Source organism: Papio anubis, chromosome 11 (genome assembly GCF_008728515.1).
Source record: "Papio anubis isolate 15944 chromosome 11, Panubis1.0, whole genome shotgun sequence".
NCBI lineage: Eukaryota > Metazoa > Chordata > Mammalia > Primates > Cercopithecidae > Papio > Papio anubis.
The window spans coordinates 105,722,513-105,783,460 of record NC_044986.1 but is presented as its reverse complement, the minus strand read 5'-3'; the positions used below and the strand labels follow the sequence as shown (position 1 = coordinate 105,783,460).

Below are 60,948 nucleotides of genomic sequence, written 5' to 3'. Positions count from 1 at the left end.
CCCATCAGGACATGTGCCCTGCCTTTCTCCCCTCGCAGTCACCCCTTCCAGCAAAATATATATTCCCTTTTCCCCAAAGTCATGGCACAACACAACTGGACAGATTTTCATGTGAAATCAGCCAGATTTGCCCAGGTTTACTTATCTCTTTATGCAAGAACTCCCTTTTTCATTTTTAAACACCCAAGGCAACCCAGACAAGCAACACAGCCTGAGGAGGAGATTCACTTTCCATCAGATGATGATAAAACAGGAAAATGACATATCTTGTCAATTTCCTTCTGGTCATTCCAGACATCTTATTAATTAAATCACTTGCAATTTGGGGTGGAGAGGTTTGAATTTAAGGTGTGGTTCCTGAAATCACCTAAAAATTTATTTCCTTTTTTTAAATATTAGCACTTAACCCATTATTTTGTCCTCAGAATTAATGACTTAGCAAATGCTCATTCAGGAGTGTCTAGGGTTATTACAAAGCTTAGAAAACCTGCAGCCAAGAAAGGAGTTGAAAAGGTCAAATAGCTTCCCATTGAAGTGCATGGTGAAGTCTCCACCATGGAGACACTCAAATGTCTGTTAAGGGGAGAACTAGACTTCAGAGGGGATCTGAATGTCAAGATTGACAAGAATGAAAGACAAAATCTCCAAGATTTTAGGCAGTCCGCAGTCTGCAGCCAGAGGATTTCAAAGGGTGAATGCAAAGTGCCTTTGGATAACTTGAGAGTACATTGAAGTGTTTCAGAGCTCTCTGAGGAGGCAGATCAACACCTGATTTCGTCATCAGGGAAATATGAAGTTGTCAGTCATAAAGGAAACTGATTGGCTCCCATGACCCTGGCTCTGTGTTTAAAGATAACAGCCCTGCGAGGTCCAAGTCCATTCACGCTGCAAGGGAGCTTGGTTTGTGCCTTGGAGATGTAAGGAGCTGGTGGAAGAACAGAAATCAACCAGTTTGTTACATGTTAGGCCTCCCATTTATGGGGAACCAGATTTCATATGTGCACTTCACTACCATAGAGTGTAGCATAAATACAGGAAGGAGGAGGAGAATGCAGACATTGAGAAAAGCTAGAGGTGCAGACAGGAAGCTACTGCTTCAGCTGGTGCGTATTTTCCTGCTCCAGGCAGTGGGCATGTTAATAACTATCATCTACACATCTGCTTCTCCAAGTCTAAAGGTTGGGCAATTGTAAATTTTAGAAATTTTAAAAATGTGTCAAAGAGAGAAAATCCAATGAGAGTCCCTTAAGAGTCTGCAACCTCAGGACAGGCAGAGACCCCAGCCTCCACCCAGTAACGCACCTGTTATTTTCTGTGAATTGCTATCACTTTCAAGACACACAGATGTACTTGGCCTCCCAAAGTAAATACACTTTAGAAATGCCAGCATCTCTTGATAAATGTTAATTGACCCCTTTTTAATGTGTATTATTCTAATGGCTGCAACAAACTTTACTTAAAGGCCTTTGATTGTCTACCAAATATTCCCCTGACATTTTTTTATGGTAAACTTCACAAACATTTGGGGCTTGCAGAATCATGTTCAGCTTTCTTTCCAGAATTTCTTTGTACAATTGCAATTTAGCTTTCTTTCCAAATGGATTCACTGTGGCGTGAGACTTGATAGAATGTGAAGCAAATTCTCCTCCTGGAATTTGGCTGTAAGCCTAGAGGATGGGCTGCATAAATTATTCTAAATGCCATAGAATCTTGCATGTTATTTCTTTCTAGATTGTTTTAAATCTGCGTCAAGATGCCTGGAAGTGAGACACTAAACAAGCAACAGCTCATTGCACAAAAGAGAAATAGTGACTTGCAAAAAAAAAAAATAAATGAAACATCCTTTTTGTAAAATGCTGTCACTTGGAATTTAATTAAATGTCATCTTCTTGAGGAAATGTATGTTATTTGAACTAGGCCAGATCCCAGCAGGTTAAACAGCAATAGGGTAAATAGAAAGGAACACCCCTGTTAGAGAGAAAAGTTAAAATGAGGTTGTTGAGATCACAGGAGACTCCTCAGTCTATGAAGCAGTAAACTCCAGCAGAAGGGGTGTGTCCCTGGAAGGGGGAAGGCATCCATGTGGATTACAATTTTAATGTTAAAATTTTATTGTAAGTTCAGGATGTGCAGGTTTGTTACATAGGCAAACGTGTGCCAAGGTGGTTTGCTGCACCTATCAACCCATCACCTTGGTATTAAGCCCAGCATGCATTAGCTATTTTTTTTTTTTTTTTGAGACGGAGTCTTGCTCTGTCGCCCAGGCTGCAGTGCAGTGGCCGGATCTCAGCTCACTGCAAGCTCCGCCTCCCGGGTTCCCGCCATTCTCCTGGCTCAGCCTCCCGAGTAGCTGGGTCTACAGGCGGCCGCCACCGCGCCTGGCTAGTTTTTTTGTATTTTTTTAGTAGAGACGGGGTTTCACCGTGTTAGCCAGGATGGTCTCGATCTCCTGAGCTCGTGATCCGCCCGTCTCGGCCTCCCAAAGTGCTGGGATTACAGGCTTGAGCCACCGCGCCCGGCCTGTTGTTTTTCCTGATGCTCTTCCTGCCCTTACCCTCCTTCAGCAGGCCCCAGTGTGTGTCATTCCCCTCTCTGTGTCTGTGTGTTCTCATTGTTCAGCTCCCACTTATAAGTGAGAACATGTGGTGTTTGGTTTTCTGTTCCTGCATTAGTTTGCTGAGGATAATGGCTTCCAGCTCCATGTATGTCCCTGCAGAGGACATGATCTCATTTCTTTTTATGGCTGCATAGTATTCTGTGGTGTATATGTAACATGTGGATTTTGTATTGTTTTGCTTCATGACCTGATGTGAAGCTTTATTAAGGCACTAGGATAAGAGTTCATTTACTTCAGATAGACTGCTGTAGTCAGATTGATTTCCTTGTCATAAAATCACAACAAATACCTAACCCGGCAGTTGTCATCCGGAGACAGGAAAGCACTCAGCTCCCTCTAAAACTGCAAGAACGGTCCACTGCAAACTTCTCTCCGCCTCTCTCATAAGGATCAAACCAAGACCCCTGGATTATAAGAATCCAGTCAAAGTGCATCTGCACTCATGGATACATATATCAGTTTCTTGAGAAAAATTCTCTCTCTGCCAATAATACATCAGACCATGTGATACCTGCCCATGTAACAGTTATGGAAACAAGGCCAGGCATCATGGCTCACACCTTAATCCCAGAACTTTGGCAGGCTGAGACAGGCGGATCACGTGAGGCCAAGAGTTTGAGATCAGCCTGGTCAACATGATGAAACCCCATCTCTACTAAAAATACAAAAATTAGCCAGGCTTGGTGGCACACGCCTATAATCCCAGCTACTCAGAAGGCTGAAGTAGGAGAATTGCTTGAACCCAGGAGGTGGAGGTTGCAGTGAGCCGAGATAACACCACTGCACTCCAGCCTGGGCAGCAGGATAAGACTCCGTCTTTAAAAAAAAAAAAAAAAAAATACAGAAACAAACTTTGTGATATCGCGCATGTGACTTCTCAAAGCCCAGGCTACTTCATCTATAAAGTAAGGACAAAAATAGTACCTGATTCCTAGAATTCTTACGACAAGTAAATGATCTAAAATATTTAGCTTAGTGTTCTGCCATTAAACCCAAGAACAGTTTGCTACGCAACGATTATTGTTGCCAATGAAAGATGCGTTGATTTTGGTAGCAAGAATGCTGTCTTAGTCCTTGAGATAAACTGAAGGCGAAAAAGCCGAGAGGAACAATTAACTGGATGAACAGATTGCAAAATAAGCAATTCAAACTAGAAACTGCATAGCAGGAAGACCATTTCCCCTACAGTCTTGTTACTCATTCTCCCTCAAGTCTCATTGCTTTCTAGCATTTATGTCAGTATTATTCATTCCCCTTTCTAAACTATAAAAAAGCAAAAAGAAGGGAATTTCAAACATGAAGTGATTAAAAAAATTAAAAATTAAATACCAAAACCCAAGTCTATATAAAGAACAGATAGTGGGTTACGGAATTTAAGGAGGTAACTGCCTTATATGTTCTTTATTCATTTGTTAATTTATGGACGGTTTTACAGAAAAATCAAATAAGGCTGCTAAGTGTTATTTTGAAAACTATTTTTATGTTTCTGTATCTAATTTCCCTGTTAGCAAAATGAGGAAAATTTTTCTGACATCTCAAAGTCGTTTAAAAGAGAATTCATAAGTATAAGATGTTTTAAGCACATGCAAACAAACTTTATACGGACAGCCTAGGTCACAGATTCTGCCTAGGTCACAGGTTCTAGCTTCTGAACTTGTTTACCCACAGACTATTTCTGACACCAAATGTGTGGTGGGTTTTTCCCACACCAACCAATTTTCCAATTTTCCAAACAACTGGATTTCCTACCATCCACTCAACTCCACTAACTACCCAGGGCGAGCAGAGACCCCAGGGGTGAAGAATTCAGTCTCACAGGACTGCCCCCCCATTTCAGATGCCAAAAGCAAGTCTCAGGCCACCCATATTTCTAGCTGACCAGGTAAAATTTGCAGAACCCCACGACACACTTTTCAGTCCCAGTAATTTGCTAGAATAGCTCACAGATCTCAGGAAAACCATTCACTCACTGTCACCAGTTTATTGCAAAGGATATAACTCAGGAAGAGCCAAATGGAAGAGAGGCATAGGGTAAGATATGGGGGAGGGCACGGGGCTCCCATGCCCTCTCTGGGTGCTCCACCCTCCCAGCACCTCCATGTGTTCCCCATCTGGATGCAGGGGTTCTTATGGAGGTCTCATCACAGAGGCATGATTGATTAGTCATTGATCATTGGTGATTGACTCATTAGCTAGCCCCTCTCCCCTCCTGGAGGTTGTGAGGTGGAGCTCAAAGTACAACCCTCTAATCAGCCGCCATCCTGAAACTACCTAAGGGCCCAACAAGAGTCACTTCTTTAGAACAAAAGATGTTCCCATCACTTGGGAAATTCCAAGGGATTTAGGAGTTCTGTGTCAGGAACCTGGACAAAGACCAACTGTGTGACACTGTGTCACACAACCCTGTGAGTCAGGGATCTTTACCATCCCCCTCTCCTTCTGTGACACGTGCTCTTGCTTACAACAATAGGAATGCACCTGGACCAGGTGTGATGGTTCACACCTGCAACCCCAGCACTTGGGGATACTGAGGCGGGAGGATTGTTTGAGGCCAGCCTGTGCAACACAGTGAGACCCTATCTCTACAAAAAATTAGGAAATTAGCTGACTGTGGTGGTGCTCGTCTGTAGCCCCAGCTACTCAGGAGGCTGATGCAGGAGGATTGCTTGAGCCCAGAAGTGCCAGACTAACAGACTAAAGTGAACTAATATTGCACCACTGCACTACAGCTTGGGTGACAAGCAAGACACTGTCTCAAAAAAAAAAAAAAAAGAAAAGAAAAAGAAAGTATCTGCCCAGAGACTCCCATCATTCCTGAAGCAACTCCAAGCAGATGTCTCTGTAATGTGATAGTAAACTCACCTGGGAAGAGCAAACAAAACAAATTCATTTATTCAATGCATGTTTGTTGATCACCTTCCAAGATCCAAGTACCATTTTACATGCTGGAAGTAGTGATGTATTTATTTCACAAATAGTGTTGTTTTGTGCCAGGCACTGGTCTAAGCACTTTACAGATATTAGTTATTGAATTCTCTTCTTATCCTTGTGAGGCAGGTGCTCTTACTGTCACCATGTTGCAGAAGAGAAAAGCAGTTACTTAGTGGTTGAGCCACTGATCCACGGCCACACAGCAAGGAAGAAGCAGAGACCAAATACAAACCCGGAGACTTTGCTCTTGGCCACTACTCCGGGCTGTCTTTGGAACAAAACAGTAAACAAACAAACAAACAAACAAACGAAAAAACCAGCATAAATCCCTGCCCTCATGAGTTTATATTCTAGTGAGGAGCTACAGACAATCTGTTATCTAAGTAATATCTATGTATACATATAGTAAGTTAGAAAATGAATGCTATGTGGAAAAACAAAAGAGAGGAATGATCAGGAATGAGAAGCAGATTTCTCTTTGTAAGTGGGTAATCAGGAAAGGGAACATTTGAGCACTGACCTAAGAGTATTCAGACAAAGGGGGCAGCAAGTAGAAAGACCATGCAGAGGAAACCTTCCAGCACTTTCAGGAAGCAGCTAGGATGTCACTGTGGCCGGTGAGGAATGAGTTAAGGAGAGTCCTATAGAGGTCAGAGAGAAAATGTGACCGTGTGTTCCTGAGAAAGATGGAAAACCAGTGGGGAGTTCAGAGCAGTCCAGGGAGAAGATCTGACTTCCTATTGAAAAGGTTTACTCTGACTTCTGAGCAGGATAAAGGAAGAAACAGGAGACCAATTAGGAGGAGGCAGATGTCATCCAATGTCCTATAACAGGGACCTACCATACCAGTCCATGGCTTAGGAACTGGGCCACACAGCAGGAAGTGAGTGGCAGGTGAGCAAACAAAGCTTTATCAGTATTTACAGCCACTCCCCATCACTCACATTACCATCTGAGCTCTACCTCCTGTCAGATCTGCAGTGGCATTAGATTCTCATAGGTGGGCAAACCCTATTATGAAATGTGCATGTCAGGGATCTAGGTTGTGTAGATATGTGTAGATATAAAGATATGAGAATCTAATGCCTGATGATCTGTCACTGTCTCCCATCGCTCCCAGATGGGACCATCTAGTTGCAGGAAAACACACTCAGGGCTCCCACTAATTCTACATCATGATGGGTTGTATAATTATTTCATTATATATTACAATGCAATAATAATAGAAAGAAAGTACACAGTAAATGCAATGAGCTTGAATAATCTTGAAACTATCCCTCCACCCCTGTCCGTGGAAAAATTATCTTCCATGAGACTGGTCTCTGGTGCCAAAAACGTAGGGGACTGCTGTCTCACAAGATGTGAAGGTTCTTGATGGTAAGAGACACAACACAATGACAATATGCAAGAAGGCAGAACTCTCTGACACTTACAGCTCACAAGGAGAGGAGGCTGCCAGGCAGGGCCACACGGGGCTGCACCCCAGAGAAAGCAACAGCAAGTTGACAGTGGAGGGGATAGGTTACATGTGCCAAGTGGGGTAAGAATAGCTAGGGTTCTGGGCTCCCTGTGGATGGGTCAATTTGAATATGGTGGAGGACTCTGGAACATAGAGGCTGCTCCTACTTGTCAGGCAAGTGGCCCAGGGGCAATTAGGGTGAATGTTTAGTAGTTTGAATGTGAGCCCAGGCAGGGAAGTGGTTGCAGCATAGACTTAATTGGCTATTCAAGAAGGGAATAGACCAGCCTCCAGCAAGGACCTCAAAACTTGGTTAAGATGTAAAACAAAAACATAAATAAACTACATATATTACAATGAAGTAATGAAGATGGTGAGTATTGGTCCGATAGTGGTTCTATCTGAAGCAAGAGCCAACACTGTTTGCTGATGGGTTAGATATGGGGTGTGTGAGAAAGAGGAGTCCATAGGATCTCCAAGTTGAGGGCTTGAGTCTGGATGGCAATTGCCGCTAACAAAGATGAACAAGACCACAAAATGAACAAGTTTGTAAGGAAAAGTTAGAAGTTTAGTTTAGAATATTTGGTGTTTGAAATGTCTTTTTTTTAAAATATAAGATATTTAAGTAAACTTGTTGAGCAGAAGATAAATTTATGACTCTGAAGTTCAAAAGAGATGTCTGGACTGGAGATACAAATTTGGGGGTGTTTGACATAGATACGGTATCTAAAGCCATGGGACCCAGTGAGATCATCCGAGAAGTGAATGTAGATAAAGAAAAATATGTGGCCTACTGACTGCATTTTGGGGCAGTCCAACATGAAGAACTTGAGCCAAGGAGGAAGAAACAGTAGAAGAAAAAGAAAAGTGGTGGAGTAGAGGGTTTAGGATCCGAGTGAGCAAAGTGTTTCAAGGATATAGAAATGTTCAGACTCAGTGACAACCAAATAGGTATATTGACAATGACAATAAGATACTCTTGACCATCAAATTAGGAAGTCATTTACAAAACAGACACTTCATGTTGTCAAGGGTGCCATGCAGCACTTGTACCAATTTACACCACAATTAGGAAAAAAAACTGGATAGAACTTTCTGGAAAGCAAGTTAACATTATATAAAAGGAAAATCTATACAAAGTCTGCACGCTGACATTCAGCGGTTCCTCTTCTAGGAGTCTACCCTGAAGAAATAAACAGAAACATGGACAAAGTTTTATACACACAGATGTTCTGTGATTTGTTACATAGCAAATCATTCCAAAACTATTTATACTAACGAACAACTAAGAAAAAAATCAATTTTGAACAAGGAAAATTATTCAATAAATTATGAGCCTCATACTAAGAGGATTGTGTAGCCCAGAAAAATCATGGTTCAAAAGTATATTTAATGACCTGTGAAAGTCCTCATGATACTACATTCATTGAGGAAAACAAGGTATTGCTTTTCTTTCTCACAGTTATAACAAAAGTAATAATTACCACTTATTAGACACCTACTGTGTGCAAGGCACTGTGCTAATCATTTACATGTGTTATTTTTAATTCTATAATATAAGTATGATGAGAAGGCAGAGACTCAGAAGGTTGTTTTGATCATACTGTGTTTGATATTAACACATTTGGAATCTGAAGGAAACATACAAAATACACAGAAGGAAATCTGATGGCCTCTCCTAAAAACTCCTATGTTCCTAAAGAACTGTTCATGACCTACTACAGAAATATAATACAAACTGTGAGTTCATGATTCTTTTTTCTAAAGGGGGATTCTAAGAATGACAACAAAACGTAGAAGGAAGCACTGATTTCTTCCTGTAGAATTCATTTTCTCATAATTTCGTAATTCTAATCCCTCACCTATAAAAATAAGAATCACTATAGAAACCCCTAGCACTGCCAGGTATAGTTGATGCCTGAACAACCTGGGGGTCACGGGCACTGACGTCCTCAGAGTTGATGATCTGCTTATAACTTTTGATTTCTCAGAACTTAACTACTAATAACCTACTGTTGATCAGAAGCCTTGCCAGTAACATTAACAGCTGATTAACACATACACTAGTATCTACATATATTTTATCCACTCATGACAAACCTAAATTTTTCTATATTTCTAGACTATGTGTCTTGTCTGCCAGCTTATTTCAAATGTAACAGATCTCTAAAGAAAAGTTCCAATGTATTTATTGAAAAAATCCATGTACAAGTGGACCCACACAGTTCAAGCCCTTGTTGTTCAAGGGCCAACTGTATTTTTTTATTTCTTCAGCAGTGGAGTTAATTTGTTGTGAGGCAAAAGGAAGGAGTTAAAATACTTCTGGAAAATGTATTTTGAAGATGAACAGTGCTTACCTTTCCAACACAGTATCTTCCTCCTTCATTCTGTAACACATATTTTTCAAAGAGGTTCTTAAGGAATGGAAATTAATGTGCTTAGCATTCTAATGTATTCATTAATGTATTTCATGATGGCATACTATGTGCAGACATTTTGCTAGTTCTTTGAGATGTGGTTGGAGGACACTTGAGGAAATTGCATTATAACCTAAGTCACACATAGTTTCTGTTGCAGACAAGCTCACTGTCCGGAGGAGAAGACAAACACATCACACATACATGCAATACAGGTAACAAAATGGAGTTCACTGTTTCCTGATGGTTATCAGCAAAGTAAAAGAGACAGCATTCTAGGCAGAAAGCAGCAGGATCAAAAAACAAAATTGTGGCAGCCCTAGAGCGGGCTGGATATAGCAAGTAGTTCAGCATGGCAGGAATGGAGCTGTGCATAGGGTTAAAATTACAGTTAATGTAAATATTATTAAACTCAGCCGGGTGCGCTGGCTCACTCCTGTAATCCCAGCACTTTGGGAGGCTGAGGCAGGCAGATCACAAGGTCAGGAGTTCAAGACCAGCCTGGCCAACATGGTAAAACCCCATCTCTACTAAAGATACAAAAAATTAGCTGGGCGTGGTGGTGCGCACTTGTAATCCCAGGTACTCAGGAGGCTGAGGCAGCAGAATTGCTTGAACCGGGAGGCCGAGGTTGCAGTGAGCCAAGATTGCACCACTGGACTCCAGCCTGGGTGACAGAGTGAGACTCTGTCTCAAAAAATAAATTAAAAAATGAAAAAATAAGATTATTAAACTCTTTTTGTGCCTGGAAACTAGGAAGGCACTGAAAGATTTCATTTGGAAAAAATCATCAAAGTTCCATTTTAGTTGTGAGTCTATGACAGTAGTGTTCAGCAGGCAGCACAGAATGCAGAAAACTTAGGTCAGTGTTCAGAAGCACAGACTGCTTGGGTTCAAGTACTAAAGCTGTATGACTTCAGCAAGATGCTTACTTCTTTGTGCCTCCGTTTCCTCATTTAGAAGAATGATACAAAACCAGGCAGATTCAAATTTAGAGAGCTGATGTTAATAATGCATGCCTCATAATGTCAGTATGAGGATTAAATCTGAAATAGACGTAGTGCTTAGAACAGAGACAGCCATATACAATGCATTCAATAAAAGTTAGCTATCATTACATGTCTTTAGAAATCTGTAGCAGCTAGCTATTGTTACATAACAAATCATTCCAAAACTTGATGACTTAAAGCAGTCATTTATTTGTTCATGATTCTTCAGGTCAGCAATTTAGTCTGGGCTCAGCTGGGCAGTTTTTCTGATCTAGCCAGGCTAGGTTTGTTTGTGTGCCTGAGGTCAGCTGTGTACTCAGCTGTTCTACACAATCTTCCAACTTCCAGCAGGCTGGCCAAGTCTTGTTTTCATGGCAATGACGGAGTTTTAATAAGAAGAATTTAAGACCAAGGAGGTTTTAGACTTAGCTTGGAAATTACACACCATTATTTCTGCCACATCCTGTGGGCCAAAGCAAGTTACAAAACCAGGCAGATTCAAAGAGGAGAAAAACAGACTTTAGCATCTGATGGAAGGAGCAGCCAAGCCATACTACAAAAACCAAGGAGACAGGGAAAAGTAAAGGATTGTGGCCATTTTAGCAATCTACCACAAGGTCTGAAGCTCAGGATTAAGACTGAGATTGGTGATACTGATTCAGCAGTCATCATCTGTAAATAAATGATAGTAAAATCTTGAAGCGGATAAGCTCATTAAGAGAGCTCTTCTCATCATGAGAAAGAAAAAAAGAGGATTCAAGGCAAAACTCTTATAACATCAATTGTTAAGACTGGGCAGAGGAACAGAGAGCACAATGGGCCCTGAGCGAGGTTGAACACAAACATGGAGAAGGTAACAGCCAATGCGATGAGAATAATGAGGATTTAAGAAGTAATCTTTGGATTTAGCAGCAACCTTAGTGGGTTTGCCCATGGTGGAAGTCAGCATTTCGCAAACTCAAGAATGCATGGGAAATGAGCAGACCTGACTGGAAACAGTTTGGTGATATCAAGGAGGTGAAAGATACCATTGTACCTGGAGGAAGATGTGGAGTCCAAGAAGGGATTTTTGTTTATGTGTTTATTTTCCTTTTTTTTTTTTTTTTTTTTTAGGATGGGGGTCATTTAAGCTTTTAAATTCTAATTAATATGGAGTGAGGAGAGAGTAAAAGTTTAGAATTTCAGGAAAGCAGAAATAAGTGAGCCAGTGAAGGCAGAAGGAAATGTGATAGAGTTAAGGAAAATATGAACAAATATAGAAATAAGTTTGTTGGTTTTGTGGCAGTGGCAAGGGGCTTGTACAATGGATCCTACTTCCTCTGAGAAGAAGAGGATGAGAGCACATTCTACACCTTAGAGGAAATGTGGCTCAGTGGGAGGTTTCCACAGCAAGGTTGATGAAGCCGTGATGGAAACAGGAGAGAATTTAGGGAATCATCAAGGTCTGTCAGGTATCATGGCAGAGTCAGGTGACACTGGGTCCCAGGATGTGGAGAGGCCCCAGTATGCATGACTGAGGGATTTTCCCCCCAGAAGTCATAAACCAAGGTGTTGATATGGATAAGACAGAGAATTGGACGGCTTCAGAGTTGGGATATTTTTTTCCCCTGGTAAATGGAACAGAGAACCACCTGGGCCAAGCATAATTGAAGTGACAGGTAAACTGAGCTAAAGTGGAAAAAAAAAGTAAAGACAGCAGGGGATTGAGGAGAAGAAAGCAGCATAACATCAAGGAACTGAATAGTCTGTAAGATCAAGAACAAATGCAGTGACAGTGACTAAATGATGGAACTAGAAGAGTGTGTCACAGTCAGGGAGAAGAATGTATGAAGTTAACTTTTCAAGGTGAAGGCATCTCAGATTATAACAAGACCCAGGGTGTGGTTGTGACAAAGCTGAAACAGGTGGATGTTTACTAAAGGTGGGAAGGTCAAGACGAAGAGACTCATGCACTGAAAGGGTCACCATGTCCTAAAGTCACCAGACAATAATGGTGTTGAGGAGAAAAGAGGCACATGAATGAATCTTGTGCCAGAGTCTTCAGTGTGTTGGCGATGGCAGTGGGTTTGGGGTGGGAGCTTAACAGCTAACCAGTAGATGAGAGCGTGAAAGTCATCAGAATGAAAATGGAGTCACCAATGTTAAGAAAATTCTGTCAAATAGGGCTAGGGAAGGCCAGAAAGAGAGGGTTCTCAGGCTGGTATCCGTGATAACAAAAATAATCACAAAAGACTGCAAAAACCACAATCTTGTGCCAAGGCCATCACAGTCTTATACAAAACTCACTTCTGCAAGGACATCTGCCCAGCAATTGCCTGTCCAACCTTGGGACTGGTGTCATCCTTGTTATTGATCTTAGTAGCCAAGGATCATTATTTCAAAACACATGGCTTATGCACATAGATTGCTGTGGTATGTGTATTCCCATTGCAATGCTCTATTTCCAGATAGACATAATTTTCTTTTAGAGAGCCTCTCTTTGTTTATTATTTAGGTTGACAGCCTTGGCCAGGCCTGGATGGGGGTGATAGAACTGGTTATATGGCTATCAAGAAGAGGGTTGAGCTAGGTGTGGAGGTGGTGCATGCCTGTAGTCAGCTGCTTGGAGGCTCAGGTGGGAGGATCCTTGAGCCTAGGAATTTCAGAGGCCAGCCTGTGCAAGATAGAGACCCTGTCTTTAAAAGAAACAGTGTTTATGAGAGAATGAATTCCCTCTTTCGTGGAAATTATAAATGAACAAAAACTTAAACCTGGCAGGGGGACATGCCTATCCATTTTAGTAAACAATAAAGACTAAATGTTCATTTTAGGTGCAGGTGTGAGAAAATGGGCACACTTATTTCCTGCTGGTGGGCATAAGATCTTGTTATAATTTTTTATTCATCACATAATTATTTATTTACAAAGCACCATTAGAAACCTAGATATTTACTTATAATTGGAGTGCAGAGAATTCTAAAAACTTTGATGTAAAACTCCTAAATCTGGCTAAAGGTTCAAACTCTAGAATTGGTCCAGTTTTATACAGTTTGCTATATTAGTCATTATCCACACTGCTATTAAGAAATGTCTGAGACTGGAGTGAATTTATAAAGGAAGAGGTTTGAATTGACTCACAGTTCTGCAGGCTTAACAGGAAGCATGGCTAGAAGGCCTCGAAAACTTATGATCATGGCAGAAGTTGAAGGGGAAACAAATCACATCTTTCATGGTGGCAGGTGAGAGAGAGGAGAGAGTGAACAAGGAAGCGCCACACTTTAAAGCCATCAGCTGTCTTGAGAACTTATTTACTATCATGAGAACAGCATGGGGGATACCACCTCCCATGGTCCAATCACCTCCAACCAGGTCCCTCCTTCAACACATGGGGATTACAATTCAAGATGAGATTTGGGTGGGGACACAGAGCCAAACCATTCCACCCCTGGCCTCTCCCAAATCTCATCCTTTTCACATTTCAAAATCAATCATGCCTTCCCAACAGTCCCCCAAAGTCTTAACTCATTAATCCAAAAGTCCCAGTCCAAAGTCTCATCTGAGACAAGGCAAGTTCCTTCTTCCTATAAGCTCTAAAATCAAAAACAAGTTACTTATTTTCAAGATACAATTTGGGTACAGGCATTGGGTAAATGCTCCCATTCCAGATGAGAGAAATTGGCCAAAACAAAGGGGCTACAGCCCCGATACAAGTACAAAATCCAGTGGGGCAGTCATAAAATCTTAAAGCTCCAAAATAATTTCCTTTGACTTCATGTCTCACATCCAGGCCATGCTGATGCAAGGGGTGGGCTCCCAAGGCCTTGGGTAGCTCGGCCCCTGTGGCTTTGCAGGGTTCAGCCCCCATGGCTGCTCTCATGGTCTGGCATTGAGTGTCTGTGGCTTTTCCAGGCACATAGTGCAAGCTGTAAGTGAATCTATTCTGAGGTCTGGAGGACAGTGGCCCTCTTCTCACAATTCCACTAGGCAGTGCCCCAGTGGGGACAATGTGTGTGGGGATCTAAACTCACATTTCCTTCCTGCACTTCCCTAGCAGAAGTTATCTGTCAGTGCTCTGCCCCTATAGCAGACTTCTGCCTTGACATCCAGGCATTTCCATACATCCTCTGAAATCTAGGTAGAGGTTCCCAAAGCTCAACTCTTGTCTTCTGCGCACCTTCAGGCCCAATACCACATGGAAGCCACCAAGGCTTGAGTTTTGCATCCTCTGAAGCAATGGCCTGAGCTGTACCTTGGCCCCTTTTAGCCACAGCTAGAGCTGGAGGGGCTGGGACACAGTGCTACTCAGCCTAGACTTCATTGTTCACATCTCTATCTGCATTTTGGTCAAGACCATTCAACAAGGTTCTAGGAAGTCCCAAACTTTATCACATCTTCCTGTCTTCTTCTGAGCCCTCCAAACTGTTCCAACCTCTGCCTGTTACTCAGTTTCAAAGTTGCTTCTACATTTTAAGGTTATCTTTATAGCAGAGTCCCACTACCTTGGTATTAATTCTCTATATTAATTCATTTTTACACTTCTATAAAGAAATGTCTATGACTGGGTAATTTATAAAGGAAAAAAGTTTTAATTGACTCACAGTTCCATAGGCTTAACAGGAAGCATGGCTCAGAGGCCTCAGGAAACTTACACTCATGGCAGAAAGTGAAGGGGAAGCAAAGCACATCTTACATGACATATGACATAAGGGGAGAGAGAGGAGAGAACGAACAAGAAAGTGCCACACTTTAAAGCCATCAGCTCTCAAGAGAATTCACTCACTGTCATGAGGACAGCATGGGGGAAACTGCCCCTATGATCTAATTGCCTCCCACTAGGTCCCTCTCTCAACACCTAGGGATTACAATTCGAGATGAGATTTGCGTGGGGACACACAGCCAAACTATATTAGTTGCCATCAGTGCCATTAATTGGAGATGATTTCCAGAATGTTTGTTGTCAGGATACACTGACCAGGACTCTCTCCACAGCTGAACTAAATCTAAACATTTTCTAGCCATAATCTCACAGTGCCATTTCACTCCCCCTGAAAACACCACTGCTAACTTGTTGAAAGTTCTGCCTGATAAAATGGCAGCATTCTTAAGGAGATGGAGATAGACCCCTTATTAGTCCCATGATCTTCCCTATAACCTGTGTCAGAAGTGCTGAAGGAGGTTCTCCTGTGTCAGCAGCAGCATTACCATACACACAAGGGTAATGTGGGATTCCTTGTCATCCCTTTCCCTTTACTTTTAAATGCTGGTCACCTCCCTAACACATGTGTACATCCAATCAATAAAACCTTAATCCTGTCACTTTACTGCATGTATATTATGTGCTTATTACTAAACTATGTGCTGGGGATAAAGTGGCAACCAAATCTGTACCAGCCCCTACCCCAATGGAGTCCACAGTCTAATGTAAGGAGCAGCTTTTAAACAGATGATTAAACAAATCACCCTATACCTAAACATATGCAAAAAACTGGTAAGAGCTATGGAGGACAAGTACAAGTTTCTAAGGCAGCATTTAACAGAAGACTCCATCCTAGTCGGGAAGTCAGAAAGGTTTCAACAACAACAAAATGACATTTGAGGTAAGATTCGAAAGATGAGTGTGGGGAAGAACTTTCCAGACAGAAAACCCAAATGTGGGAAGACTCTGAGGCAGGTTGAAATATTGCGTATTCCAGGATCAAGAATAAGGTCATCCTTGCTGAAGTCCAGAGAGAAATAAGGCTAGAGGTGGGGAATCTGAATGGATTAATGATAGATTCCAGGCTGCGTGGAGCCTTCCAATCCTAAAATCCTTTACATCTGCTATTCACACCCACCCCCAGCTTTAACTTCCTATTTGGATTGGATAAATCCTAGTCACCTTCAGATCTCAACTTTAGCTGGAAAGACTTCCCTGATGCACACATTAAACATACTCCTTCAGCTGTTCCTCCTGATTTTTATTTCCTCCCTCAAAACAATCACCTCATGTAATTTCAATTATTCATTCACATCTGCCTTCCACCAGATTCTGAGCTCCATCAGAGCCGGGTGTGAATCTGTCTTTTTCACTGCTTTCTACAGAACTTAGCACAGTGCCAGGAACAAAACCGAATATGTTGAAAGAATAAGTGTCTTGCCGCGTGCAAACTGTCCCTGATATTGCATTTCTTGTTTCAAGCTAAACTGAAAGAACAGTCAAACTGGGATGTTTGTCACAAGAAATACATTGACAACTCTGTAAGAAAAAAAGAAAAGGTGTTTCTGCCTTAATCACACATTATCAAACTAGGTATCATGTTACTTATTCAAACAACAGCTTCTCTGGATAAAATTCTGAAGCCCGAAGCCCGTGTCAAAACAGAAGCAACAGAGCCAAGCATCTGCTCTCTCTTCTGGCTCACCAGCTTCATTGCCCATGGAGGACTGACCTCCTCCATCAACACCTCAGGTCTTATGGTTAAAAAGCTCTGGAAAGTTGTTGACCTTGTTGCCTATTGATCAAGAGGTATCTCTGGCTGTGACATGGGATATACCATGGTCCTAGTTTGGGTTCCCTGAAGGACAAATTTGACATGGGTTTAAGAGCAAGAAGTTTATTTGGGAGATAATCCTAGGAAACACCATGAGAAAGTAGGGAAATAAGGCAGGGAAATAAAGCAAGCCAAGAAAATATGTGATAAAGCGCAGTTACTGCTGTGAGCTCAACCCCACTGAGGATTCACTGAGAAACTGTGTGGGACTCGTCTTGGAGCTGCCCCAGTGTTGGGCAAAGAAGCTGAGGTAGTTGCCACCCAGAAGGTAGTGGTAGTTACCACCTTGTTGAGGTAGTTACCACCAAAGAAGCTGAGGTAGTTACCACCCAGACTCATTTGTGGGTGGTCATTCCTTAGCATTTCTACCCTGCCTCTGTGATGAAAAAAACAAATTCTTTTTCCTCTGCTCTCTAACCACAACAATCAACATAGAAGACTGCTGTGGCCCAATGCATGGAGATTTCTTCCTACCAACAGCAAGCGATCAATTCTGTAGCAGACACCAGCTGGGCATCCTCCAATTTAGTTCTGACTCTGCCTACCTGGAGATGGCAGTGGATCCCATAGTTGAGGGCTCAGTCCCACAAGGCTGCCCCTACCTATACACACAAGCTCCAGGTTGTTTTACCTGTGCTTCTGACCAACCCAGTATAAATCAGAGACCCCATGACCTCCTCAGGTTCAATTCATTTGCTAGAGCAACTAACAGCACTCAGGGAACGCACACTGGTGTTCACTTTATTATAAAGAATATTACAAGAATACAGATGAAGGGTGCATAGGATGAGGTATGGGAGAAGCAGTGCAGGGCTTCCATACCCTCTCGTGGCGGGCCACCCTTCAGGAACCTCCAGGTGCTCAGCTATCTGGAAACTCCCTGAACCCAGTCCTTTTGGGTTGTTATGGAAACTTCATTGCATAGGCATGATTGATCAAATCATTGGCCATTGGTAATCAACTTACCCTTCAGCTCCTCTCCCCTCCATGCAGGTTGCTGGGGAGGTTGAATGTCTCAACCCTCTGATCCTGCCTTGGTCTTTCCTGTGACCAGACCCATTTTGAAGCCACCTAGGGGGCTGCTAGCCATCAATCAACTCATTGGCATACTAAAAAACACTTATCGCTACAGAGAACCCAAGTATTTTAGAATATGCTTACCAGGAGACTGGGATGAAGACCAAATATACATTTCACAATATCACACTTTCCTTCTACACTCCAAGTACCTCCATGTGCTAAAAGTGCCCTCAGCCAACAAGTCTTGAGCTGAGGCACCAAGATAGTGATGCCCATAAAATACTTTAGAATTCTTCCTTTTAAGATAGAATTCTAAAACTCAGTTGGCATGTTCTCTTCAAGGTGATTTTCCCAATACTCTGGTTATAATTACTTAGTGTCTGACTATGTTTGTATTTCTCACTGTGTACAGATCACCAGCTTGCCTGAGTCCAGTGAGATAGAACACCCATACTAAGTTACGTGAAGCAGACTTATTACTTACAGACAGGCAGCAAGGGGCAACAGAAGACGAGGTTTCATGACAAGCTGGTCTGCAAGGCTCAGGAAATCTACCTGCAGTGAATGGAGTCTCATCTGTGCATGTCCTGCTCACACTGCAGTAGAGAACCCCAGAAATCAGTGTGCCCTGGGTTTTATGCTTCAGTGGTTACATGATATGCTGGACTAAGGCACTGAAGGTCATCCTATTTCTAGAAGAGATTGGGTGAGGGCCTGGGCTTTTCTAGCTCCTCCCTATCTGAGGGTATTGCATTCCTAGCATACTGTAAAGGTATTCTTGAAAATTACAGGTAAGAAAGAGGGGAGAATTGGGCTGATCCAAAGCTATCCGAAAAACAGTCCTGCGGGAGGTCATGGGGATTTTTCTTTTCTTTTCTTTTCTTTTTCTTTTGAGACAGAGTCTCACTTTGTCACCCAGGCTGGAATGCAGTGGCACCATCACGGCTCACTCCCCGCTCCACCTCCAATGTTCAAGCAATCCTCCCACCACAGTCTCCCAAGTAGCTGGGACTACAGGCACATGCCACCACTGTCTCATTTCTGTATCTTTAGTAGAGATGGGATTTTGCCAGGTTGTCCAGGCTTGTTTCAAACTTCTGGATTTAAGGGATCCACTAGCCTCAGCCTCCCAAAATGCTGGGATTACAGGCTTGAGCCACCGCCCTTGGCAGGGGTTTTCTGATAATCTGTCAATGAAGTCGTTCCAAACTCCACCAACCCCGCAAAATATGTGTTTTTTCCCCCATTTTTATACATTTGCCCCATTTACTTATAGCTTCATTTCCACATATAATACCTTGAGCTATTATGTGTCATAATTCTTAAGTAATCAAAATGTTTTTAGTACTTTGGGATTATTAACCAGATCTGTTGAAAATTTCTAGTAATTAATGTTATACTCTCCATTATTCTTGGTACAGACTCTTCTGTCCATTTTCGTGCAGAGAGCCTTCTTTATTGTGGGTTAAGGAAGGAAACTAGCCCCTGAGCTCCAATAATTCTATCAATGCTTCTCAAGTGTCAGGTAAGTCACATTGCTGTCACATTTTCTGTGTCAGAAATTAACCAATGTTCAATGGCCTTGAAAAAGAATGAGATTATTGACTTCACCGTTGATTTAAGCAACAGGGGAAGTAAATGAAGAATGAAGTAATTATGTCTTTAATCTCTTCTGTAGGCCTGGAAGACTTACTCCAGGGTGAAATATCAGGCAGGAATTCTTTATTTCCAAGTTTCGAGATTTCCCAATCTAGAGACTTTAAAAATATCAGTAACAGAATTTTTCTAAACACTTTACCACATAGGCTTCCCCATAATTTGTAACATATAGTTGAAAAACATCTCACTTTGTAAAAAGCAGGTACAGAGGATGCACCAAGGTGCCTTCCAGGCCAGGCGTGGTGGCTCACACCTGTAATCCCAGCACTTTGAGAGGCCAAGCCAGGAGGAGCAATTGACCTCAGGAATTCGAGACCAGCCTGGTCAATATAGTGAAACCCCATCTCTACAAAAAATACCAAAATTAGCAGAGCGTGGTGGTTGCATGCCTGTGATCCCAGCTATTCAGGAAGCTGACGCAGGAAAATCGCTTGAACCTGGGAGGTGGAGGCTGCAGTGAACCGAGATCGTGCCACTGCACTCCAGCCTGGGCAACAGAGCAAAACCGTCTTTAAACAAAACATAACAGCAACAACAACAAAAAGAAGCAGGCTCAGCTCAGCATTCCTCAATCTGAGCGCTGTGGGACCCAAGATGTCCTTCCCCCTCTTTCCTGGTCTTTTAAGTAGATGGTAAACACTGCCTACAGCAATCTTGACCTGGAGACTCACAGTCCACAGTGATCTGTTAAATGTCATCTCTATCCTCTCCACTCTCCAATGGCTTCTTAAAGCACCTCGAATGAAATACAAAACCCTTATTGTAACCCCTGTGCATGGGCCCCTTCTCCCCAGGCACACAGACCTCCCTGCTATTCTTCCTACAGGCCCACCCATGCCCAGGCCTCAGGTCTTTACCAGCACTTGCTGCCCCTCTGTCAGGACCACTCTTCCTCTCCTCCAGGCTCCCCTCCTCTACCAATCCCTTCCTGCAATTCAATCACAAGTCATTTCCTCACAGTCGCCGTCCCTGAAAAGCCTATATTTAGAAGCATCTCCCTTTCCTTTCCAATCTCCAATCCTTACTTTTCTTCACTGCACTTACGGCTTCCTGGCATGCTTTAGATTATTTACGTGTTTATTGGTGGTTTCCCCAAAAGAGTAGAAGAGCCATAAGGAGAGGTTCTATGCTCAGTGCCTACAAAAGTGCCTGACAGTAGTAGGTATTCAGTAAATATTTGTTGAATTAATTAAAATGAATGAAAGAATGAAGGAAGAAACTGGCTTTCATTGGGCAAGGTGCTGTCCACTATTCATGATATAGGAGTTAAAAAAAATATTTAGGCAGATAATGAACGTAAAGAAGTCCTCAATAAAGTCCTTTTAATGAAAAGCATCCCGAAAATCATTTCTTTTCTAACAAAAGGCAGCCTGAAAAATCAAGCTGCAAGCATAGATATGCAAACTAGAGGCTTGCGTAGGTAAATACCGCAGCTGTGCCAATAGGAAAAGGCTACCTGGGGGCCAGGCATGTTCAACCTGGTGGCTCCATCTTTCCTTTTCTTTGTCAACCATGTGCACAGTGAGGAACAGACAACATGGCACTGGCCAGGTAGGGAACCCATCTGCATAATAAAAGATTAGGGTGGGATGGCCAGCTTCTACACACGCTATGCAAACATCACACCTTGTCCCGCCAATCTCTCAGGCCCTCTGTAAATCAGATACGGCCTCCTCAAGCTCCTCTATAAAACCCCATGCATTTCATTACAAAATCAGAAGTCCCACTTGGCAGCCCCTCTCTCTGAGAGCTATTCACTTTTCTCTTTATTTTGCCTATTAAACCTCCACTCTTAAAGCCACTTCTTGTGTGTCCACATCCTTCATTTCCTGGTGTGAGACGACAAACTTCAGGTGTTTATCCCAAATGACAACTGTTTCACTTAAATATTTTTACTACCTTTGACAGGAAGGATATTGAGTATGTTCTCCAGAGAGAGGTCATAGTCAAGGCTGCTTATGTGATGGCTAACAGCAGAGGAAGGGGTCATCCTGTAAACTGTGACTCAGCTACCTCATAACCCTGGGTACCCAATGACGTTCCTCCCAAGGTCTTTTCCCTCGACATACTTGGGTTTAGTTAGGTGTTGCCAGGCGGCCTGTAGCCCCCAGACTGGCATGCTTGGGGATGGCCAGCTTTTTCCTGGGTGTAGCATGTGGCCATTGACTCTGATCTTCCTGATTCTGGCAAGCTCTGAATCTTCCATTTTCCTACCCACTACCCAGCCAAAGGAATCTCTTTATAGATTGGAGAAAAGCTCTCCTAGTGTTTCTGGCCATGATTCTTTGGCTAGCTACAATCAGGAATTCTGTCCTTTTTATCTCACTGTGAAAATCATCAAAATGCTCCTAAGTGCTTAGGCTTCTGGAAGATAAAAGTTGGAAAGGGAAGTATTTTACTTCCAAACTTCAGTTTTCTTCTCTGTCAAGTGCATGAAATGAGCTGAGCATAGAGCAAACTCTTTGATGAACTGGGGTGAAGGAAAGGAGGGAAGCAAAGAGTCAGTACAGTGAGAAGAAAAGAAAGATAGATTCATAACTTGGTGAAATGTTCACCCGTCTCCCAATAAACTATAGCCAGAACAAAAATTACTTGGTGCATGGCTCTGAGTTTCTAAAGAAAAGGAAGAATGAACTCACTTTTGACTAAGTGTTTGAACACTAAGCTTAGCGTCAAATATTGAAGCTTTGTGGTTCCAGATAACCATTTTCTTAGAAAAACATTTTCCTATAGTTATATAGCTTTCTAGAAAATTGCCTCTTATTTTTGACATATTAGCTTTGTAAAGTATTACTTGAAAAAAAGAAAATTTTTGAAAAAAGTAAACACTCTAGAATACTAAACCTTTTTGGTTTTATTGTTTTAAATCTTCAGGGTGTACTGTTTCTGTTATTGGTTTGTTCATTTGTTTCTTACTATACTCTTAGGGATACCTTAAAAGCTGATATGGTAGCACCAGCTGTTGTTGATAAAAATTCTAGTTTAATCCAACCACTTTAAAATATACCTAACTTAAAAAAATAAACAAAGAACAAAAACCTCTTGGAATTTTTAGTTATAAAGAGATAAATAAAGGATACATAGCAAAGTATATGCAGTATCTACCCTATGTCTTTATGAATGTTTAGGAAATTTATTTGTTCATTATCATTGGTAACCACATTTAAATGAAGAATAAGACTCAAAATACAAATTAGTTAAAAAAAATTATTTGCTTCAAGAAGGATGATGGCTTTGTAGCCACTTAGGTTTGGGGATTCACTAAGATGAGAGGCATTGATAATTTTCCCATTTCTCTGCCTCTGTGTTCAGCCTAGGTTATCTTAAACCTACCAAACATTGTACTTCAGATGCCTTCGTATTTTATAGCTGCCAAGACAGCTACAAAAGAACACTTTGTTAAATTTAAACTGTAGTTGCCTTTTTCTTTAATTTTCTGAAGAATTTGGTAACTATAATGTGCTTATTTCTGGGTTTTGATTTTATTCTGTCATGCTTTGGATTAAAATTCCTAAGTAACAGATAACAAAGATCTCTTCAAAAAGATAAAGGTGGCTTCTAGAACAATCAGCCTTGTTTTGTCAAGTGGGGTGGGGGGGGTGCTGAGTAGAAAGGAGACCTGTGGTGATTTGGTGGGCTCTGAGCTGGGGAGATGGATTTCATAGAAAGAATCTGAAGACCTGTGTATCAGTGCAAACATCTTCGGCTCAAGGGTTGGCTTGACTCTTTCAGAAAATGATTTGTGATCTCATTTGAAATTGTTGTTTATGATCCCAACACCTAGTCCAATTCATTCTGGCTGATAACATAAATGATTGTGTCCTGTAGATAGGAAAATCCAGCAGTTGGAATTAGCTGCAGAGCTATAACATATCATTGGCTTTATTAATCAAATCCACAGACAGTCGTTTTCAGGTTAAAGCTTCGCTTGTATACTTGCTACCTACCACAGTTGGAAGAAGAACCTAGAAAAACACTACACCTGAATGTTGCAGTTGTTCAACAAATGTACATTTTATTCCCCCATCGAAGTTTATAAATTAGTGAATTATGGAGAAAATGAGTCTAGTTAAAAGAAAACCAGTTAAACAAACAAACAAAAAAACTATGGACAAATTAAAGTTTTCAGAGTTTAATTGAGCAAAGAGCAATTTGAGAATCAGCCAGCCACCTGAACCAGAATAGGTTTAGAGTGACTCTCGGGTTGTCACATGGTCAGATAATATTTATGAGCAGAAACAGGGAAGTGACATACAGAAAACAGAAGTGAGGTACAGAAACAGCTGGACTGGTTACAGCTCAGCATTTGCTTTAATGGAACACATTTTGACCAGTTGGTGATTGGCCGAAACTTTGTGATTACTACAGGAGAAGGTTACTGTCTGTTTACAGACCCTATGCAATTATATAATCATAACCTAACTGGTTGTAATTCACTATGTATGGAGAAATCTTTAGACTGAACTTAAAATACGAAAGGAAGCAGCTTTAAGCTAAACTTAAGTTTAATTAACAATTCCTCTCAATTTGAGAGGTTAACTAAAACTTGAGTCATTGATGCTACCCTGTCACCATCATAAATGGACTTGTTTTGTCTGAAATCCCCCTGGGAAATAGCAGAATAGTGGGTTTTGTAAGGTGAGGAAAAGGAAACAATATTTTTTTTAAAAAAAATGGTTACTTCAGATTACGTTTTTGTAAGGGTTAGAGCAGAGGGGACTTTCTTATTATGCTGGAATCTTCTGTTTTCAGGGAAAAGCTACTGGTCTGTGTTGAGATCAATCTACTTCTTTATGGTCTCAGTTTGACTATGCAGCATTTAGCATTGATTACTCCAATTTGGTTTGGTCTGGTCTGTTGGGGCTGAGTGCTAGAGTTCAGTCCAGAATAACGGATTCCCGTAATTTTGTCTAACAATTCACACCTCTTGGTCAGGTTCTCACCTGGATTAGAATGTGACCAAAACTTAAGGCTTTAACATTACTTCCAGTTACCATCGTTTTGCATTTTCAGTCTTAGCACATCCTACCTAAGTTACAGTGTTCTCACGGTTCATTCATTTCTGAGTTTCTGTTGTTCCAGTGAGAGAGAGGCCATTTGACAAGCTATGAATGACTGCACAGAAACATTTAATACCTTTGAGAAAACACACTGCACTAGAGAGACTATTATGATTATCAGGGGGATAATGCCATGAGTTTGGAGCATGTTCCTTAGCCAGGGTACCTATGAACCAAGCCAACTAAAACCAAATACATGAAAAGATAAGTCGCATGAAGAGTCTACTCATTTTAATTAAGCAGGGTATTTGTTAATCCCTTGCAACTCATTGTCTGTAATATCCACTGCATTCATTCATGTGCAACAAAATGTTTTAGCAGCTGCGGGTTCTTCCTTGTTCAACCGGTAGGTAATCAAGAGCAATTCTATTATCTAGCACAACTTTAACTAAATAACTTAAAGAAGTTGTACAACAATAGCTTTTGCAGTAGAATATTTTATAGAGCCTTTTATGAGGGATTTCTAATCATTGCTTCATAGATATTTACAACAAATCATAGAAAAAGAACCCTAATGAATGATGATCATCCAGAACTGTGAAAGCTCCCTGGTGATATTCTCTTTAACCTATGATGTAGGTTAAGAGTAGACCAATGCTCTGTTTCTGTCTGTGGAGCAACAAAAATACCATTAACATTCCTAGACCACCATGGGACCTTCTTCTTCCATCTATCAAAGCATAAAGTTGCTCATATGTAAGATTGGCTGCAAAGTCCTCCACAAATAAAATTATACCCCATAGGTGTACACAATATTGGCTGCAAAGTCCTCCACAAATAAAATTATACCCCATAGGTATACACCATACCTTTTTCCAGTTCCATTGTTCACAGAGGCATAGGCAGGGAAAAAATTTAAGATAGGTAAAAGGTTTATGATGGCAGAGAAATCTTGATCCATGATCCTGGGAAAGCTGTTCATGTCTAGGGTGCCATCTGCTTCTGGAAAGAAACTTCTCTGGTTAGCTTGACCTTTAGGTCTTAAATGGCTATATAGTTCTAAGAGTCTGGAGGGCCCCTTTTGAGTAGCAAGATTATGGACCCTTGCAATGTGTGTGGCAAGGACAGTCTTTCTTTGATGTCATTTCCAGAAGACTCAGTTTACGGGTTCTAGAACATGAAAGATTTGATTATCCTCAGTCACTGGATGATGGAAAGCTTGTTTTACTTGGTGAAAATACATTCCCACATAATGCATTAAAGCATTGCAGCATTTAGTCATATCAGAGTTTAGGAGAGGAAGATACATGAGGTCTTATTATTAGTGTTATAAGCCTTCAAGTGACCATTTCATAAAGAACCAACTGATGTTTTCCATTGGAAGTGGATCTGATTGTATTCAGTTAGCTTTATCACATGCTATTGTATCTATAAAATCTTATTTAGATGTTTTACAACTTGTCAAGTGAAATGAGTGCTTCTATTGCTGGAGGTCGCTCCATGAGGGAAAAACACATTTTCTAAAAACCGTTTGTCTTTTAGGGGAATGTTATAGCATTCACCTTTTTGCATAGATGGGAAAGCTTCTACACAACTAGAAAATATGCATTGAAAATGACAATTGAATGAAATCCCTTTATAAATGTTAAAATGGGCCATCAGGTGGCAGAGATATATCTGAAATTTTGATTGTCTTCCCAGGATTATGGATTTGACAAACCAAACATTAGTCATAAACCATATGATATATAAAATATATTACATATGATATATAAATATATATGATATATAAAATATATTATATATGATATATAAATATATGATATATAAAATATATTATATATGATATATAAATATGTGATATATAAAATATGATATATGATATATATTATATATGACATATAAAATATATATGATATATAAAATATATTACATATGATATATAAAATATATTATATATGATATATAAATATATGATATATAAAATAGATATGATATATACAATAGATATGATAAATACGATATGATATATAAATATATATTATATGTTATATATAAAATAGTTAAAACTGGATTTCTATCCTCTCAAATATCCATTTTGTTCCTCCAATTCAGGTGTATAGCACTGTTTATTAAATGGGTTAACTTAGGTAATTTGACTTGGACCATGGAGCTTATTCAAATTGCATATCTTAATTTCAGTACTGGCTGATTTAGCATAAAAATCTAGTAAAGTATGTCCTTGAGGTTCAATTAATTATTAATTATTGTCTTGATTGGGTTAGCAGTTTTATAAGCCAGTAAATCTCTTTATTAGTGTTATGGAAATACCCATTTGGAAATACTTACTCAAATAATATGATTCTAAAGTTATCAGAAGCCTGTATTCAAGAGTGCTTATCAGGTTTCTTTCCATCCTTTCCATGAAAATCCTTGAATACATAACACTCTAGGATTTCACTTGCTTATGAAAATCTAGTAAATACATCAGAAGTTAGAAAATGCATCAGATTTAAGCAATTAACTGTGAATGAGACTTAAAATCATCATTTTTAAAGACCCAGTTGAAAAAAATATTTGGTTATTTTTGTGGCCTACAACAATTTAATGTAAGAACCATAATTATCGCTGATCATATATACCAAGATATATCAGAATTTTAGAAATCTCATACAATTTTGGAATACATATTAATAACATATCCAAAAAATATAACTCAAAGTTAAAAATAATTTCTTATTTGACAATGCTTCCCATATAATTTAACATATGAAATAAGCCTATTTAGTGTCACCCTTTTGGACACTTCAGGGGTCCTTTGTAATACCTCAAAGTTAGTTTGAGGTCAAAAAGACATCATTTTACAATTTGAAGTTTGATTTTTGGAAGCTTGTCAAATATGTGAAAGATTTAAAGCAATCAGAATAGGAACACAGATTACTGTAAAAATAACAAGCATTTATTTAGCCAAAGTGATAATTAAAAGGGTTTAGAAACAAACAAAGGAAACTTTACTCTTCTAGAGGAGATTCAATTTTTCAAACAAGACAGCATGAAAGAGAATTTGTCTATCCTTCTCTCCACTCTCTCTCTCTCTCTGCAGTCTACACAAAGGGTGAAAAGAATATTTTACTCTCTCTATTAATACTATGTAAAATTCTTCTTCAAAAGAGAAAAACAAATTTTACTTTTGTATCTGTGTATTGTCAATACTAAATCAAATAAATCCTTATGAATAAATCCATCCAATCTCAGCCAGCTTTTGACCATACAAGTTAAGATTTCCATAAACCTTTTATAACCTCTTACAACAATTTTTTCGTATTTGTTCTTTTCCCAACTTTTTATATCTATTTAGTTTTATTTATGTCATCTTCTCTTCATTTTGAAACATCTTTAAATAACCTCTCAAGTAAACAAAATAACTTTTCCTATAACAAAAACCACATCTTTTATATTTTTAGATAAAAAACATTTTATAATTTTTAAGAAAAAGATATTTCCTCAATTTCTAAATTAACAGATTTAGTAAATATTTATTAATAAATATTTAATATATCAATATATTTATAATAAATAGTATGTATTATAAATAATACATAATGCATTTAGCAAAGTTTTTCTATGCCATATAAAAATAATATGCTGAAGTATATAAACTTAAAGTTACTTTTATGTTTAATAATTAATATTTTGATATCGTAACTTAAGGTATTTTATGATTATATACTACTTAATTTAAAATAGCATGACCTTAGTATTTTGGGTTATTAAAAAATTTTTGAAACTCTGATATAGGTGCCCTCCCTAAAGTCTTCCCCAGTTGTGGGTACCAAATACCCACGTGGTGCCCAGGATGACTATGAAAAGCAGAGGTCATCTGGATCCTTACATATAGCTCAGGATAGAAGACAGAACTGTGAAGACAGTGCCTGTAGGATCTAAACCCCCCCAGAATGGCCAAAAGGCAAAGCTGGGCCAGGAAGGATACGGCCATATTGGGCTTGTCTCTGACTTGCAGCTGATGTCACAGGTGCTGTGGCCACACATGTCCCTAGGCCTCACCATAGCCATCTGCCTAGATTTCAGAATCTAAAGTCTCAAAACCAAAGGCATAACATCATAAACAAGACGAGCATAAAAAATATTACAGAAGGAGCAGTTTTATACCCTTAAAACATCTATCAGAGACAATATAAACCTGTTGGATCAGTAAATCCAGGCAAAAATGTCTGCATTATATTTAAAAGTAACAATTTTGAAGACATTCCTATTTTATTTTACCAACAATTTTAAAGCTAGCTTTATTTACCAAATATCATCTTAGATCACATAGAAATATCATATACATATAACACATATAAACATACAGACATACAGACAAAAGAAAACCTTACAGCTTTCGTGATGATTTTTCAGTTGTCAGCTTTCAAGTTGTTTTTCTTTTCCCCATTTACACTATCACTCTTGAATTTCCTGTTTCATTGCCCTAAGCAATTGTTAGCTGAGCAACCCTAAATTTGCACTTCTAAACAAATAAGTCCTAGGTAAAACAAGGTAGAAAATCTATTATCTCAAAGACACAGAGCTGAAACTTCAGGCCTAAATATTTTATCATTATTTGCTCAAATTAAGAAAGGAGGGTGTAGGTAAAAGCCCAGTTAAGAAAAGATGGTCAGAAAACACATGTTAAGCAAAGATAAGACTCGTTATGTAAATTTAAATCAATAGTAAGAGTTTCTAGGGGTTCAGTTCTCCCTCTCTTCAGGATGCACAAAGGCAAACACCCTTATGAATGGAGGTTTTCTTTATACATAAATTTATTTTATGAAAGCCAACTAAATGCCAGAAAGTGGTATTGTGGAGACTGATTGAATTCAACAGGCAGTCTTAACTCCTGTTGCTTAGAAAAATTTACTGAGTTTAGGGCAAAGCTCATTAAGCAACAGGGCAAAAAAAGCATCCTCTATGCATGGACTCAGCATAGATAGTTATGAAAAAATAAGCAAGCCTACCTTGCTTGAGGGGCTATATTTTATAAACATTTATTTTGCATTCTTCTAGCCTCTAGAGTGGTATAGTAACTGACACAAAAACTAACAGAATTAATTTTTCTTATCGATTAGTTGTTTCAGCTTTTTATTTTCCTTTCATAAAAAGCTTTTCAAGAGTGGCAACAAAAATATTGTAATTTTTTTTAGAAACTTCTGCATATCAATAGATATATCTGAGTTAAACTAATTTGGGAGCCCTTATCCATAAAAGTACTTTTTAAAGTGCACTGTTGTTCATTTGGAATGTTTTGCTGTACTTTTAAATTATCTTTAGTAGGATTTTACCAGTTCTGCAAACATTTGGTGTTTCTGGAGCCCAGTACAGGTAGATGTAGCCAAAAGGTATAATGCTCAGTTATTCACAAATTAAGGATCCCATTCTTACATCAAATCTTAGCTTTGGCTCTCAGATCTCCTTGATCAACTTAGCCAATAATTTTTCCCTTCCTAAGCACACAAGAGAAAGAAACAAAGGGGATAAAATACAAACATTTCTGCAAACTTTTGACATCTAGAGTTTGCACCTTTCACAGTATTGCCATTTACTGTCAGTTTCCTTCTGACCCAATCAGGCATCTTAGTGTGCAATTGGATACAGCATAGCTAATTATCAGATCCAATCTGATCCTGGGCCCAGGCTACTTTCTGTCACAACTTCTGAACCCAGTTCAAATCAAAAGTTTTCTCAAACAAATTCAGATAGCTCAAAGCACAAATTCATGGAGCTTTGAAATCCAAGAGGGGAACCTAGTTGCTGTGAGAAAGCAATGGGCACAATGGGCCTGGCAGTTATCTCACTTGGTCATGAGGTGCTTCAGGGGTCACTGGAAATGCTACTTCATATTCCACTTCTGAAGCCATCTGTAAAAGAAAAAGTAAAGACAAATTAAGTTTAACAGAGTTTAACTGAGCAAAGAATAATTCATGAATCAAGCAGCCCCCTCAACTAGAAGAGGTTCAGGGTGATTCTGGGATTTCCACAGGGTCAGATCATATTTATGAACAGAAAATGGAAAGTGATGCACAGAAAATGAAAGTGAAGCATGGAAGTGAGGTACAGAAACATTTGGATTGGGTACAGCTCAATGCTTGCCTCATTTGAACACCGTTTGAATAGTTGGTCTCCTGTGATTGTGTGATTGGCTGAGACTAGGCTACCTGTCTTTTTTTTTTTTTTCTCTTTTTTGAGACAGTCTTGCTCTGTCACCCAGGCTGGAGTACAGTGGCACGATCTCTGCTGACTTCAAGCTCCGCCTCCCAGGTTCACACCATTCTCTTGCCTCAGCCTCCCGAGTAGCTAGCTGGGACTACAGACACCCGCCACCACACCCGGCTAATTTTTTTGTATTTTTAGTAGAGACGGGGTTTCACCATGTTAGCCAGCATGGTCTCCATCTCCTGACCTCGTGATCCACCCACCTTGGCCTCCCAAAGTGCTGGGATTACAGGTGTGAGAGGCCCTGCTCTCAGCTCAGCTACTTGTTAAAAGAGTAGGTTATAGACTGTTTATACATCGAGTTAGGTTACAGTTCATTATGTATGGGGAAATCTTTAGGCTAAACTTAGAATATGTAAGCAAACTGTTTTAGGTTAAACTTAATTTTACAAGTCCCATGGATGTTCTGCCAAAAAAAAAAAAAAAAGGATTCTATGGTCAGGTAAATAGATGGAATTGCTGAGTCAAAGGTCAGGCTTAGCTGTCTATTAGCATATGAGGGTTAAAAGTAGAGACCAGGGGCCAGATTATCAGGGCTCTTCTTAGCTGTAAGAACTTGGGCTATGAATTTAACCTCTCCATTTTCTTACCAGTAAGATGAGGATAATAATATCTTCTGTTTCATAGAATTAGTATATTAATACTAATTAACATACACTGCCTGGAACATAATAAGGACTAAATAAATACTTGTTAAATAAATAAGGTCTCTGAGAAATTCTTCAGAAAAAAGTTTGACGTAGAGTTTTCCTAACCTACTGCTCTCCTTTCTTCTTCCCTTGTCCCCGACAATACCTTTCACTGGGATACCTATGCTTTAAAACACTCATTAAAAAATTCACTGAAGAAAATTTATTGAAATTACTTTTCTTTATTTTTTTATTTTATGTTATTTTTTCTTTATGTATCACTATATCGGCCAGGCTGGTTTCACACTCTTGGCCTCAAGCGTTCTCCGATCGTAGCCTCCTGAGTGGCTGGGATCACATGCGTGAGCCACAATGCCCAGCTTGAATTCACTCTTAATAAAAGATTACAAAAAAAGCTTAAAAGGGATCTCCATTGTACGTTTCAATCATAACTCTAAAAGGCTCAGAAATTAAAAGAGAAAATTCCAGAATATATCAAGGAAAAAAGTTGCCAGTTAATGAAGTGCATGTAATGCCGCTGATTTTTATCCGGGTCTCACTAAGGGGAATTATAATAATAGCATTTAGCATGTGCTGAGTGTGTCTGTACACCAGACACTCACCCAGCCTATTGAGAAGCCATTTCTGAATCCTAACAGCAATTTCAAGAAGTAAATACTGTGGTTTACCCCTACTTTTTAGAGACTGAGGTTTAAAGAGTCTGTGTTTCTTGCCCAAGGTCACCTAGCTAGAAATTGGTTGCTATGGTTTGAATGTCTGCTGCAAAATTCATGCTGAAATTGAGTTACCATTGTGATAGTGTTGAGAGGTGGAAGCTTTAAGAGGTGGCTGGACCACGAGGGCTCTGCCCCATGAGTGGGATTACTACCATTGAAAAAGGGCAAGTTTGGTCCCTTTTTTCTCTTGCCCTTCTGCCTTCTGCCATGGGATGACAAAGCAAGAACTTCCTTGACATATGTTGGTTTTTTGACCTTGAACTTCACAGTCTGCAGAACTATAAGCTAATAAATTTCTGTGCAATATAAATTACCTAGTCTGTGATATTTTGTTGTAACAGCAAAAAACAAACAAAAACAAAACCTGAGACCAGAGAAGTAGGGCATTGCTATAAAAATACATAAAACTGTGGAGGCAGCTTTGGAACTGGGTAATAGGTGGAGGTTGAAACAGTTTTGAACTGAAGGCTGGAGAAAGCATCAGTTGCTATGAATGGAACGTTAAGATGATTCTGGTGCAGGCTCAGAAGACAGTATCTGTGGGGAAAGTCTGAAACTTCCTAGAGATTACTTAAGTGGTCATGATTAAGATTTTGGTGGAAATAGGGATAGAAAAGGCAATTCTAACGAGGTCTCAGCTAGAAAGAAGAGACAGGTATTGGGAACTGTAATATAGGTCAACCTTGTTATAAAGTGACAAAGAAATTGGCTGAGTTGTGTCCTAGGACTTTATATAAGACAGAATTTAAGAACAATGAGCTAAGATACCAAGTGGAAGAAATATCAAAGCAGCAAAGCATCCAGGATGCTGTATGGCTTCTTTTAACCATACATCATAAAATGTGAGCAGAGAGAAATAATTTAAAGATGAAATTTATAATTAAAAGGGACTCATCACATAAAGATTTGGCCACGTGAGGAATAAAAAAGTCTTTTTAAAAATTCTCAGCCTGGCTATGTAAAGAATTAAAAAGTCTGTTTAGGAGAGAATATCCAGGGTACAACCAAGTGGACCTTTGATAAGATCAGTATGGATAGAAGGAAGCCAGCTGCTATGCATTAAGACAATGAAAGAATGTCCCCAACAGCATTTCCGAGATCTTTGAGGCTGCCTCTCTCATTACAGACCCAGAGAATAGCCTTGAGGCCAAGGTTTCCAGAGAGGAGCCTCAAACCACCTCGAGGGCCTGTTTCTTGCATTCTGGTGCAGTGCTCCTTGGCTGCACCAGTCATCGCTCAAGTGGGCCCAGGTGCTGCTCCGGTCACCACTTCAGAAGGCACAAGTCGTGAATCTTGGTGGCATCCATGTGGTGCTAACTCTGCAGAGGTACAGAGTGCACAAGCTGTGGGGCCATGATGGTCTTCAGCTAGATTTCAAAGGATGTATCTGCCTGGGGGCCCAGGCAGAAATCTGCCACAGGGTCAGAGCTGCCACAGAGAGTCCCCACTATGGCTGTGCCCGGTGGAGCCATGGGAGTGGAGCCACCCCCAAGATCTCAGAACTGTAACATTGCCTGTGTGCAATGCCAGCCTGGGAAAGCTTCAGGCATGTGACTCTCATCTGTGCAATTAGATGTGTGGGCTGAGCCCAACAAAGCCATAGGGGTGGGGCTACCTGAGGCCTCAGGAGTCCCAGCTCTGCTCCAGTATGCCCAAAGGTGAGACATCGAGTCCAGGAAGATTTTTCTGGAGCCTTAAGATTTAATGTTGTTCGCCCTGTCAGGTTTTGCACTTATAAAAAGTTACCTCGTTTTAAAAATTTTCTTTACTTCTTTTTTGGAAATGAGAACGTCTGTCCTATGCCTGTCCCACAGCTGTATTTTGGAAGTACATTGCTTGTTTGCTTTCACAGGCTTGTGGCTGGAGAGCACTTTGCCTCAGAATGAATTCTGCCATGATGTGTAGGTGAGACTTTTGACTTTTCAATTGATGCTGGAACTAGTTAAGGCTTTGGGGGCCATTGGGATGAAATTCATCTATTTTGTAGGTGAGAAGGACATGAGTTTTAGAGAGCTAGAGGCCCTTTGGAATGCCATGATTTGAATATTTTTATCTCCTTCAAAATTTATGTTTAAATTTAGTTGCCATTGCAACAGCATTGAGAGGTGGGACTTTAAAAGGTGACTGCTGGGAAGACGAGTTAGGCCCTTCTTTCTGCTATGGGATGACTCAGCAAAAAATCCCTCACCAGATGCTGGTCCCCCATTCCTGAACTTTTCATCCTCCAGAACTGTGAGCCAACACGTTTCTGTTCATTATAAATTACTCAGTCTGTAGTGTTTTGTTATAGCAGCCCAAAATGAACTAAGACGCTGGTGGAACCAGAAATACAAACACAGGTTTGCAGACTCCAAGTCCCATACCAAGAAGACTGTCATCTTCAACATGCAAATTACTTTTCCCACCCTGACCCTCTTCCACCTGGGGCACTCATAGATCCCAAGCCCAAAGTTTTGTCCTAGGATCAATTGCTGTTGTAAATGGTTTGTCATGAGTTTTAACTTGTGAGAAATAAAAATAAAACCTTAAGTCACTAAACTGATTGAATGGACTCCCTCTTGGTCAAGGGGACCCCAAAGAAACCTTAAAAATGGAGTTCTTGGCCATGATGTGATGGGAGGTCAGACACATCTTAAAATGCCCATTTCTTATGAACCTTTAACCAGAATTCTTTCCTAAGGAGGAAGCAGAAACCAGCTCTGTAAAACAAGAAACAGATTACTTATTCTTATATTGTCTTTAGCCAATCAACTGATGTCGTCACCAGACACCCCCACCCTCTTCACAGTTTTGACATGACAGCTTGCCAGTTTCACAATGCATCCCTTCCTCATAAGAGACCACCCACCACAAAGCAGTTCTGTCCAGTCTATAGAGGATGCACAGCAAGAGTTTTTGTATACTCTGCTTTACCTTTTGAGGTCCGAGGGCTGAAAACTCCACCTTTGGATTATGCCAACGCTGCCATTTTGTTTTTCATACATGAGACCCACAAAGAGGCATGAAACTCAATTGCACATGTACATGTTTCTCCTTTCATAAATATTTATGACTCCTCCTACAGCATATTGAACATGTATATAGCTAGCTAACAAATTCTCCATAAATTCCTGTCTTATTCTTTCCTCCCTCGAAGTGCTTGCTCTCAACTTTTGCTGGAGGTCACGCTTCTCAGTCTTCAGGATGGCTAGCGTACAGGCTGCAATCCTCTATGAGAACTAAAGGTCTCCTTTTCAAACTTATGAACCTCATCATTCTTCAGTTGACCCTTGCATCATATGGATAACTATATACAGTAGCTATTGTCATCCCCAGTAATAGACAACATTCTGAAACATTAGGTAATTAACATGAATATATAATCCTGCTCACCATCTTTTCCCCTCTAAGATTTCACATTTTTACACAAGTAATAAATAGAGGCGATAGGACCCAAACCTAAATGTTCTCCCTGCTAGTAAAGAGCTCTTTCTACTGCATCTTACTGCTATATCCAGAACTTTGCCAATCCCACTGAAATCTGTCTTTGTTGTTCTTTCTTATTGCTGACATTTAACAAATACCACTGGTGGGTTTGCTCTGCTTGTCTCCTAATGCTGAAATATGTTGTAGAGTTCTCAAACACTGGTGGTGTGTGCCTGCTTTGTTTCTATTTGGCCGGTCATGCTGACAGCACATGTACCAGCATGTAGAGAGACAGAATAAGATCCAGCCCTTCGATATTCATCTTGCCTCACTTTTGCACCATCCAGGCACCACCATATTCAAGAATCAGTCCAAATGGGCCTTTTTGTAAGAAACAAGGTAGCCGTTTTTAAATCTGCTATTGTTCAAAACCACTCAGTACAATGATTTTAACTAGTAAAATTCAACCCAATCAAGAACTTTTTTTCTTCTGTGTGGCAAATACAGCAGATGGGTCAAAAACAAAACAAACAACAACAACAAAAACCCAGGGTGTTCTCAGAAACACAGAGAAAAATGTACTTTTTAAAAGATAATCTATAATGTGTACATATCTAAGCACACAATCAAGTTTTTTAATTTCTCATCTATTGATATGAAACAGACCCCTATTGTCCATATTACCTTGATGTAAATATCAGTATTATTCCTATTTTTGAAAAATAGCATTCCCTTCAACCACCATTATACATGTGCCTGCATGTAGATACCACACACACAAATTATACATACGCAACATATTTCTACTGTTAAATTTAGCAAGATCAACACCAGCCTGGGAAAAACACCATTGTCTACCAATGGTCACGAGTATGGGTAGTAACAGACAAGATATCAGGACCTCAAATCATCTTTACTTGAACTTCAGTAAGAAATGTCACTGAATGTGCCTCCTATTGGACATACAGCTGACAGTTAGAAACACCTGGTAATAAATAAATTAACATATATGCTACACATTAGTTGCATAATATCAGTATCCTATTTGTCTTCCCAAATGACTTGTGATGGTTCATTTTACATGTCAACTTGACTGTGCTAAAGGGTACCCAGATAGCTGGTAAAACATTATTTCTGGGTGTGTATGGGAGAGTATTTTCAGAAGAGTTGACCATTAGAATCAGGAGACTGAGTAAGGAAAATTGCCCTCACCAATGAGGGTGAGCATCATCCAATCCACTGAAGGCCTGAATAGAACAAAAAGGTGGAGGAAGTGAGAAGGTGTTCGTGGCATTAGCTGGGACATCCATCTTCTCCTGCCTTCAAATGCTGGCACTCCTGGTTCATAGGCTTTTGCACTTGGATTGCTATTTTTACCATTGGCTCCCCTTGTTCTCAGGTGTTCAGGCTAAGACTGGAATGACACCACTATTTTTTCTGAGCCTATAGTTTGCAGACAGCAGATGATGGGAGTTCTCAGCCTCTATAATCATGTGAGTCAACCCTACATAATAATTCTCTTTCAATCTATATATATCCTGTTGGCTTTATTTCTCCGCAGAATCCTGAGTAACACATTTACTTTAGTTTTGGGGCATTTGCCATTTTCACCTCTGTTTTAGACTTTCTTTTCCCTAAAAAGAGGAATCCAGATAAGACATTCATCATTTATTTCTTTGCTCATTTATTTATGTGACAAATGTTTATGGATCACCCACCATAGCCAGAACCTGCTGATGTTCTAGCACTGGCAAACAGGTTATATTTCCTGCCCTTGCAGAAATAGAGGAGATAAACATTGGAAAAATAAACACATAGGTAAATATTTAGAAGTAAGCATTGTGATAAGTGCTATGCAGAAAATGCATGTGGTCAAGGTGAAAATAGGGATATGACTGGGTTGGCTGCAGGGGATCAGGGAAATGATTATAAGATCAGTGTGCAACAGTCTCCTAATCTAGCATGAGATACAAGTTGTTTAACCATGTATTTCTGTTGAAAGAAGAAACAATGACAGGAAGTTGCACAGTTTTCTAACAAATGCTAGGGAAGAGCCCTAACCCACAGGTCCCTTTGAATGAAGAGGACAGAACATCTTTCTTATATTAGTCACCATGCCACACTGTGCAGTAGTGATCTGCTGGGGGTCGGCCCCTGACACAAAGGGAGCCTTGCATATGGGTGAAGCATAAATGGAGCCAATGGGCTATGACAGGACATGGCCGAGTTATCCAGGCAGTTAGAGAGGAAGTTCATGCATTAATAATTATTCATAAATAATTAATATATTAATGAATTCATAATGTAGACTTTAGATCCAGATTTGAATACTACTCTTTTGCTTTTAGTTGTGTGACCTCAGGTAAATTATTTAAATTTTATAATTGGCTTACCTATAAAATGAAGACTATAATAGCTCTTAACTGGTGGTAACCATTTTGGTGAGAAATAGATGTGTTAATATGAATTAATGTGTACAAAACAATGCACCCAGCACATAGTAGATGCACAGTAAACAATTTTAAAAGCATGTGTGCTATATATAACATAAAATATTATTTTTATATTATATCATATCATATCATATTAAAAGTATATATGTTCTTAACTGGAGCACTGTGTACTAAGCCTGCTTACTTGGTCATATTAAATAACCCACTCAGACCTGTTTAGTTGATCATATTAAATATGAAAAATATATAACAGGACCCAGAAAGCAGAGGAGCACAGAAGCTAAGACACAAATAGAGAAAAAGCAGTAATTAAAAGCCATGAGTAAGCAGAAGGCATAGAAAAGGAGAGTAAGCTCACAAAAATGTCAGCAGGGTCAGAGACCATGAGAAGCTGAGAACCAGACTGGCAGCCCTGTGTTAGCATATTAACATGATGACTTTATTCTGTAAAGTGTTTCCTTCCTTCATGGGAAGTTATGATGCTACTAGATTTTCATATGTTAAGGGCATGCTCCATCAGTCACCCTCATGACTGACAGCATGGCTTCATCATATGGAAATGACAGAGTAGCTGCCAACAGCTCTAGGCTTGCATCTCCACAACGTTAAGTCCAATAGAGAAAGATAACACATCTTTCTTTCAACAGGTTCTGCAAGTGTCAAGAGATACCATCTCATTGGTTTTGACTGGGACTCTTGCCCGTCCCTCAGCCAATCACTGTGACTAGGAGAACAATAAGCCAGACTTGAGTCATGTACTGTCCCTGCAGCCAAGGCTAATATCAATAATTCCCAAATTGAATTAGCTGAGATTGGTGATAGGATGGTTCTCCAAAGAAAAAGTCAGGATAGCAGTGGACACTAGCAACAAAACAATAATCTCTACCATGGATGGTATCAGGAATACCTGGGCAAATTTGCTTTTCTTGATATAAACAGAGGTGATATAACGTGTCATCTTAACAGGTACATGGCAAAACCGGGTTCCCTCTTTATAACCTCTCAGACATGTGTAATTCACATTGGAAGATGAACACGTTGACTCTGCAGATCACCTCTACACATTCCTGCCACCACCACCAGGAAATCTACTCTTTATCTTCAACGCTGCCTTAGTTGTAAGGGTTTGCTTTAGAAGTGTCTGCCAAAGTGCTTTGGGTAAAGTGTTACAAAGAAAGTGACATTACACCTGAATTTTATGAAGGATAGATCTGGAACAATATTGATTTCCATCAAATGAAGAGTTCTTGTGAATATATTTAATCAGAGCGCTTATATCATCATTTCAATGAACCTTTCTTAAAGTTAAATAGTTATGTTATAAAATTCCTAGCTGCAATGAGCATGACTTTTACTGTTCAAAGGGAGAAGACATCTGAGTGTTTCAGGCTCTGAGAAGAAATATAACATAAAGGTCAGGGGTGGTGTCTCATGCCTGCAATCCCAGCACTTTGGGAAGCCCCGAATGGTGGATCGCTTGAGTTCAGGAATTCAAGGCCAACCTGTGCAACATGGTGAAACCCCATTTCTACAAAACAAACAAGCAAATAAACAAAAAAAAATCCAGGCATGGTGGCATATACCTGTAGTCCCAGCTACTCAGGAGGCTGAGAACTAGGAGGATCACTTGATCTTGGGAAACCAGGGCTGCAGTGAGCTAAGATCACACCACTGCACTTCAGCTTGAGTGACAGAGTGAGACCTTGTCTCAAAAAAAAAAAAAAAGTAAATAAATACATAAATAAAATAAACAGAACTACAATATAAGATCCCCTGGAAAATATTTCCTGTTACTGTTTAGGAGAGAATGCATGGAAAATTGAAATATTCAGAGTCAGAAAATTAGAGTACAGAACGCCAGGTGAAAACACTTTTTAAGAAGTAAAGAAGAAATTAAATAAAGGCATGTTAGAAAATACTCTTTCACAGTACTCCAATGTACTCTCTTATTCTCCATTAATTCCAACATTGCTTGGGAGCAAGGATCCAGCTTCTGTTTTTCAAATTCTAGAGAAGCCATCACTTCGAGCTTTTCCACCATTTCTATGTTTTTGCAGGATAGAAAGCAGTGACCATCATTTATTTACCTACATCCAAATATCAAAATACTGAACTTTAAAACTTGCATCTCTGTGCTCAAAAATATAATCGGATGTCTACTAACATTTAGGAATCTACTTATTCTATTAACAGGACAAGTTGTCCTCTTCATTTTGTCTCTATCACCAAATCAGGCACTGTTGTGATAGAATTCCCATGCTTGTGTCCTTTGGCGTGCACAAGCTGGGGTGCAATATAGATTGTTATACCACAGCCAGAATACAAAGAATTCTAAGCCCTCCAAGGAAGAATCGGTCTTCAAATGCAATGACGGGGAAAAAAAATGAAAATTCCACACACCTCTAGATCTTTTCTTACATTTTCCCTCTGGGTCTATTCTTCCTATATACCTTCTGCAAGCAAGGTGCCAACTCTTCCATTTCAGCAGCTGCTATTATCTCCAAGCTTCCTCTTTTTTTTTTTTTTCCATTTTAGAATCACATTTTATTTCCTTACGCTAACTGAAATAACACACTTCACACTTTCCACTTTGCAGCTGGGTCTGTCACATGTGTCTACTCACAGGGTTTATTTTATCTGTATCTCATCAACTTGCTCTTCACTTTCTGTTTTCTGATGAAGCACCACAGTGGGATCTGCATTCACCTTTTCCAGGTTTTCCTGCAAGGAATTAAGAGATGATTATGCAGTCCTATAAAGTCATCTTGGGAGCTTCTGTGTAATAAAAAATCTAGTGTTGGTAATTTGATCGAAAGCTTTCTTAGGAAGAAATAAGAATTTTCCTTTCTCTTTTTTGAATCAGGGAAGTAGGACTGTTTCTCTTCCCTTTAATCATGAGTTTTCCGTGGATGTTTTCTATTTTCTAATATGAAAAACCAAATTTCAAAACCTTAAACTTGAATGGACTATTAAATGCCAAGACTTGCTTTAGGAGTTTCACACACACACACACACACACACACACACACACAAAAAAAGGAAGTAGAGACTGGAAATGGGGCATAAGGGGCATAAGAAAGGGACATAAGAATGTCTGAATAGAGTAAACAGTTCACTCCGTTAAAGAGATCAAAAGAGAACTCACTGAAGTCTTGGGAGCATCATCTGCAGAATGGCTGAGGTAATGCTATAAAGCAAAGTTTAAATGTGCTGTACGTGGTTATGAAAATAAAAAGATATACACAAATCTGTGTCCTGGAATGCGGGAATCCATAATGCTACCAAAGACCACCTCTCAACCAAAGGACAGGAGAGGTAAATTGCAAATACCAAAGCATAAATGAGATTGAAAATGGCATTCCCAGCCAGGTGCAGTGGCTCATGCCTATAATTCTAGCACTTAGGGAAAACCAAGGTGGGAGAATTGCTTGAGCCCAGGAGTTTAAGACCAGCCTGGCCAACGTAGTGAGACCTTGTCTCTACAAAAAATTTAAAAATCAGCTTGGTGTGGTGGCACGTGCCTGAGGTCCCAGCTACTTGGGAGGCTGAGGTGGGAGGATCAATTGATCCCAGGAGGTTGAGGCTGCAGTGAGCTGTGGTTGTACTGCACTCCAGCCTGGAAGACAGAGCAAGACCCTGCCTCAAAAAAAAAAAAGAAAAAGAAAAGAAATGAAAATGTCACTCCCTGTATGCTTTGGGAAAAAAATTCAAAGAAATCTTAGGTAGAGTTTCCTACCCATTTCGAAAGGCTGCTTCCTCCTCACATCATCATCCCCTCAAAATGTCTAAAAATTACATGTCCTTTCTCTGCCATTTCTTTCCCTATTCCTTCCTCACCCTCAGTCTGACTTCTGCCTCCAAAATACCCAATGGGTTCATCATTCTTAATCGTTCTGACCTTTTCTTTCCCCTTACCTGATACTTTTGTCCCTAACTCTGTCTTCCTGGAAACCCCTTCATCCAAATCTCAGTGGCACCAAAAGACGGGGCGCTCTCTCCTCTCGTCTCTCTTTTCTTCACTGCTTCTGCTTCACGGGCTCCATGCCCAGATCCCTTGCTCTCACGCAGCACACACCAGACTATTTCCCTCTGAAATCTCAGTCTGTTGGCCTCAATCCCGCAAAGTAAAAGCGTGCCCATATTTGTATCCAAGCTCACTGGTTTCCCCAAAGCTGCTGTTCACCCCTCCACCTGCATTCCAGAAGATGCCTTTAACTTCTTTTTCCTCCTAAGCCATTTACCTCTCTGCACATTCTGACTTCCGGCACTGGCACCCAAAACTACAAAGTTATTCATATTAACCTTTTATAGTCTTTTTCTTCTCCCTTTTGACTTGTAGTCACCAAGATTTTATTTTCTGTGTTCAACAACTCTAGTAATCTCCCGGTTCTCTTCAACGCTTACAGTCTCTCTCTATTCAAGCCAGGTATATTCAACATGGAGGTTCCCTCTTCCCTTTCCTTTGTCGCCGCATGTGCAGTAAAAAAGCAGGCAACATGGTGCCGGCCAGGTAGAGACACCATTTGCATAATAAAAGATTAGGGCACAATGTCCAGCTTCTTCGCATGCTATGCAAATGGCACACCTGGTCCTACCAATCTCACGTGCTATATGTAAATCAGACATTGCCTCCTCAAGTTTGTCTATAAAACCCCACGGATTTCACCATGGAACTAGACGACCCATCAGGACCCCCTCTCTCTGCAAGAGAGAGAGCTTTTCTCTTTTTTCTCACCTATTAAACCTCCACTCTTAAACTCTCGTCTTGTGTGTCCACATCCTCAGTTTCCTTGGTGTGAGATGACGAACCTCAGGTATTTAGCCCAGACAAATGACACCGCGTCATTACCAGTCAGAACCTGGAGAAGAAGGAAGCCTGTGGCTCAGGCCTATAATCCCAGCACTTTGGAGGCCAAGGCGGGCGGATCACCTGAGCTCAGGAGTTCGAGACCAGCCTGACCGACATGGAGAAACTCCGTCGCTACTAAAAATACAAAAAATTAGCCGGGCGTCATGGTGGATGCCTGTAATCCCAGCTACTTGGGAGGCTGAAGCAGGAGAATCGCTTGAACCCTGGAGGCGGAGGTTGCAGTGAGCCGAGATTGTGCCACTGCATTCCAGCCTGTGCAACAAGAGTGAAACTTCATCTCAAAAAAAAAAAAAAGGAAGCCTGAAGTTCAACTAGGTCAGCACCCCTGAACACGGAGTGCAGGATAAGAGGAGAGCGTGGATATGACTTGTGGGTGAGGGAACAAGCATAGGTATTTCTGGGTAGGTAATTCTAGAATTTGTATTTCTAGCTTGTTTGGCATTATGCTTTATAATTATCTCTGCATATTAAGATATTTCTTTTGTTGGATCATTTTTTTCATGTCTTGCCAACCTTATCCTATTTAAGATTAATTGGTAAAACAAATCATGGATGCTACCATGAGTTTCACTTTAACATAATGTTAAGATTTCAGAACCTGTTCTAATTTATGAAGTAACTTAAAACTAGTATATGTGTCTTTTAGGTCGTGTCAGTATGTCAGCAAGAGGTTCTAACCTTTCATTTAATCACTTGGCTTAAAGAAATGTTATATGTAGGTATATTACGACAGAAATCTACGGTGAGCACTCTCTTTTCCCGGCATTCATCCCAAACCATGGACTTTTCTCTTCAGCATGAAGTAAATGAAAGTGGGGAGGAAAATCACACAGAAGGAAGAGCTGTCTCATTTGATAAATGGAGTAAATGTGAATAGAATTCCATCTATTTGACAAATGGGCCTAATTTAACTCATGTCCTATGTCTGGTGGATTTCTCCACTTGGTGAACACATTAGTGTTTGTGGATTTCTTGCCTCACTATGTAGAAAGGAATCCACAAGGTGACTCCTAGCTTTTCAGTTCAAATATTCTTAAGGTCTCATTAAGTGATGAGATATCACACACTGCCTAACAAACTGACAGATATTAAAATTATCATTCGGACATTTCAGGAGTTTGTAGGGATAAGAAGAGAGGTAGAGGGACAGGTTTAAGCCACATACCAAAGGGATCAGAATGGCATCAACTTACTCCATAACTACCCTAAAAGACAGAATAGAAAATTACCTACAAAATGTATAGGAAAATGGTTTATCACTTAGAATTCTATTTCCAGTCAAATAATTAAAAGTGTAAGTATAGGCTAGACATTTTCAGACATGCAAGTTCTCAGGAGCAGTGTATTCCCAATGGGCCATTTTTCAGGTTTTGGGAAGATATGTTCCACCAAAATGACAGTAAAAAGAAAGAGAGAGAGAATGGGAGAGAGAGAGAGAGTAGATCTTACGAACAGAGTATACAACGCAGAAAAAAGTGAAAAGAATTCCCAGGATGCTGTTGAACTAAAAGCTGTGCAGAAGGCCAAGGGTGCACCCAATCCCAATCCAGACTGGAGAAAAATAATGAACATTCCCAGAGATCAGTCTGCAGGACTGAAAAAGTAATAATAATAATAAAGGGAGCTGACTTGTGACCTGACGTGTTTGATTATGTGAGAGGCAGCTACTCTTATACAATCTATTTCAGAAAATTAAGATAAGGAGAAATTAACCAGTTTGCATAATCTGACTAGAATGACACTGATATCAAGAATGCACAAAGACTGGCAGAAAAAAAGATAATTGTAGATTATCTATGAGTATTATAAAATTTGAAAGAACGTATTAATGAATAAATGTGACAAAGTATTAAACTAGCACTATCGATTGACATTTATTCCAGGAATTTAAGGTAGTTCAAAATTTAGAAAATTTGTATATGATCAGCCACAATAACAGATTAAAGAAAAAACACATAATTTAAAAAGGATTAAAAAGGCACTTAAAAAAATTTGGCATTCATTAATAATTGTAAAAAACAAAAATATTTGCAATGTATATCTCATAAAGATATTGTATCTAGACTATATCAAGGAATATAATTTAATAATAACAAGCTAATTAAAAAATACGTAAAATGTTTGAACTGATATTTCAGTGAAAAAATATGCAAATGGAAAATACGCTCATGAAAAGATGCTTGCAAATTAAAACCACTATGATCTATCAAATTTTTTTTTTTTTTTGAGACAGGGTCTCACTCTGTTGCCTAGATTGGAGTGCAATGGCATGATCTTGGCTCATCAACTTCCACCTCTCAGGCTCAAGAGATCCTCCCACCTCAACCTCCTGAGCAGCTAGGACTACAGTCAATACAGTTCTTGAATGACGAGAACTAAAAGAAAAAAAAAGGCAATACCAAATGTTAGCATGAATGAGGAAAAACTGTCATGGCTGGTGGTAACACAAAATGGTATAGCTACCTTGTCTTATTTTTAATTTTAATTTAATTTAATTTAATTTTGAGACAGAATCTCTTTCTGTTGCCAGACTGGAGTGCAGTGACGCAATCTCAGCTTACTGCATCCTCCGCCTCCTGGGTTCAAGCGCTTCTCCCGCCTCAGCCTCCCAAGTAGCTGGGACTACAGGCGTGCGCTACCACACCCAGCTAATTTTTTTGTATTTTTAGTAGAGACGAGATTTCACCATGTTGACCAGGATGGTCTTGATCTCCTGACTTCGTGATCTACCCGCCTTGGCCTCCCAAAGTGCTGGGATTGCAGGCGTGAGCCACCGCGCCCAGCCTTTCTTAAAACTTTTTACTTTTATAGATTTAGGGAATACAAGTACGTTTTTATGACATGGACATATTGCATAGTGGTGAAATCTAGGTTTTCAGTGTAAACATCACCCAAATAATGAACATTGTACACAACAGGTAATTTTTCAGCCTTCCCCCTCTTCCCACCTTTTGGAGTCTCCAGTGTCTACTTTTCCACTCTCTATGTCCACGTGTATGGTACAGCCACTTTGAAAAAGAGTTTGGCAGCTCCTTATAAGTTAAACACACACTTACCATACGACTCATTGGTTGCATGATATTTATCCAAGAGAAATAAAAGCATGTACCCACAAAAAAGCTATATGCAATGTTTATAGCAACTTTATTAATAATACTTACAGTAATCATGTTTTTAAAATTGTCTATATTCTATGATGCTTCGCTATCTTGGGAATTTATGGATTCAGGGAGAGACCTTCCCTTCCTGGGTTAGCTAATCCCTAGAGACGGCAAACAATTCATCCTGGGATACTACTCCACTGCCCTAAATCAACCCAAAGCCAGATACCAAGGCAAGGAGAGACCACCCCTGCGGCCTAGAGCCTGCTGAAATTCTTCACTCCAATCCTAAACCTGCTCAGCTGCTTGGCCTGTCTTTCTCATTCCTTTCTGTGGAAACTACAATCAAGACTGTGCCTCTGCCCTCTCCTCTCTGCTTCTCCCTCCTGACTGACCCAGGTGCTTTCCTGTGTGGTCCTGCCTACCATGGCATGACCCCTTCTCTTGGAAACTGTGAATAACAAAGTACCTTCCGGATGGCAGTTGTCTCCTGATCTGTTGGCTTCACCAAACCTGAAAAAAACAGTATCATTGGTACCTTTTAAGGCAGTATTCAATACTGGAAACACTCAAATGTCTGTCAATCGTTGAATAGATAAGATACTGTGGTGCATTACCACAATGGAATCCTACCCAGCCATGAAAAGGCACAAGCTACTGACAACATGCAACAAAACGATGATGCTAGGTGTAAAAAGAGCCATTGAAGGTTGGGCATGGTGGCTCACATGTATAATCCCAGCACGCTGGGAGACTGAGCTAAGGGGATTGCTTAAGTCCAGTTCAAGACCCGGCTGGGCAACACAGTAAGACCCTGTTCCCCCGCCACACACACACACACACACACACACACACACACATACATTAGCCAGGCACGGTGGGTAACACCTGTAGTTCCAGTTACTTCAAAGGCTGAGGCGGGAGGATTGCTTGAGCCCAGGAGTACATGGCTGCAGTGAGCTACAATCACCTGGGCATTAGAGCGAGACTCTATCTAATTTTTTTTTAAAAGCCATTCACAAGGGGCTACATGCTCTTTGATTTCATTTATATGATATTCTGGAAAATGCAAAACTAGTAACAGAAAGTAAGTCAAGGATTGCCAGGAGTTAGTGGGGACAAGTTTAACTGCAAAGTGCCATAAAGGGATAGTTTAGAGTGATGGAAATCTTCTATATCTTGAGTGTAGTAGTGATTATGTAGCTGCATGCATTTGTCAAACTCTGTAAAAACAGGCGAAAAGGGTGAATTTTACTAAATATAAATTGTAATGGTTTTCTATTTCTGCTGTGACAAATTAATACCAACTAAGTGACTTAAAACAACACAAATTTATTATCTTACAGTTTTATAGAAGCCTGACATCCATGTCCCTGGACTAAAATCTGAGTATTGGGAGCATTTCGTCTCTTTCTAGAGACTTTACAGGAGAATCTGCTTCCTAGTCTAAGCATGACCACCTGTATCTTTCCTTATGTTTCTCTATATTCATATCCTTTAATCACAGCCTGGAAAGCTTCTCTGATTTAAAAAACTTACGTGATTATTTGAGCCTAAAAAGATAAACCAGAGCCGGGCGCGGTGGCTCATGACTGTAATCCCAGCACTTTGGGAGGCCGAGGTGGGTGGATCTAAAGGTCAGGAGTTTGAGACCAGCCTGGCCAATATGGTGAAACCCCGTCTCTACTAAAAATGCAAAAATTAACAGGGCATGGTGGCAGGTGCCTGTAATCCCAGCTACTCTGGAGGCTGAGGCAGGAGAATCACTTGAACCCAGGAGGTGGAGGCTGCAGTGAGCTGAGATTGCTCCACTGCACTCCAGCCTGGGTGACAGAGTGAGACTCCATCTCAAAAAAAGGAAAAAAAAAAAAAGAGAGAAAAGCCAGGATAATCTGCCCATCTCATGTTTCTTAATGTAATCACATCTGTAGTTTCTGTTTCGGTGGGCCAGGTTGAGCCTGTAATTTGCATTTTGAACAGTTTCTCAGATGATCCTGATGCCACTCATCAAGAGACCGCATTTTGGGGAATACTTTTGGAGACATCCAAGAGAATCTATGAGCCACTAGAAATAAGAATGTTTAGCAAGGTTGCTGAATACAAAACCTTCACAGAAAGTACATCACACACTATCTGACAGTAATGTACAATTAGAAACTGCAGGCTTACACAGCATGGCTGGTGACATTAGCTAGCACTCAGTCTTCTCTCTCTAATGAGGATACAATGGACTACAAGAGACTGAACTATATCTGCTTCTATTTCCAACAGACTTACATTCAACTTTCGCTCACACACACACACACACACACACACAGCTGGGAAAATTTTGTTAGTCTTTATCTATTTTATTTGTGTATATATATATATATATATGTTTTTAGAGATGGGGTCTTGCTCAGTTGCCCAGGCTGGAGGTACAGTAGCATGATCAGAACTCACTGCAGCCTCCAACTATTGAGCTCAAGCGATCGTCCTGTCTCAGCCTCCTGAGAGGCTAGGACTACAGGCATGTGCCACCATGTCTGACTAATTTTTATTTAAAAAAATGTTTTATAGAGACAGGGTCTTGCTATGTTGCCCAAGCTGGTCTTAAACTCCTGGCCTCAAGTGATCCTCCCTACTTGGCCTCCCAAAGTGTTTGGATTACAGGCATGAGTCACTATAACTTGCCAGTTTTTTTTTTTTTAAAGCAGTTAATATAAAATTATAGCATGAAAATAAAAGCAACCTGAATTTAGTAACACAGCTGGAACAGTCTGCAGTAGTGGTGGCAGTGGTGAGAGAAAACGTCTAATTTAAACAATTTTCTGAGTTGTTGGTTGTTCACTTTTCTCATGGTGATGAAAGTAGATATTTTTTCCAAGGGGACAAGAAGCTGCTGGAAGTTTGCTGCTCCCAAGGATCTGGGGATCTTTGCACTACCCCAAGATCTGAGTGAGTCGTATTAAAAATAATGTAAGTCATATTAAAAGTATGAAAAGTAATGGCAGGAACTGTAATTACTTTTGCATCAACTGAATACATTTGATAAATGTGCAATGTTCAATCCTAAGCCTGACAAAAACTGAGAAATAGGAAGCTTATGTACTCAGTGAGAGTAGCCTGTTTGTCTCCAAGAGACGTCTCAATTTGCAGACATGTGGAACTACCCTCTTTCCGCAAGCACTGGTTCCCATGTTGAAGCTTGCTAGACATGACAATGGGTTTGACTCAATTCAAAACTTATTTTATTCGCGTAAGAATTTCATGAAGCTTCTTAACCAAGGATGCCAGAATTTCCAGGAAGGAACAGAGATTCTTAAGGCAATTTTCCCAAATGGAGCAGCATGTTGTATGAGCTGTATGAATTGTGATGTTGGTACTTATATGTACTGAGTTTCCCAGGGAGTGGGGTAATTAGTCAGACAGATTAAACCCTGGAAATTCTGATGAGAGTGCTTGACGCAGCAGTTATGGACCAGTTCTGCAAGAAAGATGGTGTCACTGTAGATGACGTCACTCTCTAGAATGAAATTCATGACTTGATACCGGATCCTGTCATTGATGCCACACTGTTCAACTCGTGGGGGAGCCGAGGAATGGAATGAAATAAGATAGAACTTATTGGACTATTCATATCACTCCAGAACCAGAATTTTCTTACGTTAGTTTTAAAAGAAACGTATGTCATACCTCCTATGATGACTTGATGAGGACAGTTGTGAAAGTCTTCAAGCCAGGAAAATTTGTGACAACCTTGTTAGCTAATCAGAGCTCTAAATGTCACACCATGTTTTGTTCACCCCAGAATATTGAAGGCTTTAAATGTCTTGATTGCCAGAGTGCTATGTTCAATGATTAAAATTTTGTTTTTACCAGTTTTGCAAAGCAGCAATGACAACAGAGACTTGATTAAGAAAAATGAAGAAAGAAATGCAAAAAGCGAACACAGGTAGAAGGGAGTGGCTGCTTTCTAGATGTTCATACCAGGGACCATGCTTCTATAACCATCACCTTGTTGTTGCAGAAAGCCTTAGATATAACCATAGTGCAATCATTTTGAACTGTTTGCATTATTATATGAAGGAGTTAGATATCTTGCATGAATGCTCTCTTCTGTTTAGATGTTCTCCATCACTCTTGCTGTGAAATTGAAGTACGTGTAGTAAAAAACACCTTTTATGATATAAAACTTTGCAACACTTGTGAAAACAATTCAATTTAGTTTATGTGCGTATAATATTTCTCCAAGTATCATCCAAAATTTCCTGCACACAAGGCTTTTGTCCCAGTTAGGTGTTGGTCTCAGCCTAACCATCTGAGACTGTTCTGTTAAATTGCTGCCAGAATTTTACATCCAGTTGCCTCTACGTTCTAACACACATTCTTTACTGTTACTGAAGCCAATTTCTACTTTATACAGAATTTTTTGCCACTGTAATTAAAATTTTTCTTCCATGAGTCAAGCCCTCTTATGAAAATGATTTCAGCTACTCATTTTGTGTATGCTTCTTTTAATGTTATTGGTCCCTGCATCTGTAGTACTTTAATTGATTTATTCTCTCACCATGATGTATTCCCCAAGCCCACCAAATAAAGCAATGCACCAAAAAAAAAAAAAAAAAAAAGAAATTGCACTAACAAAAAGATCACATTCACGATAAAAAAATAAGGTACCTAGAAATAGACTTAACAAGAAATATGCAAGATCTCTGTTGAAGAATGTATAAAATATTTGTGAAGGACATAAAGAATCCAAATAAGTGAAAAGATAACGTGCTCGTGGTTTGGAGGAAATATGAGAAAAGTGTTCGTTTTCCCCAAATTACACTGTAAGTTTCATGCAGTCCCAATCAAGATCTAAACAAGGTTTCTGTCAAACTTCAAATGTGTTTCTAAAATTTATACAGAAAACTTACTTACCAAGAATAGTTACCACAATTTTGAAGAACAAACAAAATTGGGGAATTTTAGCCAACAAAGAACTAGTTTTCCCAAAAGAATTTGTATGACCCAATCAGAATAAAACACCTCAATAGAAAAAATAAAAATAAAAAATAAGCAATTGATGCAAAGGAAACTAGCATAGCCAAAGCACTTATGAAAGATTGCATCAGGAAAACTCCAGTTAAAACAACAGACTATTATGTCCTATACATCTTTCAGGAAAAATTTAAATGTCTGACAAAACTATGTTAGTGAGAATTTGGAAAAACAGGAGCACCAATTCCTGGTGGTGGATGTATAAATGTATACAAATGCTTTGGAAACTGTATTAGTCCATTTTCATGTTGCTAATAAAGACATACCCAAGATTGGGTAATTAATAAAGAAAAAGAGGTTTAATAGGCTCACAGTTCCCTGTGGCTGGGGAGGCCTCACAATTATGGTAGAAGGTGAAAGGCACGTTTTACATGGTGGCAGGCAAAGAGGGAATGAGAACCAAGCAAAAGGGGTTTCCTCTTATAAAACCATCAGATCTTGTAAGATTTATTCACTACCATGAAAACAGTATGGGGAAACCACCCCATGATTCCATTATCTCCCACCAGGTCCCTCCCATGACACATGGGAATTATGGGAGCCACAATTCAAGATGAGATTTGGGTAAGGGCACAGATAAATCATATCAGAAATCATCTTGAACAATCTAATTGTTGCAAATGCTCTTGCTCAATGATCCAGGAATCCCACTTACAGGTGCAAATCCTGAAGAAACTGGCATTCAATGAGATTCGTCCTCATTGTGTATATTAGTGAATAAATAGAAACAACCTAAATGTCCATCCACAGGAGAACAGATAAATAAATTGTGGCATAGTTATCTAATGCAATATTACATAACAGAAAAAATGAATAAATTGAATCTGTAAGGATGGCATGAGTAAATCTAAAAAGTATAATGTTGGGAAGAGGATTAAAAAGCAAATTTCAGAGTATATAAATTTATCAAATTTGCATAAAATTTAAAATGTTGTACCTAATTTCTATGCACTGTTGACACACATAAAAATATGTTTATCAATGCAAACCCATGGATAAGAATGGTAAACATTAGGTCCTCTTACCAGTTAACTGAGGAATGGGTGAATAACATGGATTCAAAAAGGATGATGTGCCCGGGTGTGGTGGCTCAAGTCTGTAATCCCAGCACTTTGGGAGGCTGAGGCAGGTAGATCACCTGAGGTCAGGAGTTCAAGGCCAGCCTGACCAACATGGTGAAACCCCATCTCTACTAAATACAAAAAATTAGCCAGGCATGGTGTGCATGCCTGTAATCCCAACTACTTGGGAGACTGAGGCAGGAAAATTGCTTGATCCTGGGAGGCAGAGGTTGCAGTGAGCCGAAATTGCATCATTGCGCCCCAGACTGGGAAACAAGAGTAAAACTCCGTCTCAAAAAAAATAAACAAAAAACAAAACAGAACAGTGATGAGGGCCTCAACCATATTTGAAATCTTGTTTCTGTGTTTAAAATGTATTGAGTGTAGATTTGATAGAATTTTTCAATATATTTTATAGGTTGTTTTCTGAATGTTTGATATACTTCACAATAAAAATTGAAATAATTTTGTTTCCTGCTTTTCCACTTAATCATACGTTGTAATTTTTTTGTATAACAGAGTAATCTTAATACAACTCTTAAATTTTCCCTGGTGTTTCACTGGCTGAATACTAAACCTTTCTCCTTTAGTTGGACAACTTTCAACTTTCCAATTGGTTTCAATTTTTCAATATAACACTTCAATCAAATCTTTTCAAAAAGGGCATTTTACAGTTTTTTTAAAACTGAGTATGAAATGGAACACTTGAAAAGAGATGAACATGGCAATTGAGAAGAAAAGACAAGAGAAAAATTTTTCTTTTTAGTTGAAAGTTTAAAATCACAAATCAACTATTGGAAATAATTTGTAGACATATCCAAAGAAAAGGTAAATAAGGAACATTTAATTATCCTACAAGGAAGCATATAATTTTACAAAGAAATATTAGAGACAAACCACAGCTACATGCAAGTCACTGAATCACAACACAAGATTTCATGTTGTTCATATTCAAAGGCTATGTTTTCAATTGTTTATCAACCATGTACTCAGCTTTTCCATTGTACATATGCCAACAGTCTCTTCCTAAGTAAAATTGGGCATATGGAACCTTTCAGCTCTAAAGTTTGGCCTTTCAAGTTCTTCAAATATAAAAATAGCCAAAGAATGCAGTTAAAATGGGAGAAAAAAATATTTTCCATTCATGCATTGCTCTCAATTATATGTTCCAGAAAGAAATAACCTTCAGGCTGAGAAAAAGCATGAAAAATTTCAACCTCAAATCTAAAGATCAATACTTGTGAAAGTAAAATGCAGGGAAATATGGTGAGGGCTAACAATTATCCATGAACTCTTCTATTTATTTCCTAGTCTTATTATCTGCCTTTACTCTAAGAGACACACACAGACACTAAATATTTTCCCTCTACAAAATTAGTTTGAATTCTGCAAAAATCTGGGAAGGAGAACGGATTGCAGAGTCAGACTTTAGTTTGAGTTCAATTTTTGCCATTTTATGTTCTATAAACTAAAAAAAAACCTAAATATTTCTGAATTTCACTTTCTCCCATCTCTAAAGTTAGAAGATGACTACTTTTATCTTGCTTTAAGTATTATTTGAAATAAAGTGTGGTATAAAAAATTAAGTATTAATTAACAATCACGTCACTGTTTCTCTACGGATTTAGCAAGCTGTGTGAAAGCTGTCTAGCCTACAAAAGGCATTTGTCTTTTTCCCCTTTCTCTTGGAAAACAAAAAGACATAAAATTATCATCTGCAAAAGCTGTAGTAGTTATGCTACTATGGTATATGCCATTGCTTTATGGAGCAACTCATTAGTTTTCTTTAAAAAATTGCAATGATAGACTGAATAAAGGAAATAAAGAAAAGTGGCACATATACACCATGGAATATTATGCAGCCATAAAAAAAGAATGAGAATATGTTCTTTTCAGGGACATAGATGGAGCCAGAGGCTATTATCCTGAGCAAACTAACACAGGAACAAAAAACCAAATACCACATCTTCTTACTTATAAGTGGGAGCTAAATGAAGGGAACACATGGACACATAGAGGGGAACAACACACACTGGGGCCTACTGGAGGGTAGAGGGTAGGAGGAGGGAGAGGATCAGGAAAAGTAACTAATTGCTACTAGGCTTAATACCTGGGTGATAAAATAATCTGTATAACAAACCCCAATGACATAAGTTTACCTATGTAACAAACCTGCACTTGTACCCCTAAACTTAAAATAAAAGTTAAAAAACTTACAGTTGATACTAGTGCTTCACATAGCTCTTTAAATGTATTTTCTCTGAGAGGAGTATAGAATAGCACCTTCATCAGAATAAGCTGCGATGGTTATTAAAAATGCTAATTAATGGCTCACCATAGATCAACAACATTAAGCTCTCTGGGAATGTGGGCTAGGGGCATATATTTTAAAACAATTGCCTGTTTTTTGTTTTTTTTTTTTTTCTGGCACGCAATGGCATTTGAAAAAAATGCTCCTTCAATGTTTAGGTGAATATGGTCAACAACAACAGGGTTACTACAGATGTCTCCCTGTGCTGCACTGGGAATATTACTACTATTCTATTGCAGACATTAAAGATTAAAGGTCCCTGTGGTAAGTCTTTTATAAAATACTGCCAGGTATTCTCTGGGGGAAAAAAAATGTGCCTGGCATAGGAGAACACTCAGCCGCATGAAAACTTAATAAATTACGAAGAAATGCCTAAACGTTCCACATACCAGAATAAAGCTTGCGCTTAGAAAGTCTTGCATTCAGCATGTTTCTTCGTGCAGATTCAAGGTTGATTACACCTCGCAGGGGTGGTTTCCATTTTCAGAGCAGGCCTAGCCAATTATCTCATCAAGAGTCCAGGTCACATGTCACAACACTGAAGGGGTAAATACCTTCAGAAAGGTTTATTCAGAAAGGTTTATTCCAACAAGCAGAATCCATACTCACTGAACACTGCTGGGCTTCACTTCCCACAGGTGAAGGGTAGGTTTGGGAACTCTTCGTTAAGATTTTTTTTTTATTCTTACAGACAGGGTTGCTCTGTCACCCAGGTTATATAGTCCGGTGGTGTGGTCATAGCTCACTGCAGCCTCTATCTCCTGGGCTCAAGCCATCCTCCCACCTCAGCTTCCCGAGTAGCTGGAACCATAGGTGTGCACCACCAAGCCTGGCTAACGCATTTTACCTTTTGTAAAGTTTGGGTCTCACTGTGTTGCCAGGCTGGTCTCAAACTTCTGGCCTCAAGTGATCCTCCCCTCTCAGCCTCCCAAAGTGCTGGGATTACAGCCATGAGCCACTGTGCCCAGTCCTTTGTTAAGATTTTTATATGCTTTGTACTAAAGTAATACGTGTAACCACTTTTAAGGACAAAGAAGGAAGTAACTGACTCCAGTAAGATTTTAACAGTGTCAGGCTGGGTGCAGTGGCTCACGCTTGTAATCCCAATACTTTGGGAGGCCGAGGTGGGTGGATCATTTGAGGCCAGGAGCTCGAGACCAGTGTGGCCAACATGATGAAAACCTGTATCTATTAAAAATAAAATGAAATGAAATAAAATAAATAAAATAAAATAAAACAAAATAAGCCATGTGTTTGTAATCGTAGCTACTCAGGAGGCTGAGGCATGAGAATTGCTTGAACCTGGGAGGTGGAGGTTGCAATGAGCCAAGATGACACCATTGCACTCCAGCCTGGGCAACAGAGCAAGATTTTGCCTCAAAAGACAAACAAAACACAAAGCAAAAAATAAAAAAAGAGAATGGATTTTAACGGTCTTATCTGATTGTTTGGAATAGCTGAGCTGGGGCCCACACATTTTTATTGCACACTCATTACCCCACCTCCCTACCTCCCCACACTAGGACCTTTTATCTGCTTCCACCTCTCTGTATGCTTAGGTGTTTTTGTTTAGAAACTGGAGGAGAAAGAAGTTTGTATGAGTGGAGAAAGATGGAAGAACTGCTGTGGTGTGTTTTTTGCTTCTTCCAGTATCAAGATACTAGACTGTGCGTCTGTCTAGAGTAGAGAGACCCTGAGAAGGAGAAAAAAGGCACCTCATCCTAAGGGAACTTCTTTGTTGTGAGGCGCAGTATTTAATTAGGCCTCACTCTAGCCCAGGAGAAACAGTCATCGGTGCCTTACACCTGCCTGCACCAATGACATGATTTCCAATTCAGCTTCCTCAGTATCATGGTCTTGGAAAAGCAATTGCCTTCAACCATGGATCCACACATTTCTGTAACTGTAAAGAGATGTTGTCTTTTGACTATAAATAAACTATCAGTTTGATGTTTTTAAGTTCCATGGGGTTAAAAAAAAGGGGGGGCTTCAAAAGAGGTACCCTATGGCATAAAATATTGAAGATGCATTGGAGATGTGGACAGGCAGAGATGGAATGGCTCTCCAGAAAAGAGGATACCATACAAGAAAAGGTGCTGGGCAAGATAGGCTTTTTTTTTTTTTGAGGTGGAGTCTTGCTCTGTCACCCAGGCTGGAGTGCAGTGGCGCCATCTTGGCTCACTGCGACCTCTGCCTCCTGGGTTCAAGTGATTCTCATGCCTCAGCCTCCCAAGTAGCTGGGATGACAGGTGTCTGCCACCACGCCTGGCTATATTTTGTATTTTTAGCAGAGATAGGGGTTTCACCATGTTGGCCAGACTGGTCTCAAAATCCTGACCTCAGATGATCCACCCACCTTGGCCTCCCAAAGTACTGGGATTACAGGAGTGAGCCACCGCACCCAGCCAAGATGAGCAATTTGAAACAAGGCTGTTCTTTAAGCAAGGAGTCTGATAGAGCTTAACTGGGGTCCTATGTGAAGGAAAAGGCCCAGCTGGTGAGGATTGGGGGTTACCATCCAAGCATGCACAAATTGTCAGGTTGACAGAGTCATTCAAAACTTCATGAGTAGGGAAATCGTACAGAAGAGTGCAGTGAAAACATCCTAGTCCAGGCTAGTTCAATAATCCAAGCAGAAAGAAATGAAGAGACACCAGTGAGATTAGGAAACACAGGAAGAGAAAGGCAAATGCTGTTGCCACTTTCAGGACTACGCAAATCAGGAGACGGGCTGAATTGGAGATCCCAGCGAGTCGTAAACGGGAACAAGTCTAGAAGACACGTGAGACACAAACCTAGGAGTGAGGTGGAAAGAAGGGGGAGGCAGACAAGGTTAGAGATAGCAATTTGGGAGTTACTGATCAGCACATGGGAGTTTCTACTGCTCAGTGCCAGGTATTTTTCTCAGCTCAAGACTGATATTCAGCTTTTCTTTCCTCTATGAGCAGTCTCCCGAGGACTCAGCCTTTATTTCTCCTGTTCTTTCCTATACAGTGCTTTTCCTTCCCCTGTCTTATCTGCTGATATGATTTGGCTGTGTCCCCACACAAATCTCCTCTTGACTTGTACTCCCATAATTCCCACATGTTGTGGGAGGGACCCAGTGAGAGATAATTTGAATAATGGAGGCGGTTTCACTGTTCTTGTGGTAGTGAGTAAGTCTCATGAGATCGGACGGTTTTATCAGGGATTTCTGCTTTTACATCTTCCTCATTTTCTCTTGCCACTGCCATGTAAGAAGTGCCTTTCACTGAGCACCATGATTCTGAGGCCTCCCCAGCCGTATGGAACTGTAAGTCCAATTAAACCTCTTTTTCTTCCAGGTCTCAGGTCTGTCTTTATCAGCAGCAAGAAAATTAATTAATACACCTGCCTTCCCTACTCTGTAGCCTACTGAGGAGTAGAATCTAGTCTCTACACATTCACACATTCTCACATCCTTTGTCTTGCCTCTGTGTTTTAAGATTTTCTTAACAAATTTTTATAGGAAAGAAGACACAGCCCAAAGAGGCTCAAAGTCTTTTGAGCTCTTGCTGTGGAGATTCCTGGTGTATAATTTCTGATGACCTCCAAAAAGGTAAATGAGAAGCTTCTAGGAGCCTTCATCCTTCCTCACTTTTTTACTGAGCTTTGGTTCACAATATCCTCTTCCTCCCAGCCTTATTAAAGACTATCGTCCCCTCTCCTTAGCCTCCAGGTGCAATCCAGGCTGGAGATGTTGGCAACTGGAAATCCTCCAGACCATCAGGATCTGTGTCCTGTTACAGAAAGTTCCTTCTGTGACCCCTCCTCCCAGAAACAGCTGTCTCACCATCATGGTCTTACCTGCAGAATCAAGTGGTCTCTTCCCATAAGAGACTGCAGATTTAATTCCTGAATTCTCCAAAATGTCCAAAGCAAACACGGAACTGCTAGATTTAAACTATCTTTCTTAGCTTTTCCCAGGTTAAATTAATGCCATATACTAACCACGCCCTGTGGCTAAACTCAGAGAGCAGAACTGTATTTCAGTTTTTCCCCTATAAAATTATTGTTTGACTAATATTCCTCCGTTAAGTTAAATAATGACAGTTTTGTAAAGAATTTAGATGTTATTTTCCATCTTCGTGGAATGAAGCCTCAGTGTGCACTGAATCTTTTTACAAATCTCTTAACTTTCTTAAACATTGTGCTTGTTTGTGGTTCTCCCAATAATGACCACATCATTTCCTGAACATTCCCAGGGTGAACTCAGTGCAGATTCTTCAGATTTTAGGGAAAATGTGGATTGGTAGAAAAAAAACAAAAGTGACCACGGTTTTCAATTTTTTTTTTTCTATATTCTTCCCCACTGACGTACTGTACTGTTTAAAAGTGTTCTATTACACGTTATATTGAGATGCTAAGCATAAAAACTTTCCTTAGATATGTTCCTATGACATTTCATCCATTTCCAATACAACATGTGGCTAAGTAAGATGTAGCGGATGTCAAGACTAATAGATTTATTTCATGCAAAAATATATAATCTAATAGCCTTCCTTATTAGAAGTGTCTTATAAAACAGACATTTATGCAGTGATGTGCGGTTTCTGTGTTTAACATTTAAAATTATTAAATGGGCTTGGCTTATACTTTGTATGGAAGCTTAAAAGGTTGTCAGAAGTTAGAGATGAAGGGAATTTGAGGTTTTATTACCACACTGGTGTTTTGGACACAAGGCTAAAACACACAAAGATCAGGGCCCAAATAAACTGAGGACTGGCCGTAGAGTAAGTCTGAGGAACTTCTGTGTGAGTGACGGGCACATAAGTCTTTGAGTATCAATGCCCCGTCCTGTAAAACTAAAGCATCTCAGTAGTTGTTTTGAGTCTCAAATGAAATAATGAAACTGGATGTGGTTTTGTAAACTGTGCCACACTAGGTGAAAAGCTAAGGTCATTCTGCTCTGTGGTTAGTAGTTCAGTTCTCTTAACGTGTAAGGCTTGGTTCTCCAGATTCTTGGCCGATAATGCCAACTATTCAACTATTTTCATCCAAGGACTTAAATAAGAAATACCATCTGTATTAGTCTGATCTTATGCTGCTAATAGAGACGTACACAAGACTGAGTAATTTATAAAGGAGAGTTTTAATGGACTCACAGTTCCACATAGCTGAGGAGGCCTCACAATCATTGCAGAAGGCAAGGAAAAGCAAAGCCATGTCTTACATGGCCACAGGCAGGAGAGCTTGTGCAGGGGAACTTCCATTTATAAAACCATCAGAGCTCATGAGACTTATTCACTATCACAAGAACAACATTGGAAAGACCTGCCCCTCGTGATTTAACTACCTCCCACCAGGTCTGTTCCAAGACACATAGGAATTATGTGAGCTACAATTCAAGATGAGATTTGGGTGGGGACATCGCCAAGCCATATCACCATCCCAGCTTTTTGGGAGGCCAAGATGGGAGGATCACTTGAGCCAAGGAGTTTGGGGTTACAGTGAACTGATTGGGACACTGTACCCCAGCCTGGGAAACAAAGCAAGACCCCAACTCAAAAAAAGAAATACTAATGTTTTGGAGTACCACCCAGGTCAAGCCTTTAGGCTCCAGGTGCCCATTCCCCCAGCTGCTGTGAGTGTTGGCTACTGAGAGCTCATAGCTGAGTTCCTTTCCAGCAAATGCCCACATCAGAAGGAAACAGCCTTCCCTGGAACAGTCTGCTTCTAAAGATCAGCTGATGTAAGAATACACGGGCCCAGCTCTCTGTCTCCACTGAGGATAATTTTGAAGAGTCTTCCGAGATTTCATTTTCTGCTGGGATAGTAGAGGCCCCGTTTGCAAAGGCCTCATAGTTCTCAGTCACCCTCTGTCCAATCCTGCTTCCCCCGTCTCCTTACAGGGTTATTCCCAGGTGTACTGCCTAAAAAATTCTTCTTCAGGCAAATCTCCATTTCAGGAATTGGTGTCACTTAAAAGCTCTCCAGATAACTGCCATCTATCAAACACGGAAGATCGCTAGTTTAATCTCTGCATCAGGCAATATTGTTTCTAACATTGAATGGTAGTGTGCCAGAAATTAAAGCGTAACATTTCCAATCTCTGTTCAGATGGGAATTACTCCCTTACAGAGTATTTGTTATAAGACATACATAATGTGATAATACAGTGTCTACAGCATTGTGAAAACTCAATAAATATTGGTTTTACTATTTTTATGGGATACCAGAAAAAAGAGTGAAGGTTACAGTTCCATGTGATTGGGACTATATTAGATGTTCTCTAATGAAATCTTCAGACAAGTGATAGTACTAATAATAATGTGTAATTCTAGAGAGATTTAAGAGTAATTTATTTGGGTGTTGATATAGCTTGGCTATTTTTTCCTTGAAATTTCAGGTTGAAATGTGATTCTTAATGTTAGAGGTGAGGTCCAATGGGAGCTGTTTGGGTTACAGTGGGGGATTCCTCATGAATGGCTTGGTGCCCTTCTCACAGAAGGGAGTGAATTCTCGCT

At 39.8% G+C, this 60,948-nt stretch overlaps 1 pseudogene; it reads left to right on the top strand.

The window, feature by feature from the left end:
* The first annotated feature begins 555 nt into the window (after positions 1-555).
* On the top strand, positions 556-49,964 carry LOC101018112 (annotated as a pseudogene).
* The last annotated feature ends 10,984 nt before the right edge of the window (positions 49,965-60,948 follow it).